Source organism: Mobula hypostoma, chromosome 28 (genome assembly GCF_963921235.1).
Source record: "Mobula hypostoma chromosome 28, sMobHyp1.1, whole genome shotgun sequence".
NCBI classification, from domain to species: domain Eukaryota; kingdom Metazoa; phylum Chordata; class Chondrichthyes; order Myliobatiformes; family Myliobatidae; genus Mobula; species Mobula hypostoma.
This window is the reverse complement of record NC_086124.1, coordinates 10,520,612-10,581,559: the sequence shown is the minus strand read 5'-3', so window position 1 is coordinate 10,581,559 and position 60,948 is coordinate 10,520,612. Positions and strand designations below refer to the sequence as shown.

General features: G+C 45.7%; 1 long non-coding RNA gene across 1 annotated transcript; it reads right to left on the bottom strand.

Annotated features, from left to right (window-relative positions):
* Positions 1–18,828: 18,828 nt before the first annotated feature.
* On the bottom strand, positions 18,829–37,045 carry LOC134338923 (uncharacterized). The gene is made up of 3 exons (XR_010016309.1): positions 36,935–37,045; positions 19,816–20,025; positions 18,829–19,340 (listed from the first exon to the last, which is right to left on the bottom strand). It is a non-coding gene; the product is annotated as an uncharacterized LOC134338923 (long non-coding RNA).
* Between the last annotated feature and the right edge of the window lie 23,903 nt (positions 37,046–60,948).

Genomic DNA, 60,948 nt, shown 5'->3' with positions numbered 1-60,948 from the left:
CAAAGCGATTTGGATTCTCTCCGCCAACTTCCTTTGGACCTGTAGGTTTTTTACATGTTGGGCCAGTGTCCCACATAGGATCTCGTAGACCACATCAATCACAGCACATTCGCTGAAATTAGTTATTGCCATCTTTGATTTTGGAATGTGGGAGGAAACCAAAGCACCTGGAGGAAACCCAAGTGGTCATGGGGAGAATGTACAAACTCCTTATGGACACTGGCGGGAATTGAATCTAGGTTTCTGGTGCAATAGTGTTACACTAACCGCCACACTACCGTATTGCCCCAATTGTACCCCGGTCTGGCTTGGATTGTTTAACAGCACATACCAGGAATTGTTCACACGGTTTGCCAAAATGCACTCAGTGGCCATTTTATTAAGTACACTGCTCATTACTGCAAAAAATCTAATCAGCCGATCAATGTGGCAGCAACTCAATGCATAGAAGCATGCAGACATGGTCAAGAGGTTCGGTTGTTGTTCAGACCAAACATCAGAATAGGGAAAAAATGTCACCTAAGTGATTTTGACTGTGAAATGATTGTTGGTGCCAGATGGGGCGGTTTGAGTACCTCAGTCTCCTGGGATTTTCGACTTTAGGTTTTACAGAGAACTGTGTGAAAAAGCAAATATCATCCAGCGAGCAGCAGTTTATGGGTGAAAATGCCTTGTTAATGAGAGAGGTCAGAGGAGAATGGCCAGACTGGTTCAAGCTGACAGGAAGGTGACAGTAACTCAAATAACCACACATTACACCAGTGGTGTGCAGAAAAGCGTCTCTGAACACATCACATCAAACCTTGAAGTGGATGGGCTACAGCAGCAGAAGACCACAAGCATGTACTTAGTGGCCACTTTATTAGGTCAAGAGGTACCTAGTAAAATTTCCACCGAGGGCATGTAAAATTAACCCATTCTGCTCTCGGCAAATGCTCATCCAAGTTGGATTTACGGAGTACAGTTGGCAGACCAAACTCTGGTTGTTTTCACTGCTGTGTAAACTGGCATGCTAAGATCAAAGGCAGACTCCGGGCGAACTCGTACAACTGAAGTCAATAAACTCAGCTCTGATGGGTCGATGGGAGTGAGTTGCTTGAGACAGGCGAAGACAGGAAGTATGAGTGGGAGCTGTGAAGGACTGATCTGAGAATAGTTTCAGTGTTCTCAGCACAATATACAATGGGAGAATTTCCTTTCCTTTCTCCATCTGTGCAGCAGGCTGGGTGGAGCCTTGTGTTTTCTCATGTTATCAGTGACTCATGCTAGGTACTGGCCCCACAGCCAGAGGGAAAATACGTATCTGTGAGTGGTGACTGATAAGATAGACAAGGATCCACATTCAGACTGTGAATCGGTGACTGTATAGAACAGCACAAAGGACCTTTGCTCTCAGCCTTTCTGGGGTGCTGCTGACTCTCGTGAGTTCAAAGCTCCTGCTAACCCAAGAAGCACTTCCCTCCTGTCACCTCTCGGAAATGAACATAGGAACATAAGAAATAGGAGCAGGAGTCGGCCATCTGGCCCGTCGAGCCTGCTCCACCATTCAATAAGATCATGGCTGATCTGGGAAAATGCCACCTTTAATTTAATTGACAAGGGATTATGAATGTTACAGGTTAGACCAGTACTTATTTACTATCTGAGATCTTATCCAATGTTAGTCTAGAGGACAGTTAAAGACCCAAGTTCAAAGTACATTTATTATCAAAGAATGTATAAATTATAGAACCTTGAGATCCGTCTGCTGACAGGCAGCCACAAACCAAGAAACTCGAAAGAACCCAATAAAAAAACGAAAGACCAATACCCAATGCGCAGAGAAAGAGAAAAAAAACACAAATCATGCAAACAATAGAAATAAGCAACAGCATTCCGAACCAAAATGTGTCCGTAGACATGAATCCTGGAGCAGCTGGAGTAGGCCCAAAGCCTCGGTTTCAGTTCGTCCCACAGCGGAGCAAATTGCCGCGAAGCTTGGGTCTAGAGTCACCCGTAGGCTGGGCTGAGAAAGGTTGACAGGCTTCCTGGCCTGAAGTCCATCAGGCGTATAACTGCGTATCAGATTTCTGGTCCCTGGGCCCCAGTCCTCCCTTCTCTATCATGTGCATGTATGTTTATGGGTATGTTTTGGTGACAACTGCAAGAATCACAATGTGACAATTCCCCTATCTGTGTCCATTTTGTGCAGCACGGTAGCATAGCGGTTACCGTAATGCTTTACAGTGCCAGTGACCTGGGTTCTTTTCCTGCTGTTGACTGTAAGGAGTGTGTGTGTGTGTGTGTGTGTGTGTGTGTGTGTGTATTCTCCCCATGATCGTGTAGGTTTCCTCCGGGTGCTCTGGTTTCCTCCCACATTCCAAAAGCGTACAGGTTAGGGTTAGTGACTTGTGGGCATGCTATGTTGGCACCAGAAGCGTGGCGACTTTTGGGGGATGCCCCCAGCGCATCCTTGTACTGCGTTGGTTGTTGACACAAGCGACATATTTCACTAATTGTTTCAATGTACATAGACAAATAAAGAGCTAATCTTTGTACAGTACATTTAAAGCGGAGGGTGATAGCTTCTTGATTAGTAAGGGTGCCAAAGGTTATGGAGAGATGGCAGGTGAGTGGAGTTGAGAGGGCGAATAAATCAGTCATGATAGAATGGTGGAGCAGACTCGATGGGCCAAGTGGCCTAATTCAGCTCCGGTGTCTTGTGGTCTTCTTGTGGACAGTGCTCAGAGAAATGGCTTCTGTACGTCAAAAATAAGAGAAAGGAACAATTATTACCCCTCAACCATCAGGCCCTTGAACCAAAGGGGATAACTTCACTCAACTTCACTTGCCCCATCACTGAAATGTTCCCACAACAAATGGACTTGCTTTCAATGACTCTTTATCTCATGTTTTCAATATTTATTGTTTATTTATTATTATTATTATTTATTTCTTTCTCTTTCTTTTTGTATTTGCTCAGTTCTTTGTCTTTTGCACACTGATTGTCTATCCTTTTAGTGCAGTCTTTTATTGATTGATTCTATTATGCTAATTATTAAGTATGCGACAAGAAAATATATCACAGGTTGTATATGGAATCATTTGTAGTTTGATAATAAATTTACTTTGAATTTTAGCTTTAACCAGCTTTAGATTCTGGAAATATAAAATATTCAGTACAGTTCTGTGCAGAAGTCTCAGGCACGTATATATGGCTAGGGTGTCTAAGACTTCTGCACAGTACTGTAGTAATTTTATGTGTTGCACTGTGTTGCTGTCACAAAAAGAAAGTTTCATGACATAAGTGAATGATGATAAACCTGATTCTGTTATGGGTCTCTATTATGGACTGAGAGTGGGGAGGGGGCAGGGAGAGGGGAATCATGGTTGGGGAAAGGAGGTGGGAGTGGGAAGCACCAGAGAGCCATTCTGTAATGATCAATAAACGAATTGTTTGGAATCAAATGGCCTTGCCTGGTGTCTCAGGGCTGGGTGTGTCTGTACCCACACCACCCCCAGCCCCTGGCACTCTTTCACTCCCACCCGTCCCACACCCCTCCAGTGGCACTCCACCCTCGCCATTCCCAACATCCTTTGTTCTCACCAGACTTACAAACTTGCTCTCCTCTTCACATTGCCAAATAAAGTGCTATATATATATACACGTGTGTGTCTAAGACTGTATATCTAGTCAATCTTCAATGTTACCTCCTTCTCCAATAATGCTGATCAGCATTCAGTAACTCTACCTACTTTGATATTGCAAATAAGTGATAAATGATAAAGTGGTTATCCTCCAGAAAGACCACAACCTCATAGGGTTTGGATACTTGCGTGCCTCAATGATCTGGAGAGCTGTGTTGACTGGAGTCGGGGCTTTATGCCAAACAGGTCAAAGGGTAGAGGCCAGACTAAAAGTTGTCCTCTGGTCCTCTGGGTTCGGGGGCGCAGCTCAGGACTAACAACCCTGACTGATCAAAACAAAACTGTGATGGGAACAGCAATGAGGAATCCTTCTACATCAGAGTCCGACGGTATTCCTGGGTCTCCACCCTGGACTTGCGTGACTGACAGTAGTGAAAACCAAGAGGTTACTGACATGGAGAAGGAAGCCCTGAACACCGCCAGAGATGGAGGACCTTCATTGCTGCCCAAAACGCTGGCGGTGTAACGGGAGGTAAGGTGAGTGGCCATGACATAATCCAGAATTCAGAATCATAAGAAGTAGAGCATTCTCTGTTTCTGTCAAATTCTAGATGACGTCATGCATTCTGTTATTGTGGAATACTTCACTGAATTTATATTTCTTAATATTGTTAATGACCTATTAATCTAAGCTTTGAATAAACATAGGGACTGAAATCTGATCATGCTACTCTCTTCCCTTTAAACAGCTAATCAGGCAAACCGGTAACCTAATTGGGTGCATCACCCTCTGATGTGGGGGAGCATGGAACTACTGCCCCGGATCAAAGTAAACCGCAGAGTTGTAAAATTACTCAGTTCCATCATGGGCACCAGCCTCCAGAGTATCCAGGGCATCTTCAAGGAGCGATGCCTCAAAAAGGTGGTGTCCATCATTAGGGACCCCCATCACCCAGGACATGCCCTCTTCCCATTGCTACCATCAGGGAGGAGGTACAGGAGCCTGAAGACACACACTCAGTGATTCAGGAACAGCTTCTTCCCCTCTGCCGTCCGATTCCTGAATGGACATTGAACTCATGAACACTACCTCACTACATTTTTATTTCTATTTTTGCACTAATTATTTAATTTTATTTAACATATACATACTTACTGTAAACACGAGGAAATCTGCAGATGCTGGAATTTCAAGCAACACATATAAAAGTTGCTGGTGAACGCAGCAGGCCAGGCAGCATCCCTAGGAAGAGGTACAGTCGACGTTTCGGGCTGAGACCCTTCGTCAGGACTAACTGAAAGAAGAGCTAGTAAGAGATTTGGAAGAAGAGCTAGTAAGAGATTTCAAATCTCTTACTAGCTCTTCTTTCAGTTAGTCCTGACGAAGGGTCTCGGCCCGTAACATCGACTGTACCTCTTCCCAGAGATGCTGCCTGGCCTGCTGCGTTCACCTATACTTACTGTGGTTCAGTTATTTTCTTCCTGTTATGTATTGCATTGTACTGTTGCCATGAAGACAACAAATTTCACAATATATGCTGGTGATATTAAACCTGATTCTGAATCCTATCTGACATTATATCATTCCTATTATATCTGCTTATCTGCTTCTACATCTCTGACAGCCAGTAAATCTACTTAGTTTAACTTTAATTGTGTGTATGGGCGTGTGAGTCATTGCTTCGTAAGCTTGAGAAGGGTCTCAAAACTTAACCGTGCGCCTAGGATGCCTTGAAAGCCGTGGAAATCTCCGGGCTTGAAGTTGTCAGCTTAGGGGAGAAAGGCAAGGATGGGCAAGTTCTGGAATTGTAAACCTGCTCCCTTTTAAATTTCTTTTTGAGATTGTGTGCTCGTTAGTTACGGACAGGCCTCGACACTGTCTGGATTCCTGTGGGGACCATCCCTGGCCAAGATTTACACATCACGGCAATGGGGCATCTTCCGCATCCTGCCACCGGACATTGTCTAGGTCCTCCGTATCCAGTCGGTTCCCTTGCTGAATGAAGGGATGGGCTGGCCTATGTAAACACACACTTGGCAGCGAGACCAAGGCCATCTCAGGGAAAATGTTTTGACGCTGTAAGTAGCTGCAGGCAGGAATTTGCAGCTCACAGGGTAGTGGAAAGGACAACATCAACACTTACACAACAGAGAACTGGATCGCTACTTGAGCGAGAAAAATTCTGATGATCTTAGAGTAACTTAAATGGTCAGCAGAAAATCATAGCTTGAGTGTGCTCTGTGCTATACTGTTCGATGTTCTATGAATGAGAATCAAAATCAGGATTAATATCACCGGTGTATGTTATGAAATTTGTTGTTATGTGACAGCAGTACAATACAATACATAATAATAGACAAAAAACCGTGCATTACAGTAAGTAGGAATGTATTAAATAGCTGCATTAAATAAGTAGTGCCAAATATCACTGTGATGATTGTATGTTCTAGTATCAATTGTTTGGTGACAATGAAGTATAAAGTAGTGCAAAAATAAAAAAATTAAAAAGTAGTGAGGTTGTGTTCATGGGTCCAATGTCCATTCAGAAATCAGATGGCAGAGGGGAAGAAGCTGTTCCTGAATCATTGCGTGTGAGCCTTCAGGCTTCTGTACCTCCTTCCTGATGGTAGCAGTGACAACAGGGCATGTCCTGAGTGATGGGGGGGGGTGGTCCTTAATAATGGGTGTCACTTCTTGAGACATTGCTGCTTGAAGATGTCCAGGATACTACGGAGGCTAGCGTCCGTGATGGAGCTGACTGAGTTTACAACCTTCTGTAGCTTATTTTGATCCTGTGAAGTAGCCTAACAACCACCCCCCATACCAGATGGTGATGCAGCCGGTTAGAATGTTCTCCAGGGTACATCAGTAGAAATTTGTAAGTGTCTTTGGTGATGTACCAAATCTCCTCAAGCTCCTAATGAAATATAGTCGCTGCGGTGCATTTTTTTTATAGTGTTACGTACCCCATAACTGGGTTGCCAAACCAGCAGAAATGGATCACTCAGTTGGAGTCTGGATTACTAGAACTAAGAAAGTTTTATTAAAGAAACAAGCAACACAGTACTCTAATCAAAAGGATAATGAATGCAACAGTTCAGCAATGATAAACATACATGTACACAGAATTCAGATAACAGGATCAATCAAGCTCTATCGTTGTCTAGGGGTAAATGACCAGTTTCAAAGTGACGCAAAGTTCAGTTCAATTTAGTTCAGTTCAGTTCGCAGTAATCGCTGCCGTGGGAGATGGACAGTGTGGGGGAAGGAGAGAGAGAGCAAAACGAATGAATATTCAAGGCTTCCACACAGACCTTCGCAGTCAGTTTTCAGGCGAGTCCTTTGTGATGTCATCTGAGGTCACCGACCGTGACCCCTCCGTTTCCAGATACGATCGTTTCCCTGCGGTGAACCTGGCACCCAGGCAAGGGTGGACACACACCAGGTTCCCGCCGATCGTGCCTTTCCACCCTGTGCGTCCATGGCCTGGTCCCGCAACCGGCCTTCCAAAACTTCCCACCGACTTGTGAGAGACGCACCGCTTCCAGGGTCTCGTTACCTCGGGTGTCGTGTGTGTCCTGCCTTAGCGAACCTGTCCCTTTTTATCCCCCTGCTGGGGTATCGCCTGTCCATCACTTCAAACAGTTCGGGGTTCAAAGGGGGAGCCGATCTTGACAGCTCTCCTTCCCCTTCATTAACATCTCCAAATGCTGCTCCATTGTTTTCCTTATCTCTCTCTCTCCTGAAGACAGGTGGCAGATCAACTGCTGATCCCACTAGTGCCAGCACAGGCCAGCAAACATCTTAATCTATGTGTATTCTCGTCACAGTAGCTTCATTGATGTGTTGGTCCCAGGATAGATCCTTAGAGATATTGACACCTAGGAGCTTGAAGTTGCTCACTCTCTCTACTGCTGATCCGTCTACGAGGACTCATGTGAGTTCCCTCATCTTACCCTTTCTGAAGTCAACAATCAGATTTCAATAGGTTCAATAGGTACATTTAATGTCAGAGAAATGTATACAATATACATCCCGAAATGCTTTTCCTTCACAGTAAGATTTTTGTTCTTCCTGACTTTAATTGCAAGGTTGTTGTTGCGACACCACTTGACCAGCTGATTCGTCTTGCTCCTGTATGCCTTCTTATCATCATCTGAAATTCTGGCAAAAATAGTTGTGTCCACAGCAAACCTGTATAGTTATAGATCTATAAATTTATAGGTTTATGAATTTGGTTGTTTGGATTACACAGGGAATTTGTTCAGTTCAGAATGGCTGAATGGCTTCATTCTTTCTTATAGTTGTTCCTTGGTTTTATGATTCTGGTTTAATTACTCTGAATAAATCCACACCCAGGAACTAGAGGATGAACCTTCTTTGGTGAGGATACGTGGAGGATGAAGATCACGTGGGAATGGAAGATAAAATATCTCAGTCTGTTTCCCGAGGAGACTGAGGTCCTTTAACACCTGTCGGACGATGCTGAGGATGTTCTACGAGTCCGTGGTGGCCAGTGCTATCATGTTTGCTGTTGTGTGCTGGGGCAGCAGGCTGAGGGTAGCAGACACCAGCAGAATCAACAAACTCATTCATAAGGCCAGTGATGTTGTGGGGATGGAACTGGACTCTCTCACGGTGGTGTCTGAAAAGGGGATGCTGTCCAAGTTGCATGCCATCTTGGACAATGTCTCCCATCCACTACATAATGTACTGGTTGGGCACAGGAGTACATTCAGCCAGAGACTCATTCCACCGAGATGCAACACAGAGCGTCATAGGAAGTCATTCCTGCCTGTGGCCATCAAACTTTACAACTCCTCCCTTGGAGGGTCAGACACCCTGAGCCAACAGGCTGGTCCTGGACTTATTTCCATCTGGCATAATTTACATATTATTATTTAATTATTTATGGTTTTATATCGCTATATTTATACTCGATTCTTGGTTGGTGCAACTGTAATGAAACCCAGTTTCCCTCGGGATCAATAAAGTACGACTATGACTATCAAAGAAATCATGACTTTGATCTACAAACGAGAGAAAGTGCTGAGCCTACAAAGGTCGGGCTGTGTAAACAGGAATGCAAGGGGATTATCAGGCTCCTATACATTCACCCCGAGAAGGGCAATCATCTTCAACCTCTGATTTGGAAAGGTGGAGAGTGGAGGCTGAGGATAAGAGGAAGGCTCTGTATATTTGCCTCATTTAATTTCCAAAAGACAGTGTCATCCGTCAAAAAGACTGATTTAATGATAGTGCTGGCGATATATGGTGGCGCTCACACACAACTACTGGATATTCTACACAATATTCTTCTTTAGAACTATGATTGTTCACTGAGTCTGTTGTATTTCTTTATGCTACTGGGAATGCCTGCAAGAAAATGAATCTCAGGGCAGTATTGTAATGTTGAATCATGTTTGCAGGTCTGGCGAGTGAGACAGAAAACATTGACTGTGAATAAGTATATTAACCATTTATTTACAAACAGTAAAAATTCGACCAAACATTCACGTTCCCCAAGTTACAGAAACTACAAAGCTGAATATTCAACAAATATACTCATTTAAAAGTGCACGCAGAGCATACCTTCCCAGTGGTTATGCACACCACTTGACCCTAAACAAAGGGAGAGAGGGCAAGCTGTTTTATACCCGGGATGGTTGAAACTGGACACCAGGTGGCTAACCAATGGGAAAAGCAGGTGGAGTTTTAAACTAACCAATCAAGACAAAGCAACTATTGACAGGCATAATAAGCCACGCCCCCCACAGGACAAGAATATGATGACGCATACATACTTCCATAAAAAATTTTCTTTGATCTTTGAACTTTGAAGAGTGTTGTTCCCCACATTATAAGGCAAAAGGTATGGACCTTTGAGATAATCTCAAGTTTGAATACTAGAAAACCAATTATAAATTCTATGGATAATTGGTTGTTAGAAGTGTCTCATATTTTTAATCATAAGCTCTGGGTATGTTCTCCTTTCAGTTGTACCCTGCAAGTATTTTAGATATTGTGCAAAATGTTGCTCAAACATTGAAGGAAAATTATGATTGGTGGTAAGTATGGACCATAAAACCATAAGATATAGGAGCAGAACTAGGCCATCCGGCCCAAAGAGACTACTCCACCATATCATCATGGCCGATCCATTTCCCTCTCAGCCTTCTCCCCGTGTCCCTTCACACCCCGACTAATCAAGGATCTGTCAACTTCTGCCTTCAGTACACCCAATAACTTCGATTCCACAGCCACCTGTGGCAACGAATTCCACAGATTCACCACTCTCTGGCTAGAGAAATTCCTCCTCATCTCCGTTCTAAATGGACATCCCTCTATTCTGAGACTGTCCTCTGGTCTTAGACTCCCCCTACCACAGGAAACATCCTCTCTAAATCCACTCTATCGAGGCCTTTCAACATTCAGTGGACTTCAAAGAGATCACCCCCTCCCCATTCTTCTAAATTCCAGTGAGTACAGGCCCAGAACCTTCAAACGTTCCTCATATTCTGAGATCATTTCATGAACTTCCTTTGAACCATCTCTAACGTCCCTACATCCTTAGATAAGGGGCCCAAAACAGCTCACAATACTCCAAGAGAGGCCTCACAAAGTGTGCCTAATAAAGCCTCAACATTACATCCTCGCTCTTATATTCTAGTCCTCTTGAAATTAATATGGGGGGGATGACAGAGGTAGGTTTATTTACACAGTGCTGCCAAGGATCCTGGTAGAGGCAGATACATTAGGGTCATTTAAGAGACTTAGATAGACACATGGGTGATTGAAAAATTCAGGGCTATGTGGGAAGAGAAAAGCAGGTTAAAAGGTTGGCACAGCATTGTGGGACGAATGGCCTGTACTGCCCTATGTTCTAACCCTAAACGTTAAATAAACTCTGTAACCAAATTATCTTTGCTGATGTTCAAAGTTCAAAGTTGAACGTACACTTATTGTCAAAATTCGTGTGAAGTATACAACCCCGAGATTCGTTTTCCCACAGACAGCCATGAAACAAGGAAAACCGTGGAACCTGTTCAAAGGAAAATGTCGAACCCCCCCCCCAACTTGCAAAAAAAACCCAAATAACTCACGCAAACAGCAACAAGAATGAACGAGCAGAAACACGGAATATAAAAACACAAAGTCGAAAGAGTCCAACCGAACTACAGTCCAATTCACAAACTGCTGAACCAGAACTTCAGTGGCGTCAAGGGAGGGAGAGAGAGAGAGAGACCATCTGAATGCTGGGGGTTTCCCTCGGGAACTACCTCTGGTAAATAATTACCAGATGTAGATGGAGAAATTATTCCACAGAGTAATGTCATTTCTCTTGATCCTATATTAAGGATCCTATACTAAGTATTGTGGCGCGTGGCCAAGTGGTTAAGGCGTCGGTCTAGTGATCTGAAGGTCGCCAGTTCGAGCCTCAGCTGAGGCAGCATGTTGTGTCCTTGAGCAAGGCACTTAACCACACAGTTCTCTGCGGCGACACTGGTGCCAAGCTGTATCGGCCCTAGTGCCCTTCCCTCGGACAACATCGGTGGCGTGGAGAGGGGAGACTTGCAGCATGGGCAACTGCCGGTCTTCCATACAACCTTGCCCAGGCCTGTGCCCTGGAAACCTTCCAAGGCGCAAATCCATGGTCTCACGAGACTAACGGATGCCTATTTATATGAAGTAGTAAAAAGACGAAAACAGAATATGTGTACACTGAAGGAAATAGAAGTGATGAGGTTCTGATGAAAGATTTATTTATTTATTGAGGTACAGCATGGAATAGGCCCCCCGGTCCTCTGAGCCGTGCCACCCAGCACTTCCCGATTTAACCCTAGCCTAATCACGGAATAATTTACAATGACCAATTAACCTACCAACCAGTACGTCTTTGGACTGAGGGAGGAAACCCACGTGGTCACGGGGAGAACATACCAACCGCTGACAGGTAGAGGCAGGAATTGGACCCTGGTCACCTGTAGTCCAAAGAGTTACCCTAACTGCTACACCACAGTGCTGCCAACATAGATAATTAATTCTGTTTCTGTCTCCTCAGGCGCTGTTTGACTTATTGGATATTTCTAGTTCTTTTTTCCCGCAGTTGTTTCACAGGATTATGTTGATTTCCACCTTTGCTCTCTCTTTCTCTCTCTGTTGATTGCCAGGAAGATTACATCTGGTAGACTCAATCAAAAAATCAATTGAAAAGGGAGTAAATGGTAAACACCCACATGACTGATATCAAGATTCCTTTCAAAGTTTTACCGTAATTTCGTTGTCAGCATTCAGGAGGTTACTTAAGAAATAAACAGTAATAAATGAGGTACAGAATGTGACGTCCACAACGAAATGGAAGTGTGCACAGCAAATTAATTGCCTGTAAAAGGTTGGCAGCTTTCACAAACAGCTGTTTCTCAGAGAATGCACACCTTGTGGATGAAAATGTAGATGGGAGGGTAAATAAATTTAGATTTTAGATTTTAGATTATGAGGACACGTAGTCCCCTTTTATTGTCATTTAGTAATTTGTGGATGATACCAAGATTAGTGGAGTTCTGGATAGTTTAGAAGACTGGCAAAGGATACAGCGAGATATAGTTCAGTTGCAGATATGGGCAGAGCAATGGCAGATGGAGTTTAATCCAGATAAATGTGAGGTGTTACACCATGCAGGGTAAATGCAAGGAGACAAGGTTAAGGTCCTTAAGTGTTGCTGAGCAGAAGGATCTTGGGATCCAAGTTCATAACCCCTTGAAAGTGGCTACACAGGTCGATAAGGTGGTTAAGAAGGCTTATGGGGTGCTTGGTCTTGCTAGTTGAGGCACTGGGCTCAAAAGTCAGTAGGTTAAGCTGCAATTAAAACTCTGGTGAGGTCACATCTGGAATATTGTGTACTGTTCTGGTCACCCCACTATAGGAATGATGTTGAAGCTTTGGAGAAGGTGCAGAAGGGGTTTACTAGGATGCTGCCTGGTTTAGAGGGCGTGTGCTATCACGGGAGGCGGATAAACTTGGGTTGTTTTCTCTGGAGCACCAGAGGCAAAGAGGAGATCTGATTTGATAGAGGTTCATAGGATTATGAGAGGCATAGATCGAGTGGACAGAGAGTATCTGTTTCCAAGGATGGAAATGTCTAACACCAGAGGGCATGTGTTGAAGGTGAAGGGGGTAGGTTCAAAGGGAATGTGAGGGGTAAGTTTTTTTACTCAGAGAGTGGTGGATGCCTGGTATGGTGGTAGGGGCAAATACATTAGAGGCTTTTAAGAGTCATTTGGATAGGCACGTGGATGTAAGGAAGATGGAGGGATATGGACATTGTGTTGGTAGGAGGGATTAGTTTTCGGGGGTTTTCCATTTGCTTTTAACCGGTTCAGCATAACGTTGTGGGGCGAATGGCCTGTTCCTGTGCTGTACTGTTCTATGTTCTATGTTTATTTTCACTTGTATTACTTACTGACTATCTGTCACACCGCTGGTGCTTAGGACAACAATGAAGGTCCTCCATCTTTGTCTGTCCTCGGCCATCTTCTCTGTTGTGCCCCAGGTGTGGCTCAGAGTCCTCACTTCTGCCTCTGCGGTACAGCGCCAAGTCGTCTTTGGTCTCCTGCGCTTCTCCTGCCCTTTAGGGGTCCAGTGAGGTGCTGGCTTGATGACGGAGATGCCCTTCACTTGTATTAGTTGGGAAAGATTTGTGAAGGGTACAGGTTGGGTGTGTGGGAGTTTAATGGTGGGAGCCTGATATGAGACAGCAGGAATGATAACAGAGGTCTCATCTTCATGGAGGGGGTGTGGGTCTGAGGTTACTGGGCAAAGGGGTGTTGAGGAGCATCCCACAATCTAAGGGAAGCTTTACATTTGCTTGTTATTCTGAATAGCTTTACCATAAACTTGTGCAACTATTTAGCAGAAAAGAACATAACTATCGTTTTACAATTGGGTACATCACTGGCTCAGGTATGTCATAATTACTGACATACAGTACAGTGCAATCCCAGCACATCCTTGGGTGTGTGGGTTTGTCAACGTGGAGCGGAGGGCGAGTTTATAAATCTGGCAGGAGCAAAGGTTGTTGGGAATGGCGAGGGTGGAGCGCTGCAGGAGGGGTGTGGAATAGGTGGCAGAGAAGGAGTGCCAGGGGCAGAGGGGGGTGGCACGGGAACAGACATAGCCAGTCCAGAGACAGCAGACAAGGTCATTTGATTCCAAACAATAGGTTTATTGATCATCAGAGTTGCTGGTGAACGCAGCAGGCCAGGCAGCATCTCTAGGAAGAGGTACAGTCGACATTTTGGGCTGAGACCCTTCGTCAGGACTCACTGAAAGAAGAAATCTTTTACTAGCTCTTCCTTCAGTTAGTCCTGACGAAGGGTGTTGGCCTGAAACGTCGACTGTACCTCTTCCTAGAGATGCTGCCTGGCCTGCTGCGTTCACCAGCAACTTTGATGTGTGTTGCTTGAATTTCCAGCATCTGCAGAATTCCTTGTGTTTGAGGTTTACTGATCATTACAGAATGTCTCTCTGGTGCTTCCTGCTCCCTCCCCTCTCCCTTCCCCCTTTCCCAACCATGATTCCCCTCTCCCTGCCCCCTTCCCACTCTCCGTCCACAATAGAGACCCAGATCAGAATCAGGTTTATCATCACTCACACTTGTCATGAAATTTGTTTATTTTGCGGCAGCAGTTCAGTGCGATACATAAACTTAATACAGTACTGTGCAAAAGTCTTAGGCACCCTACCTATATGTGTGTGTGCCTAAGACTTGAACAGTACTATATGCTGTGAAATCTGGCGTTTCGCACAGCAGTAGAGTGTGATATGTAAAAATTGCTAAAAATTACATTAAAAATTTAGATAAATAGTGCAAGAAGAGGGCAAAGTAGTGAGGTGGCTTTAATGGGCTCATGGACTGTTCAGAAATTTGATAGCAGAGGGGAAGGAGCTATTCCTAAAACTTTGAGAGGGCATCTTCAGGCTCCTGTACCTCCCCCTTTCTTTTTGGTAGTGATGAGAAGAGGGCATGTCCTGAATGGTGAGGGTCCTTAATGAGGGACGCTGCCTTCTTGAGTCATTGCCTTTTGAAGATGTCCATGACGATGGGGAGGGCTAGTACCCATGGTGGAGCGGACTGAGTTTACAACCCTCTAAGGTTTTCTCTGATCTTGTGAACTGATACCTCCATAGCAGACGCCAATGCAACCAGTCAGAATGTTCTTTTATTTATTTATTTATTTGGACTAGGCTCTTCCAGCTCTTCACTTGTTTATGCCTGCTTTTCGTCTTGGACGCGACTCTGGAACTGCTGGAGCCCGCGATTTGCTGTTCGGAGATTGTTTGGGTGCTCCAGTGCTTTGCAGTCTCCGAGAGGACTGCAGGAAGCAGACTATGCGGGCAGGCTGCGGGACGGGGTGCACGCCGAAGTTTGACGCCATTTCGCTGATTAAAGCGACAGGAGAGATTGAAACATCGAGGTGAGTGCGGAAGGTGAGCGCCAGCTGCCTGTCTGTTGGTCACTCTGCTACAGAGAGGGAAAGTCCTTCCGGAGAACGTTGCCCAGATTTTTCAGCGTTTTGGATGTGGACTTGGACTATAGACTTTATTATTTTTCAGTCTTATAGTTTTTAATATTCTGTACTTTTCGCTCAACCTTCCTTGTTTTTTTTTGTTTGGGTGGTGGGGGGGGTGGATTTTGGGATCAATTTGCCAGTTCTGTTTAGTTCATCTTTTTGTGCAGGACGAGGTATTTGGGGGTTGATGTGCCTGTCCGTTTTGTTCGTTTTTTTCATGTGGGAGGAAGGATTTGGGGGCTAATGCGCCTGTTCCGTTGCTGTTCATATTTTGCGCACGGAGGGGGATTTGGGGGAGTTGGTGATCGTGCTGCCGTTCTTTTCTTTCTTGGTTTCGTGGCTACCCGGAGAAGAAGAATTTCAAGTTGTACACTTAATGAATGAACCTTTGAACCAATTTAACCCTACCCTAATCACAGGACAATTTACAACGACCAATTAACCTACCAACCGGTAGGTCTTTGGACTGTGGGAGGAAACCAACGCGGTCTCGGGGCAAACATAAAAACTCCTTACAGGCACCGTCGGGAATTGAACCTGAGTCACCTGCACGATAAAGCATTGTGTTTATCACTGCACTACCATGCCTCTATAGAAATTAGTTAGAGTATTCGGTGGCATATCATAAACTTTGGTGATATAGCCTCTGGGATGCCTTCGTTATAATTACATCAATATGTTGGGCTAGATCTTCACTCAAATCAATTTAACACCTCACTACATTCCTGCATCTATATCTTTTTAAATTTGTTCCACAAATCTTTGGTAATGTAATCCAGATCCAGCAAGTTATCTACCCCTCACCTAAGAAGAGTAAAAAGGTTTCATTCTGCAGCAGGACCATCTCATTGTGGGTGAAATATTAATCAAGGAGACAGACAATTTGAAAGAAAACATCTCTGAAATTAACTCAAATTGTAGTTGATCCTTCAAGGGCCCGAAACGAAATTTTCTTGGATCAGTTTCCTGCAGTTTCCATTGGGTGTGTATGACGTTACTATATAACTATGCTTCAATTTGGCACAGGGTGGCAGCTATTTAACAATCTTGGATGAATAAACAGAAGGAAAGAGAAAAGGTAAAATGGAGATTAAGGTTGGCTTTTGGGTTGGGTCAATTGTAGGAGGAAGGCAGAAGACAATAATCGAAGTGTGAGGTAATGTACTTTGGGAGGTGAATCACAAGAGACGTTAGAAAAGTGGAGAATATCGACAAAGTAGATTATGTCCTTAGATCCTTAAAGGTGGTAGGAATCGGAGAAAAGGTGGATAAAAGGATGTGCAAAATGCATTTTTATATATCAAAATAAACTTTGTTTATAATTTAAAAAATTATTTACATGAATAAACTATGCATGGGTGGTGGGGTGGGGTTATGTCTCTACCAAAGGAGGTGTAAGGTGCTCCTTCCCCCTGCTAACCTGCAGGTCATCCTTGGGCAAGGTGTAGCACCTGCTTAGCCCCAAGATCAGGGTCACTTGAAGCCATGGGAGCAGGTGGTGGATGGTCGTCTGAGCAGGTGCAGATCACAAGTCCTGGTTATGTGACCACTGACGCCAGGCAGATAATCTCTAAAGTATTGATAATGGCTGGCGGGGGGGCGGGGGGGGTCACCTATCTTGTAAAGACACTGCCCAGAAGACGGCAAAGGTAAACCATGCTGTCGAAAAATTTGCCAAGTACAAACGCGGTCAAAGACCTTGCTCACCTACAGCATATGACATGGCACGTAACAATGATGTCATATGACATGGCACATAATGATGATGTCATATGACATGACACATAATAATGATGATGAAGCCCTGTAATGCCTTCTCATAGCAACAGACACCAAATGCTGGAGGAACTCAGCAGATCAGGCAACATCTATGGAAAAGATTACAGTTGACGTTTTGGGCCGAGACACCAGGATTGGAGAAGAAAAACCGAGGAGTAGATTTAAAAGGCGGGAGAAGGGGAGAGAGAAACAGGAGGTGATAGGTGAAACCAGGAAGGGGAGGGGTGAAGAAAAGAGCTGGGAAGTTGAATGATGAGGGAGATACAGAGCTGGAGAAGGGGGAATCTAATAGGAGAGGGCAGAAGGCCATGGAAGAGAAAAAAAAGGGTGCGGAGCACCGGAGGGAGGTGATGGGCAGGTAAGGAGATAAGGTGAGAGAAGGAAAAGGGGATAGGAAACGGTGAAGGTGGGGGGGGGGGGCGGGATGTATTACCAGAAGTTCGACAAATCGATGTTCATGCCATCAGGTTGAAGGCTACCCAGATGGAATATAAAGTGCTGTTCCTCCAGGTCTAAGAGTGGCCTCCTCCACTGCCGTGAGGAGGCCATGGATGGACACATTGGAATGGGAAGGGGAAGTGGAATTAAAATGGGTGGCCACTGGGAGATCCCTCTTTTTCTGGTAGATGGAGCATACCAAGCAGTATGCAGACTTAACTAATAATAAAGTACAGAATAATAATATATCTCTCTGTCCGATCAGACGATCTTGAAGCTGGATATGGTAGCACTGTGGTCTGGGAAATGCAAATGTAGCCAGGTCTCAGTTAAGCACTCCCGTTATCCTCTCCGGGTCTTAACCAGTGCACTAAGCTCGTCCATCTTATTTCCCAAGGGCCTCACATTTCCCACGATGATCGTGGGGATAGAAGGTTTATATTTCCTCCTCTTAGCCTCAGCCTTCACTTCGGGCCCTGCAGCCTCGGTGTTGCGAGATCTTGGGCCACACTCTGGGCAGTAGCGTCAGTTTGCACAGCTCAATCAGCTGGTCTCTGGAGTGGGCACAACCCTCACTCCAAATGCAAGGTACCACTCATGTGGCCTCCTGGGGTGATATATTACTACAATAATTAATGGATTTCCTCATCCAACCCGGGCCCTCCCTATCCAGTGGTAGAAAATCCCTATACTGTAGTCCTTTGCGATTGCTGTACCAAACCTCTGGATATTAAGGATAATCCTCTCGGTGACTTTGTCCAAACTTCTGGATATCCGGATCCTCATCTTTTCTGATTGTCAGCTGACAGCTCCCCACTGAAGGAATTATCTTGGTTGAGACCAGCTAATCCAACAAGTGAGCAACTGAACTCGGAATCTCTCCACTCTAGCTGCTGGATAAAGTCACCCAGAGGATTATCCTTAATCCTCTTTCACAATACCCGACAAAGTCATCTCTCTTTATCAGGGTGTGGATTTCCAAGTTTGAAATCTGTACTTTTTATGCAAATCATGGCTTCCTGTTCTCATGGCACCTTATTCTGTCATGAAGTTCAATGTCCATTGCCAATGGTGTCTGCGCCTGCCCTGCTGTAACACCCTCCCACCAATGGAGGTGCTGTAGTCGGCATGGCATCATCAACACTTCTAGAGACACAAGGTGCCAAGTCTTCCAACTGCCTCTGTCTCCACTCATCAAAATGCTGCGATTGTAGACCATAAGACAGAGGATCAGAATTAAGCCATTAGGCCCATCAAGTGTGCTCTGTTATTTGAATAGGCCCTTTCAACTCTTTGAACGTGCCACCCAACAATCCCCCAATTTAACCCTAGTATAATCATGGGACAATTTTAGATTAGGTTATGAGGACACGCAGTCCTCTTTTATTGTCATTTAGTAATGCATGCATTAAGAAATGATAGAATGTTTTTCCAGAATGATATCACTGAAACACATGACAAACCGACTTAAAAACTGAGAAAAACCACATAATTATAGTATATAGTTACAACAGTGCAAAGCAATACCGTAATTTGATAAGAACAGACCATGGGCACAGTAAAAGTCTCAAAGTCTCTCGAAAGTCCCATCATCTCACGCAGACGGTAAACCTCCAGCGCTGCAAACTTGCCGATGCAGCATCCTGGAAGCATCCGACCGCAGTCCGACTCCGAGTCCGTCCGAAAACTCCGAGCCTCCGACCAGCTCTCCGACACCGAGCACCGAGCACCATCTCTGCCGAGCGCTTCGACCCCGGCCCCGGCAACAGGCAATAGGCAAAGCCGAGGGTTTGGGGCCTTCCCCTCCGGAGATTCTCGATCACACAGTAGCAGCGGCAGCAAAGCGGGCATTTCAGAAGTTTCTCCAGGTGTTCCTCTGCGCTTCTCACGGCTGTCCCCATCAAATCAGGATTGTGCACGGCCCCCTAGTTAACACATAATTGATATCATACGGAACGGCCGCGCGCGCTGCATCGCGCCGCCATCTTCTCCTCCCTCCCAATTTACACTGACCAATTGACCTACCAACCGGTACGCCTTTGGACTGTGGGAGGAAACTGGAGCATGCAGAGGAAACCCACGCAGTCACGGGGAGAATGTACAGGCAGCGGTGGGAATTGAACCCGGGTCACCTGTACTGTAAAGCATTGTGCTAACCACTACTCTACTGTGCCATGCTATCTTCTATCTTCATTTCTCTGAATCTAAAAATATGGACGGAACACCGAAATCAAAAGGGTTGGTTGAACTCTGATCTTTGGCTATGGTTTTTGTCCTTTGGTCTAATGCCTTAAGATCACGTGGATCTCAACAATCCTCAAGCATACTTCCTCCCCCAGTGTTAAATGTTTAATGTTTATCTTTTGCGTGTGCATTGCTTGCCAAAATGAAACACATTACCTCTTTTGTTACCTCGAACCTGGAAGCCACTGGAAACCCACAGTGTTTTCATCACCACACTTCTGTTAAGGTTTTCTGTCACGTTTCACCACTGCTCTGCAAATGATTCTTCCCTCTGTCCGGGGCTCCCTTGCTTCAACTGTGCTGTTGCTACACGTTTTTTCAGGTCCCAGTCAAGGTCTCAGCCTTTCAAGATATTACAGTGACAATCTATTTATGAGAAAACATTTAAACAGGCAAAATCAGTTCAGGGCGTTTCACAAGAACCTTAATTATCAAGTAACAAGCAGCAACAAAAAAGGGACTTTGGGATGGAAGATCAAAAGTTTAAACCTATACCATAATGCAAGGCATCACAGGCAAGCTTCATTGGATCATACGGATCATAGTGTGTGAGTACAGTGTCTGATGTGACAAGGAAATAGTTCATTGCCATTTTTTCCCAATCTGTAGTAAGGGGTGAGCACAATAGCTAGGTTTGGCTGGAACCTGTTATAGTAATTGACAAATCCTAAAAAGGACTGCAACTGTGACACATCCCTTGGCCTTGGGGCATCCACCACTGCTCGAATTTTCTCAGTACTCTTGTGTAATCCTTGTGAATCAATAACGTGACCACAGTAAGTGATGGTTGGTTTAAGGAATTCACACTTGTCACATCATGCTCTGAGCCCATAATCTTCTAATCGTTTTAACATTGTCTTGAGGTTTTGGAAATGTTCCTTGTCATCTTTACTGGTAACAATGATGTCATCCAGATAACACTAAGTGCCTGGGCAGCACCTGGTCCATAACTTCCTGCTACAATGGTTACTCAATTTGTTTGACCAGGAATGTTTCCATTTGGATGTTGCAATTTTGTTCATATTCACTTTCATTCCTGATTGCATCTCTGACTGCAGTTTCCATTGATACAGCAATTTGAACTGCTCTTTTAAATGTAAGTTGTGCTTCAGTTGGGAGCTGATTTTGAATGTCTTCTTGTAAAGCGTGTGCAAAAGAGAGGGAGAGGGTTGTTTAGGGAGTCTATTCCTGAACTTTGAGAGTTTTGTCAAAGTGTTGATGAAGCCGGAACTGGAGGAGACCAGACATGACAGAGGTTTGTTTGTCAAGGATTCGGGTTCCCAACCATTTTTATGCCCTGGACCAATATCATTAAGTGTTCGTGTTTGTTCATCCATTGTCAACGTCAATGACGACCTCGACACCAGATGTTGACGAGACTAGCGCACGATTTGGATTTAAGTGAGAGAGAGTTGCGCAGCGTCAGCCTCACTCTCTCTTCCCAATTCCCATCTGGATCCAGTGGCAAGACAGAGCCGAGATGGCTGGAGGTGGGACTAGGCGCAGTGGATGACCAGGACGTCTTCTGTGTCTTGTCCTGCTCTACACGTTCCACGACGCTTGCAGAGACCGCCTTCTTGACCGTTGGACCTTCCATTGGTCTTGTCCGCTCAATCCGCCGGAGTCTGTCTTCACATGCTGGGATAGACAACTCCCTATCTCACCGAGGGTTTGAGACCCGTTGGCTACCCTCACCTGGTTTAGCCGGCTTGTCGAAGCCGTCACCCGGGGTATGGCCACTGTCGCATGCAAACAGCTACGAGGAGCCACAGGTGAGAGCTGAGTGCCAGGTGGGGACCAAAGGTGGACTAACCACCTTGAAAAGGACGTGACATGTTCCCCCACCAGAGGTGCTACCCCTCCCTGACACCCCATACACCTCATTAAGTAAAGGGTCTGTGGACCCCAGGTTGGGAACCCCTGGCTCTAGGAGGTGACAGAGATGGGGAGGAACAAGGTGAATAGAGGGATCAGAATGACGAGAATGAAAATTTTCAATGGAGATGCTGTTAGTCTGAGAGGTGTGAGTCGGAAGAACTGGACAACGTGAGAGTTTTGTGCTGCCATTGTACAGATTTTCATTTTATCGTACCTTTCTTTGTATTAAAATTGAAACTCCAACACATACTGTACATCCTGAGGAAGAAACAGTTGCTTGAGGATAGAGCAACACTGTGGCCACTTTAATCTCTTTTCGGTATGATAGACTTTGTTTTGTTTTGCTCTAACTATATTCTTACTTGTGAAATTGCTTATCTTGTCAATGCTGCTTATATAAGGTTATGTCCCTGTGATAACTTTCTGCGTGCATATGATGACAAATTTGATTTTTTTTTTGCTTTAAATTGTTTTGGTTGACAACTATTTGATCGGTTACCTCTTGCAGTTTGCACATCATATCACCAGGTGGATCCAGAGCCAAAGATTGTAGACGTTATCAGAAACGCACCAGTTTCCTTCACAGTGGTCATGCGGGTGGGAGGGGGGGGCTGGTTTACTCTTCGGCCGGGAGCCGTTTCTCGCCGGTCACTGACTGGCCTGTTTGGGGAGTGCGGCAGCTCTTTCCCATCGGTTGCCTTGTGTGCTGCCGTGCTGGTGTCCGGTTTCGCACACTTTGGGGGTATGGGAGTGTGGAGCGTGCAGGTGGCTTGGCCTATATTCTTTCATCCCCAGAGCCAGATTCACACTGGGGTTGGCCTATATTCTTTCATCCCCAGAGCCAGATTCACACTGGGGTTGGCCTATATTCTTTCATCCCCAGAGCCAGATTCACACTGAAGAAAGGATGCTCCAGATTTAGAAGTGCCTGTGCACACTCTTAGCTTAGTATCTGTCTGCCAAGCTCTTAGTTCAGTAGTAGTGTAACTTATAGGGAACTTAGATGTTTGGTCAAATGTTTTACTGTTTGTAATTAAATGTGTTTGTAAAATCACCTTCTGCCTCACTCAAATTGCTTTCTAGTAACAAGAATCTTTTTCCAACAATTGAAATTAGTTGATCCTCTCCTCTGGGAGAAGATGGTGGCGCGACGCAGCTCACAGCAGCCACTCCGGTGGTGATATCTGTTATCTGTCAAGTAGGGTGCCGTGCACAATCCTGATTTGGTGGAGACGGACGTGAGAGCACGGAGGAACATCTGGTGAAACTTCTGAAATGCCTGCTTCGCTGCTGCTGCTACTGTGTGGTCCAGAATCTCCGGAGGGGAAGGCCCCAAATCCTCGGCTTTGCTTGTTGCTCGGCGGCCGGGGCGGGATCGAAGTGCTCGGCAGTGGATGGTGCTCGGTTCTCGGTGTCGGAGGGCTGGTCGGAGGCTCGAAGTTTTCGGACGGACTCAGAGTCTGCTGCGGTCGGGTGCTTCCAATGGTGCTGCATCGGCAAGTTTGCGGTGCTGGAGGTTCATGGCAGGGAGAGTTTCTCCCTTCTACCGTCTGCGTGAGATGATGGGGCTATTGGGACTTGAGACTTCTTTTACCGCGCCCATGGTCTGCTCTTCATCAAATTTCAGTATTGCTTTGCACTGTTGTAACTATATGTTATATATGTTATAAATATGTGGTTTTGTCAGTTTTAGTCTTGGTTTGTCCTGTGTTTCTATGACATCACTCTGTATCATTTTTTAATGCATGCATTTCTAAATGACAATAAACGAGGACTGAGTGTCCTCATAATCTAATCTAATCTAATTGTGCAGCTCACATGATAGGCCATTCAGTTTCTTGACCACTGTTTCCATCTCTCCCTTTATTTACCTCTCCTTTCTTATTCTACCCTTCTTTACTAACATCCACCAAGGTTAAGAGCAACTCGGCTATTGTTCTGATATAATCTACCATCAAATAAACATTTTGTAATTTTATGACAGTCTCACATTCTGAGGCTATTCCAGTGATTGAGACCTGTAAAGGACAAAGGGAGATGGTGCCAATGAGCAATGTGACCAAAGGCAACGTCCTTCAGACAGTCCACAAAGCTTCTACTTCTTCTTCCTTCAAATTGGATTCAGCTACTATCGGAACCTGTGATTCGCATTTTGATGGCACGTTTTCCGGCCGATTGAGCAATCTGACACTTCGCTCTCACGCCGAGAAAGTTCAGTGAGGCTTGGAGTGGAGTGTGTGTCCTGGAAGCCTGGAGACGGGCAGCGAGCCCATTTCTCGCCGATTACAACATCAGGCAAGATTGAAATCAATGAGGATGAGAGCAGAAGGCAAGTTGGTGCTCAGCACCCTCTCCTGCGTTTGACCAGTCTCTTTCTCACTCTCACTGGCTGCTGTTGGAGGATGGTGGCAGAGTCTTGGGTCTTGGGCAAGGTTTAATCAACACGGTAGGTGGACTTGTCTCTGCAGTTCATGCTATGATGTGTTTCTGGTTACACCTTTTTATTGCTAGTTTGTGCGATTTTGATCGGGGCAGACTGGCTCTGCGGTCTGCAGGCAATGAACGACACAGCACTAAATTGAACTGATCTAAAATGAACTTTCTGAGACTGTTTCAATACCTCTGTGGTTTGATGTTTTACATTGTGTGTTTTTGCTCAGTTTTTGCTGTTTGTTCGTTGGGTGTTTGACGTTTCCTCTGAATGGTTTCCATGGTTTCATAGCTGTCTCTGAGAAGATGAATCTCAGGGTTGTATACTGCATACATACTTCGATAATAAATGTACTTTGAATCTTTGAAAACGCTCTTTGAGTTCAAGAACCATGAGGTGATTTTACAGCTATGTAAGACCTTAGTTATAGCTCACTTGGAGTACTGTGTTCAATTCTGGTCACCTCACTACAGGAAGAATGTGGATACTATAGAGAGAGTGCAGAGGAGATTTACAAGAATGCTGCCTGGAATGGAGAGCGTACCTTATAAGAATAGGTTGAGTGAACTTTGCCTTTTCTCCTCGGAGCGAAGGAGGATGTGAGGTGACCTGATAGAGGTGTATAAGATGATGAGAGGCGTTGATCGTGTGGATAGCCAGAGGCATTTTCCCAGGGATGAAATGGCTAACACGAGGGGGCACAGTTTTAAGGTGCTTGGAAGTAGGTACAAGGGGGTTGTCAGAGCTAAGTTTTCCACACAGAGAGTGGTGGGTGCGTGGAATGCACTGCCAGTGACTGTGGAGGAGGTGGATACAATAGGGTCTTTTAAGAGACTCTTAGATAGGTACATGGAGCTTAGAAAAATAGAGGGCTATGCGGGAAGGTAATTCTAGACAATTTCTAGAGTAGGTTACATGTAGGGCACAACATTATGGGCCGAAGGGCCTGTAGTGTGTTGTAGATTTCTATGTTTCCATGTTCTCTGGCAACAGATCAGTCAAAACCAATAGCTACTTTCACTGTCACCGATCTGTGCTGTTTTGGAGGATTGGACTAATATAGTAGTGAAACAGGCCTTTCAGCCCAACTGATTCATGGTTACCATAGCATCCTCCATGTTAGTCCCAATTGCCTGTGATTGACCCATAAATGTCCATGACCATCACCTTCCACCTACCTATCCGAATGTCTCTTAAATGTTGCAATTCTACAGCCCAGACTAATTCTTCTGGCAGCTAATTTTCAGGTGCTTGCTATCCAAAGATTCAAAGTATATTTATTATCAAAGTATGCATGCTGTATACAACCCTGAAATTCGTCTTCTCCACAGATAGCCGCAAAACAAAGAACCATGGAACCTGTTCAAAGAAAAAACATCAACCACCTCTCCCCCCACCATGCAAAAAAACCTTATGCAAATCATGCAAATGGCAAGAAAAAAGATTGAGCAAAATCACAGAATATAAGACACAAAATCAAAAGGTTTATTCAGTTCAGCTCAGTGCTCATTATCTGCAGGCCATCCTGACTTAAAATCACCCAAACCCACCCAACAAGAGTAGGAGTGACCAGAAAAACTAGAAGCACACCACATGTGAATTAGAGTTCACAATCTACAAACCGCGTCGATTAAACCTAGCTCCAGCACCATCCTCCGACAGCATCGAGAGAGAGAGACTGTCACACGCGGACACCTTCCCCTGGCATCAGCGAACAAGAGGCTGGAAGACGGCGCTGATCACTCACTCATCCTCCACACTCGCCTCGATGATTTCAATCTTCCTCGGCACTTTAATCGCCAAGAGGTGGAGTCAATCATGGGCTCGCACCCCATCTCCAGGTTCCCTGGCTTCGACGCCGCACGTTTCGCTTGTGGCCTTGTGGAACTCTCTCAGAGCCAGCAACGCACCAGATTTCCTGATCAGCCCGAAAACACACCGCTGTAGGTAACGGGCTTCAACAACAAAGCCACACCTGAAATAAAAAGAAGCCGTAAAAGATGTGAAATGATTTGCTTCATGATCTGTTCTGAGGATGTTGCCTTTGGTAGCGCCATTTGCTGGTACCATCTCCTTCTTATTATACTTCTTCTGTGTGAAGTTGGTACCTGTCAAGTCTCGTAAGTTGCTCCCTTTGTATCTTGCATCTGTGCTCTCTGGTTATGGGCTCCCCAACCCTGGGGAAAAGACTAAGATTTCCATGGGATTTAAACTCTGTAAACTCACCCATGGTAACTGATATATTAAAGCTTTCATGTGGTGTTAAAATGGTTGTTATAATGTGACTAGTGTGGGTAGTGCTTGTCGCTCTCACTTTCAGCTTCCACCGCTGGCTAGCAGTCTTGCGAAAAGGAGAGCTGAGTGTCTGAGTCTCTCCCTGACAGTACGTAGCCCCTCCAACAGCAAGCCTCATGTAGTGCCTCCTCGCTGGCGACACGCGGAAACTGAACTCCCTTCAGTCTCAGATTGAACTACAGAGGACGGGGAGGGCGTCTGGCCCCTGCACACGTAGCACGCAGGCCCACTTGGTGTGTGGGCACACCCTGGCGCTCATGAACCAGATCCCCAGCTGCGGGTAAACAGCCCCACTGCCTCGTGGGCAGCCTCGGGAGAGACAAAGGCTACGGGAGTAAACCCAGACAGCAAATCCGGAGTGGAGACCCTCAGGCGGCCGGACGTCATTGAACAACCTTCCAGCAGCTCCTGCAGCCAAACGTATTGCTTCATTAGCTTTCCTTTGGACTACACTGGTGAGGTCGAGAGGCGATCTCGACGACTGGGCATCTCAGGATCTCCATACCTTCCTCCCAGGCTTGTCATGATGATGATTATCACCAATTGTCTTTCAAGACAGATGGATGCCAACCAAAGAGCTTCTTTCCAACTGTGATAGGACTGCTGAATGGATCCTGACCCAGATCTGGGCCATACCCTCCAAATATCTGGACCAGCCTCTTGGTTTTTTTGCACTACCTTACTTTCCATTTTTCTAGTTTCTATTTATGATTTATAATTTACATTTTTAATGTGTACTAATTTTTACTATTTTTAATATTTAATATTTGTAAACCAGGGAGCGGGAAGCGCAGAATCAAATATCACTATGATGATTGTACGTTCTAGTATCAATTGTTTGGCGACAATAAAGTATAAAGTAAATAAACTACTCCATGGCATAGCAGTAGAAATCTAAACCAGGGTATTACAAGTACATTTAAACTGGAGGCTGATAGGTTCTTGATTAGTTTAGGTTGTCAAAGAATACGGGGAGAAGGAAAGAGAATGGGGTTGAGAGGGATAATAAATCAGACATCATGGAATGGTGGAGCAGACTCAATGGGCCGAATGGCCTAACTCTGCTTTATAAAACCATGGCCCACTGAGTCCCTCTAGCAGGTTATTTGCTACCTGAAATCGTTGCACTTGGCACTGAAGGGTACTATGTTATTTCTCAAGCATGGTTGGGCTTCATTTAACAGTGCAGGAGGGCAGACCGAGGAAGTGGAATGGAAAATTAAAGTGACATTCCTTAATCCTGCTTTTGTCATCTCTTCTCGCAGTGTCTCATTGGAAAGACAGTTTTATTTGTGTCTGACCCACTTAAGCTGCCTCATCCACTAGCAAGAACACTACTGGGCGCTGAAGCTACAAGGTTGTATCCCTTCCAACATCCCGTCACGTGCCCTCCAAAAGGACCACAACCTAGTCGTTGGGTTTGGAGGCTTGTGTGCCTCAGTGACCCCGAGAGCTATGTTGGCTGGAGTCAGGGCTTTCTGCTTTGGCTCTTGGTAGGGTCATCCATGCCAAACAGGTCAAAGGGTAGAGGCTGGACTAAGAGAGGTCCACCGGTCCTCCAGGTTCAGGGGTTCAGCTCAGGGCTAACAACCCTGACTGGTCAAACTAAACCTGTATGGAAACAGCAATCCTTCTACACCTGAGTGTGATGGTATTCCTGAGTCTTCACCCAGGACCCGCATGGCTGACAGTAGTGAAAACCGAGAGGAAGCTACTGGCATTGATGAAGGAAGCCCTGAACACCACCAAAGATGGGTGACCTTCATTACTGCCATAAACGCCAGTGGCGTAATGGGCAGTAAGTAAGTTACATCACTTGTCCCAAAATAAAAATGCAATCAAATTGCTAATAATCTGTAATTGCAACCATATACATGTATAATGAACCATGCTGTCCAGATTTAGATAAAGGTTAGTTGTATTTGTCATATGTACTGTATTATGCCTTAAAAAAGTATTCAGCCCCCACAACTATTTTCATCTTTAATTGTCTCATCTTCTAAATTTAAAATATTTTGAAGTAGGATTGTTTGAGCTAACCTACAGAAAACATTTTGCATCATGCCAAATCAAAACAAAAATTCCAAATCCTGTCAACAATTTGCTCAAAACTAAAAACCAAAATTGTGAGGCTGTAAAAGTATTCGTCTCCTTTGTAATTACTGTGCTAACTTCCACTGGATGCATTACTATATCTTGTCTTACCAACTCACCCAATTTGTTAATGCAGAAAATTGGAGAGTCACTTGTTCTCAATGAAATCAATTGAATAAATACCCCCTGTCTCTGTAAGGTGCAACAGTGTGGTAAATTTTCAACAGACCAAACCAAATGAAGACCAAAGAGCATTCAAGACAGGTCTGAGAATTGATACTGGAGAAACACCAATCTGGGGAAGGGTACAAGACTATCTTAAAGGCACTGAACCTACCTCGGAGCTCAGTGCAGGCCACCATAAAAAAGTGGAAAAAATATGAAACCACAGCCACATTGCCTAGGCCAAGCTGTCACTCTGAACTCAATCGCCGGAGAAGAATGGCATTTGTAAGAGAGGCTACTGTGATGCCAACAGTCACTCTGCGTGAGCTGCTGAAACCAGTGGCTGCAACTGGAGATGAAGTTAGTGGCTCCATGATCTCTAAGGCCTTGTGCAAAAAGGGTATTTATGTCGAAGTGGCAAGGAAGAAGCCCTGGTTAAATCTCATCACATTAGAATCTCATCACTTCCGTCCGATAAGACTAAAGTGGAACTTATTGGCCTCAACACTAAGTGATACATGTGGTGTACTTCAAATACTATGCGTCAGCTGGGTAATACCATCCTGACTGTAAGGTATGGTGGAGGTAGCACAGACCGCAGGTAACGCAGGGGTCTGTGCTGGGGCCACTTCTTTTTACGCTCTATGTCAATGATTTGGATGACAGAATTAGACAATAGACAATAGACAATAGGTACAGAAGTAGACCATTCGGCCCTTCGAGCCTGCACCGCCATTCTGAGATCATGGCTGATCATCTACTATCAATACTCGGTTCCTGCCTTGTCCCCATAACCCTTGATTCCCCTATCCATAAGATACCTATCTAGCTCCTTCTTGAAAACATCCAGAGAATTGGCCTCCACTGCCTTCTGAGGCAGCACGTTCCACACCTCCACAACTCTCTGGGAGAAGAAGTTCCTCCTCAACCCTGTTCTAAATGACCTACCCCTTATTCTTAAACCATGCCCTCTGGTACTGGACTCTCCCAGCATCTGGAACATATTTCCTGCCTCTATCTTGTCCAATCCCTTAATAATCTTATATGTCTCAATCAGATCCCCCCTCAATCTCCTTAATTCCAGCGTGTACAAGCCCAAGAATTGATAGCTTTGTGGCCAAGATTGCAGATGATACAAAGATAGGTGGAGGGGCAGGTAGTTTTGAGAAAGCAACAAGACCACAGAAGGACTTGGACAGATTTAGAGAATGGGCAAAGGAGTGGCAGGTGGAATACAGTGTCGAGGAGTGTATGGTCATGCACCTAGTAGAAGTAACAGGGTAGACTATTTTCCCCTCACCGAGGTCACGTGAAGCTGTGAGAGCAGGTGGTGGATGGTCGTATGAGCAGCTGGTGCACATCACAAGTCCTGGTTATGTGACCACTGACTCCAGGCAGTCAATCTCAGAAAAGTATTGATCATGGCTGGGGTCACCCGTCTTGTAAAGACACTGCTCAGAAGGAGGCAATGGCAAACCACTTCTGTAGAATTTGGCAACAACAATCATGTTCATAGACTATGCTCGCCCACGTCACATACTCGGCACATAATGAAGATGATGAGGGAGGGAGAGGTGAAGAAGTTTATGGGGTGGATTCCAGATCTTACAGTGCTGGTACCTAAAAGCATGGTCAATAATGGTGGAGTAATCAGAACAACATCAGAGACCAAACATGGAGAACCGTCCAGTGTTGAATGGTTCTATGTTCTATATTCTATCATAAAATAGGGGAGGTGTTAAGATGGTGCCAGAAGGCGACTTCTCTGAGTTTGTCTGCAAAACAGTTTAAATTCTTCTCTTTAATGTCTCTTCTTTCCTCTTCAAGGTGGCTGGGGTCCTGTTAGAGTCCGTGATCTACAGCTGCACTGACACTGGGGTTCCTCATGGCCGTGGGTTCCTGCTCTAGGAGCTCGCTGAACAGCCCAGTGTCTTTGATATCCCCAAGAGCGGCCGGGAAGATATGTGCCTTCGGGGCGCGGCCTTGTGCGGCCCTGTGGACGGCCTGATTCCCCGCCGGTGTCGTCGACCGAAACATTGCGGGAAATCAGAACATCGAGGCGGCAGGTGTGGCTTTCAGGGGCCCCTGCACTCTAGCAATCTCTTTCTCTCTCACGGTGGTGTGACGGAGAGTGTGCTGCCGATTCTCGTGTCGGAGAAGCCCAAAAGAAAGCGTTGCTGCAGACTGTAACATAGAAACAGCGAGCTGCCAGTCTTCCCTTTCGCTGTGGAAGGAGCGATATCCCTCTCTCCCTCATTAGTGAGAGAGAGAACCTGTGGCATGTTGAACTATTGGGATGAACAATGGTTTTTGATCGACCTCTAAGTCATGGTATCTTTCAGGGCTTTGCTATCCCTTGCATGGGGGTTGGTGGGTTGAGTAATGCTTTTTGCTGGAGCAAGTGTGGGGCGGGGGAGCGAGTGTGCAGATGCTTGGCTGGTGCTTGTGTATGGAAAGGGAGGGGTGCTTTGAGGTTCTAACTTTTTTTGTCATTCATTCTTTGTTTTTTTTCTGTTTCATGGACGTTGTTCATTCCATTGTTTGCATGTGTGAGGGGTTTCTTCTTTTATGTTACTGTGTAGACTAATTAAAATGGCTTCTTTGTTATATTAACTGCTGAGAAAGTCCTCCCGCTAGCAGCTTGTTTGGGTTATGTTATCGATAAGAGAGCGAACGAACCAATTGGGATAGATGTTATTCTTTCTAGTGTGTCTGTAACTTTTTGTGATGCGCGGGTTTTTGGGGTCGAAGGCGCGCGAGAGAGAGAGAGGATGGACAAGGTGCTGTGAGTCGGCTAGCGGGGTCGGATCCCGAGCAGGAGTCCGAGGTCCAGGGTGCTCGGCGAGGAGAGGAGACGGAGATGGACTCGTGTGGAGCGTTTGGTCAACCACCGTTGTTGGTCCCAGGCGGCCAGTCGAGGTGGTCCGAGGGGTCACAGGGTGAAGAAGAAGGGTCCTGAGCTCCAACTGTTTGTGCATGAAGAGATTGAACTTTGATAAGTGTGGCGCCTTTTATTTTCCTTTTCTATTTTATTCTCTCTTAATTATATAGTTCCAGTAATACCTATGAACTGTAATTCATTTAATCGTATCTGGTGTATTGGCTGTTATTTGGGTGGGGTGGGGTACATCACACAGCATCCTCACAAACTTTATTACCAAGTTTGGCGGGGCCGAGGGCTGTTTCCCGAGATGACAGTGAGCTGGATGACCCTGAGACTGGGCAGGGGGGCTACACATTATTTTCCTTTTTTTCCTTTGTCTTGCGCATCGAGTGTTGGTCTTTTTATTTTTATTATTTTCTTCTTTAATTGGGTTCCTTCGGGTTTCTTGCTTTGTGGCTGCCTGTGAGCGAGCAAATCTCAAGGTTGTATAATTTATACATTGTTTGATAATAAACGTACGTGAATCTTGAATCTTGAATGAAATGAAGAACAAGAATTTCAGGTTGTATGCTGTATACATTCTCTGGTATTAAACAGGACAAATGAACCATTAGATAGGGATAGGTAGATACAGTTTTGATCCCAAAGGATATTACAATGTCACAGTAGCGTTACAAATGCAGAGATATAAATATTAGAAGAGATGTAGAAAGAATAAAAAATAAGTTACCTCAAACAGTCTAACAGGAGGGGATCATCACTTCCCCGGCTGAGGGTAAGAATGACCTCATATGTCGCTCTTTGGAGCAGTGTGGTTGTCTCAGTCTATTACTAAAAGTGCTCCTCCGTTCAGCCAAGGTGGCATGCAGAGAGTGAGAAACCTTGTCCAGAATTGCCAGGATTTTCCGTTGGGTCATTTGCCGTACCATTAATAGGGAACGCTTAGAGAAATCAGAGTTGAAGTAGTAGAGATCTCAGAGGGAGTGATGATACTCCCATGAAGGGATTTAAAAAAATTAACTATTGCTGGGCTGGGAGGCTATGTCAGTGAGCAAAAACATGGGTGGTGGGACATCTCCAAATGGACTGTCAGTCTTTCCATCAGTAATCTTGCTTAAGCGGTTTCAGCATTTCCAACTAGGTCAGGGAAGTGAAATAGGAATTTAGATCTCTTCCGCATTTTAAGGCCAAGCAGTGGGAGAAAGGTAGGCAACTTTTCTCTTGAAGTTGGACTTGACCTGTTAAAAATCAAGGAGGCAGCTATCAAGGCAGATAATAACACGAGAGGGATCTGTGAGCATTCCAACTGACTGGAATTCCTGTGTCTTAGCAATTTTCCAAATTCCCGTTCATGCACGAGTTCAGACTCAGTGCTTAAACTTAAACTAAAACCAGTCCATTTCTGCTATCTTGGATTTATGATTTGCGTATTTATTAACAAGAAGCTGTCTCGGCTAAACAGAGCTTCCATCATAAATCACATATTGGTATTAGTATATTTTTTGATAGGTTAAATTAGACTATTAGAATAGTTGTTTGCCACAGGCATTTGAGAGTGACTGCTCACTTTAAGGTGCAATGGCCTTGGTGCACACTTTCTTTGGTCAATTAGCCTGGAACAATCCCAAAAATACTCTTGCTGTAAGCAGGAAATTCCTGTTTCTAAATCAAATGCTGACTTAGAAGATCAAAGAAAGATACAAAAGCAAATGATTGCCAAAAATGTGGAGTTTTGGTGGCTGAACGTGGTCCAGTTTTAAACCATATTTACTGTCCAAAGCAATGGCAATTTAGTAAGGGACACAACCAAGTTAGCTCATAACAAAACTTGGTCATTCTGGATCTTGTACCACTAAGTGGGGAGGAGAAGATGGCAACGCGATGCAGCGCACGCGGCCGCTCCAGAATGATATCTGCATTTGTTAAGTAGGTACCGTGCACAATCCTGATTTGATGGAGACAGACGTGAGAAGCACGGAGGAACATCTGGAGAAACTTCTGAAATGCCCGCTTCGCTGCCGCTGCTACTGTGAGATCGAGAATCTCCGGAGGGGAAGGCCCCAAATCCTCGGCTTTGCCTACTGCCTGTTGCCAGGGTTGCGGTCGAAACGCTCGGCAGAGATGGTTCTCGGTGCTCAGTGTCGGAGGGCTGGTCGGAGACTCGAAGTTTCTGGGCGGACTCAAGAGTCGGCTGTGTTCGGGTGCTTCCAAGATGCTGCGTCGGCAAGTTTGCGGCGCTGGAAGCTCATGGCAGGAGGAGGGTTTCTCTTCCTTCTACCATCTACGTGAGATGATGGGACTTCCGAGAGACTTTGAGACTTTTTTTTACCGTGCCCATGGTCTGTTCTTTATCAAATTACGGTATTGTTGTAACTATACGTTATAATTATGTGGTTTTTGTCAGTTTTTTTAGTCTTGGTTTGTCTTGTGTTTCTGTGATATAATTCTGGAGGAACATTGTATCATTTCTTAAAGCATGCATTACTAAATGACAATAAAAGAGGACTGCATGTCCTCATAATCTAATCTAACCTAAGTGTCACCTCCACCTGCTCTCTGCATTCTGTTTTATTGAACACATTGAACTGACCCAGCAAGGGACTGATTGGATTGAGGAACTCACTTGTTTTACATGCTGCACTGTTCCACTTGGCAATGGAGAATAAAATTGGACAAGCGTATATTCCAGGTGAGGAAACGCTTCACTTGCCAGTCTGCTGGGGTCATCGACTGTGTCTGGTGCTCCTGATGCAGCGTCCCCTACATTGGTAAGGCCAGTCGTATATTGGTGGACCTCTTCATCGAGCTCCTCCGCTCTCTCCGCCAAATGTGGGAATTCCCAGTGGGCAAACATTTTAAATCCCATTCCTGTTTCCATTCTGACATGTCAGTCCATGGCCTGCTCTTGTGCCATGATGAGGCCACCCTCAAGGTGGAGGAGCAACACCCTATATTCCGTCTGTCTGGCCTCCAACCTGATGGCATGAACATCGATTTCTCCTTCCAGTTAAAAAAATTCCTTCCCCTCCCTTCTTCTTCTATTCCCCACTCTTATCTCTTCTCGCCTGCCTTTCATCTCATCCTGGGTCCCCTCCTCCTTCCCCTTCTCCTATGATCCACTCTCCTCTCCTATCAGATTCCTTCTTCTCCAGGCCCTTGACTTTTCCCACCCACCTGGCTTCACCTATCACCTTCCAGCTATCCTCCTTCCCTTCTCCCACCTTTTTATTCTGGTGTCTTCCCCCCTTCCTTGTCAGTCCCGACGAAGGGTTTCTGCCCGAAATGCCGACTGTTTATATGTTTGCATAGATGCTGCCTGAACTACTGAGTTCCTCCAGCATTTTGTGTGTGTGTTGCAATGTATACTCTATCTGGGCAGCCTCCAACCTGATGGCATGAACATTGATTTCTCCAACATCTGGTAATTTCTCACTCCTCCTTTCCCCTCTTTTTCCTCTCACCCCTTCTTGTATCCTCAGCTGTCCACTCCCTCGGTCTGATTCCCCTCCTCCTTTCCTTTCTTCCTTGATCCAGTTTCCTCAAGGCCTAGATAGAGTGGACGAGGAGAGGATGTTTCCTATAGTGGGGCGTCTAGGACCAGAAGGCAAGGCTTCCGAATAGAAGAACATCCTTTAGGAATGGAGATGAGGAGGTTTTTTTTTTTGGCCAGAGGGTGGTGAATCTGTGGAATTCATTGTTACAGATAGCTGTGGAGGCCAAGTCATCCAGTATGCTTAAAATGGAGGTTGATAAGTTCTTGATTAGTAAGGGCATCAAAGGCTACGGGGGAAAGGCAGGACAATGGGATTGAGAAGGAAAATAAATCAGCCATGATGGAATAGCAGAGAGGACTTAATGGGCCAAATGGCCTAATTCTGTTTCTATGTCTTATGGTCTAGGCCCACATTATACATTACAGAGTCCTGATGAAGGATCTCAACCCGAAACACTGGCTGTTTATTCCTCTCCATTGATGCTGCTTCCAGCATTTTGCATGTGTTGCTCTGGATTTCCAGCATCTGCAGAATCTCTTGAGTTTGAAGCCTACATTAATCTGCTCTCATGCATGTTTGGGTGTAAAAGCCAGGTGCACCACTCATCTCATTGTGGTCTTCATGTTGCCATAATGAGGAAGAGATAAATCGGAAACTGTTAGAAACCATAGAAAAACTACAGCACAGAAACAGGCCTTTTGGCCCTTCTTGGCTGTGCCGAACCAGTTTCTGCCTAGTCCCACTGACCTGCACATGGACCATATCCCTCCATACACCTCCCATCCATGTATCTGTCCAATTTATTCTTAAATGTTAAAAACGAACCCGCATTTACCACCTCGTCTGGCAGCTCATGCCATACTCCCACCACTCTCTGTGTGAAGAAGACCCCCCTAATGTTCCCTTTAAACTTTTCCCCCCTCACCCTTAACCCATGTTCTCTGGTTTTTTCTCCCCTTGCCTCAGTGGAAAAAGCCTGCTTGCATTCACTCTATCTATACCCATCATAATTTTATATACCTCTATCAAATCTCCCCTCATTCTTCTACGCAGGGAATAAAGTCCTAACCTATTCAACCTTTCTCTGTAACTGAGTTTCTCAAGTCCCGGCAACATCCTTGTAAACCTTCTCTGCACTCTTTCAACCTTATTTATATCCTTCCTGTAATTTGGTGACCAACACTGAACACAATACTCCAGATTCGACCTCACCAATGCCTTATACAACCTCATCATAACATTCCAGCTCTTATACTCAATACTTTGATTAATAAAGGCCAATGTACCAAAAGCTCTCTTTACGACCCTATCTACCTGTGACGCCATTTTTAGGGAATTTTGTATCTGTATTCCCAGTTCCCTCTGTTCTACTGCACTCCTCAGTGCCTTACCATTTACCCTGTATGTTCTACCTTGGTTTGTCCTTCCAACGTGCAATACCTCACACTTGTCTGTATCAAACTCCATCTGCCATTTTTCAGCCCATTTTTCCAGCTGGTCCAAATCCCTCTGCAGGCTTTGAAAACCTTCCTCACTGTCTACTACACCTCCAATCTTTGTATCATCAGCAAATTTGCTGATCCAATTTACCACATTATCATCCAGATCATTAATATAGATGACAAATAACAATGGACCCAGCACTGATCCCTGTGGCACACCACTAGTCACAGGCCTCCACTCGGAGAAGCAATTCTCTACCACCACTCTTTGGCTTCTTCCATTGAGCCAATGTCTAATCCAATTTACCACCTCTCCATGTATACCTAGCGACTGAATTTTCCTCACTTACCTCCCATGCGGGACCTTGTCAAAGGCCTTACTGAAGTCCATGTAGACAATATCCACTGCCTTCCCTTCATCCACTTTCCTGGTAACCTCCTCGAGAAACACCAATAGATTGGTCAAACATGACCTACCATGCACAAAGCCATGTTGACTCTCCCTAATAAGTCCCTGTCTATCCAAATGCTTGTAGATTCTGTCTCTTAGTACTCCCTCCAATAACTTACCTACTACCGACGTTAAACTTACCGGCCTATAATTTCCCGGATTACTTTTCGATCCTTTTTTAAACAACGGAACAACATGAGCCACTCTCCAATCCTTCGGAACCTGTAGACAGCGACATTTTAAATATTTCTGCCAGGGCCCCTGCAATTGTTGTTTATATAGAGAACAGTAAATCCTACATGGGTACTGTATACACAATGGCGTGTAGGGATAGGTTTCAGATTATGTAAGAACTTTGAGTGCATTTGGTGCCAACTGAATCCCTTCCTTCTCTCACAGTTGTAACCAACCGGGAAAGACTGTAGGACCTTAAGTATGTAATTTTCTGCCCAGGAGAGGAATTCAATCTTATAAGTGTTCCTTTGTAAAGACATTGTTGTTGGAACTGAGCCATTGGCAACACTCTTAAGGATTGTAAATACCACGACACTGCTTAACGTTGAAGAATGCGACTCGGGGATTTTTTTGCAATGTGTCACTGAGTGTATTCTGGTTGACCCACAGTGTTTCGCTGTTCTGTATACAGTGGTCCACCTACTAAATCTAAATGTATCATTTGTGGCTTTGCCAATATCCACTTGCTGCCAAATGGTAGCTCGATCCTTAATGACAATAGCAGTCCTGTGCATGTAAGTACTCTCAAAATAGCGGCAGGGTGTCAAGAGAAAAGAACAAACCCTGCCCCCTGAGCAACAAGCGAACCACAGCCCTTGACTGAGCCAGCTGCCAAACTTGCCAAAAACTTTGAATGTTTCTGAATGTCACTGGAATCCTTAAACTTAAAGAATATCAGAAATAATTTAAAAAAGTTAAAGTTATCTAACAACAAAAAGAGCAAAGCACTTAAGAGGAAATAAGATACCACAGGTGCTGATATCTCCCTTCCACAGACTCTGTCTACACTTTTCATTGCTTCAGTAAAGCAGCCAGCATAATTAAAAATTGATTATGGATGATTTATTTTCCCTTGCAACTCAATTCTCCTGCTCCCCACCCCCGTAACCTTTGACACCCTTCCTAATTAAGTACGCATCAACCTCCGCTTTAAATATACCCAATGTTACGGCAAGCCAGAACAATTAACACCTAGTGGCCAGATGAAACCAATCCTAGGCTGACTTTCACTGATGGGTTCTTGTCCCAATCAAGGACTCAATTGTTCTGGGCTAAAACACTTAAATACAGTAGTCCGAGTGGAGAGTGTGAGTTTGAGTTGAGTTTTGAAACTGGTGTAGTCTTACCGAATAAAGGGTTATTTTGAATTCCTGCTTGTTCTACCGGCTGGCTTTGGGTCTCATCAGTAGTTATAGGTGAGCGAACACAACACCCTATGACTTAGTCTCCATGGCCATCTGTGGCAATGAATTTCACAGATTCACCATCCTTTGGCTAAAGAAAAATCCTTCTCATCTCTCAAGGGATGTCCTTTTACTCTCTGGTCCTCGAGTTCCTCTCTCTCTCTGAGATGCCACAACACTCAAGCCTGCATGGAAAGAGGAGAGCTGACCCATCTCTGGGGGAAGTAGGTGTCTCTTCTCGCTCTGGAATATAATTCCCCTAGCAACTGAAGAGCTTTGGGATTAGTGAGTTGTGGGCATGCTATGTTGATATTGGAAGCACAGCGACGCTCAGTACAATCCTCGCTGATTTGATTTGGCGCAAATGGCACATTATGCCTTATGTTTTGATATACACATGACAAATTGTCTAGTTCTAGTGTGAGGAACGATATTTGTATGATCTAAATGCTGGGCCAGGTGGGTTGAAAAGGCAGGGTGTCAGGACAAGAGGCGAGGGTCAGGCTGGTTCTGCTCGCGTTTACTCAACTCTGTGCTGAACTGAGGCTGAGGCTGGGGCCTGCTCTGGGCTCTGGGTCTGAGGGCTCCATGTCATTTACTCTGCTCTGTGCTAAACTGAAGCTGAGGCTGCGGCCTGCTCTGGCTTTGTGTCTGTGGACTCACTTTTGTTCTGAATACTATTTGCTTACCTTTACTGTTTGCATGATTTGTTTTTTTTTATCTGCACATTGGGCATTCGGCTATCTTTTTTTATGGGTTCTTTGCGACTCTACGTTTGGTGGCTGCCTGTAAGGACACAAATCTCAAAGTTGTATAATGTATACATACTTCAATAATATGTATACATTGGACAAATAATGCTCTTCTTCAATATTGAATCTTTAATCAATGAAAGGGGTAAGGGTGTCTGAGGATTAATGGAAGAGTCCAGGTTAGATTTCAATTTTATTGATATAATGTCATCTTTTAAAAGCTTAGGGAAAATATCATTGAATAATTATCTTCCCAGTGGTTTTGGTTTTACAGATAGACATAATCAGGGAAGATTAACAGTTACCTGTAAACAGTGACATCAGCACAGATGTGCAGCATCTCAGGGTCCAATTCAAGGTGCTTTTCAACACCTCCTTAATTGGCTGTTAATGATATGTGCTCCAGGGGATAAATTAATGTTAATGTATTTCCGCAGAAAGTATGCCTTCCAGCTGAACACACACAACATGCTGGAGGATCTCAGCAGGTCAGACAGCATCTATGGAAATGAATAAACAGTCGACATTTTCGGGCTAAGACCCTCATCAGGATTGAGAAGGAAGGGGGAAAAAGCCAGAATAAAAAGTTGGAGGAGGGGAGGAGGATAGCTGGAAGGTGATAGGTGAAGCCAGGAGGGTGGGAAAGGTCAAAGGCTGGAGATCTGATAGGAGAAGAGAGTGGACCATGGGAGAAGGGGAAGGAGGAGAGGTCCCAGGGGGACATGATGGCAGGTGAGAAGATGTGAGAGGCCAGAATGGGGAATAGAAGCAGGGAGGGAGAGAGAATTTTTTTACCAGAAGGAAAAATCGATGTTCATGCCATCAGGTTGGAGGCTACCCAGGCAGAATATAAGTTGCTGCTCCTCCAACTTCATCACGGCACAAGAGGAGGCTGTGAATCTTCCAGCTGGCACCATAAATCCATGTTATTGCAGTGTACTGGTGCTGATGATCATTGTTAATGTTTTACGATGCTGAATTATATATAATAGTGGATAGTATAATATCATTGTCTGCTCTATCCATTTATCCCACTGGCAGGATCTACCCACGCTGTGTGTTAAATATACACTCAGTGATAACTTTATTAGGTACCACTGTACCCAATAAAGTGGCCACTGTGTGTACATTTGTGGTCTTCTGCTGCAGTAGCCCATCCACTTCAAGGATCTACATGTTGTACGTTCAGAGATGCTCTTCTGCACACCACTGTTGTAACGTGTGGTTATTTGAGTTACTGTCACCTTCCTGTCTGCTTGAACCAGTCTGGCCACTATCCTCTGACCTCGCTCATTAATGAGGCATCTTCACCCTCAGAGCTGCCACTCACTGGATACTTTTCACTTTTCGCAGCATTCCCTGTAAACTCTAGAGACCGTTGTACATGAAAATCCCAGATCATCAGTTTCGGAGATACTCAAACCACCCCATCTGGCACCAAAAATCAAAAGTCGCTTAGATCAGACTTTTCTTTCCCCCATTTTGCTATTTGGTCTGAGCAGCTGTTACGATACGCACCCGACCATGCCAACTTCCAGGGTTTAGACGCTCTGACTCTCCAGAGTATGGTTAACCGCGGTTCGGTGCTCAGTCGTCAGCTTTGCTTTGGATTCTCGTCTAGAGTCTAGTTTAGAACCTGTCCTTGTTTAAGTCTTGTATCGTGTCTTGATTCTAGTCTCAGATACTCCAGCACTTGGATCCTTACCATCCTTGACTAGGTCCCGTGTCACAACAGCAATGATCCTTGTCACCATGGGGTTGCTGCCTCATGATTGGCAAATTTGTCTGAACTTGTGTCCTGATACCTGGATTTCATTCTATCCCCCTTTGTTTGGACCCTTCCCGCCTACATCCGCGACAATTCTCATGCCCTCAATCTCTGCACGTGGCCAAGTGGTTAAGGCATTCGTCTAGTGATCTGAAGGTCGCTAGTTCGAGCCTCAGCTGTGGCAGCGTGTTTATTGAACAAGGCACTTAACCACACATTGCTCTAGTGTCTGTGTGAGGAGTGGCGTCCCACACAGACTTCCAATCTGCGCCTTGTAAGACATGAAGATGCCCGACGCAGGCCTCTCATGGTCTGAGTCGACGTTCCCTACCCTCCCTCGACGTTCCCTCCCCCACTCTCTTCACTAACTTTCAATTCCCCGGCCCTGACCGCCTCATCTTCACCATGGATGTTCAGTCCCTTTAATAACCCCATCAAGAAGACTTTAAATCTCTCTGCTTCTTTCTTGACAGAAGAACCAACTATTTCCCCTCTGCCACCACCCTCCTCCATCTGGCAGGACTGGCCATCACCATGAACTGAGTCCTGATGAAGGGTCTCGACTGTTCACTCTTTTCCACAGATGCTGCCTGACCTGCCGAGTTCCTCCAGCACTTTGTGTGTGCTGCTCTGGATTTCTACTATCTGGAGATTTTCTTTTGCTTGTGATTACCCCTGAACAATTTTTCCTTCAGCTCCTCCCACTTTCTGCAAGCTCGAGGGGTAGCCATGGTCACGCGCGAGGGCCCCAGTTATTCCTGCCTCTTCGTCGGCCTTCCCCAGTTATACTCCCCAACTCTTCATCCGCTGCATCGACGACAGCATCGTCACTGTTTCATGTACTCATGCAGAGCTCGTCAATTTCATCACCCTGCCCTTAAATTCACTTGGTCCATTCCTGACACCTCCTTCTCCTTTCTCGATCTCTCTGTCTCCATTTCTGAAGTCAAACTGTCAACTGACATCTCTTATAAACCTACTGATTCCCACGGTTATCTCGATTATACCTCTTCCCACCATTTCTCCTGTAAAAATGCTATTCCCTTTCCTCAACTTCTTCATCTCCGCCACATCTGTTCCCAGGACACGGCTTTCCATTCCAGGACATCAGAGATGTCCTTCTTCTTCAAAGAACAGGGTTTTTCCTCCCTCCACTATTGATGCTGTCCTCACCCACATCTCCCCCAATTCCTGAACATCCACGCTCACTCTATCTTAACAGTGATAGAGTTCCTCTTGCCCTAACCTACTACCCCAGCAGCCTCCACATCCAGCACATTATCCTCCACAACTTCTGCCATCTCCAAAGGGAATCTACCACCAGACATCTCTTGACCCACCCACTCTCTGCTTTCTGCAGCTATCACTGTCTCCACGATTCCCTTGTCCATTCATCCCTCCCAACTAATCTCCCTCCCGGCACATATCCCTGCAAGTGGGCTAAGTGCTACACCTGCCCACTCACCTCCATTCAGGGCCTCAAAAGTTCTTCCAGGCGAGGCAACACTTCACCTGCGAGTCTGCTGGGGACGTCTATTGTGTCCGGTGCTCCCAATGCTGCCTCCTCTATGTTGGTGAGACCTGTTGTAAATCGGAGGGACCTTCCATTGGGCACCTCTGCTCCATCCGTCATAAGTGGAACTTCCCCGTGGTCAAACATCTTAATTCTCGTTCTTTTTCCAACCATGTCTTGTGCTAAGAGGAGGCCACCCTTGGGGTTGTGGAGCAACACCTTATATTCCATCTGGATATCCTGATTGCAGGAATATCGATTTCTCCTTCCAGTTAAAAAAAAATTCCCGCTCCGCTATTCCCCAATTTGACCTCTGACCTCTTCTCACCTGCCTCCCCCTGGGTTCCCTCCTCTTTCCCTTTCTCCAATGGTCCACTCTCCTTTCCTATCAGATACCTTCCTCTCCAGTCCTTTACTTTTCCCACTCACCTGGCTTCACCCCTCACCTTCCGTCTATCCTCCTTCCCCTCCCCCCCACCTTTTTATTCTGGCGTCTTCCCCCTTCCTCTCTAGTCCTGAAGAAGGTCCTTGCCCTGAAACGGTGACCTATTCCCGTAGGTGTTACCTGACCAGCTGAGTTCCTCTCCAGCATTTTCTGTGCGCTGCTTCAGATTTCCAGGATCTGCAAACTTCCTCATGTTTATGATTTGCTATTTGCGTTAATGAGCGGATGTGCAGGTGTACCTAATAAAGCAGACAGTGAGTGGAGACAGCTGCCTGACAAAGTGGATTGCCATGATCAGATCGGCGACAGAAAGAAAACCTATGGAACTGAAGGACGGGAGGCCCTTGGCCATAGACGATAAGATTTTGACAATTATATAACTTTGACTGGCTATTAGAAAAGAAATTGGCAACAGTCAGGAATTATGTTGGGAGTGAAACAATCAGGAACTACATTTATTTATTTAGAGATACAGCGTAGAACTGAGCCGCATCGCCAGGCAACCCACTGATTTAACCCTAGCCTAATCACGGGACAATTCATAATGACCAATTAATCTACTAACTGGTACGTCTTTGGACTGTAGGGGGAAACCAGAGCACCTGAAGTTCAAATACATATCAAAGTATGTATTCGTCACCATATACGACCTTGAGATTCATTTTCTTGCGGGCATACTCAATAAATACATAATCGAATAATAGGTTGAATTTGAGGGCTTCCGTTGGTCAGAGTTGACCATGGATGTTGTGTCCTAGCTGTCTGGATACGCAACCCTGGACAGTGCGATACGGAGAGCAAGCTGTTGCCCATGTAGCAAGCTCGCCCTCTTCTCGCGTCTGATGAATCCAGAGGAACGGCAGGGACTGATACGGTTTGGCGCCAGCTGCTTCACAGGAGTTGGCCAGTCAACGTAGAGTAGAATGGTAACCATAATAGAATCAATGGAAGCCGCACCAACTTGGGCGTTCAGACTGTGAGAACGACAACAAACTGTGCAAATACAAAGAGAAAGAAATAATAATAATAGGTAGGCAATAAATATCACGAAACATGTGATGAAGAGTCCTTGAAAGTGAGTTCATAGGTCGTGGGAACATTTCAATGATGGGACAAGTGAAGTTGTCTCCTTTAGTTCAGGAGCCTGATGGTTGAGGGATGGTAACTGTTCTTAAACCCGGTGGTGCGAGTCCTGAGGTTCCTGTACCTTCTTCCTGATGGCAGCAGCGAGAAGAGAGTATGTCCTGGGTGGTGAGGGTCTCTGATGGTGGATGCTGCTTTCCTGCGACAGAGTTTCATGTAGGTGTGCTCAGTGGTTGGGAGGGCTTTACCTGTGATGGACTGGGCTGAATCCACTGCTCTTTGTAGAATTTTCTGTTTAAGGATCTGGAGGACCCCCTGCCTCACCACCCCGCCCCAACACACACACACACACACACACACACACAGGAATGAAGGTAGAAACTTGCTTACGGAGGATGCTGGAATTGAACTTGGAACTCCAATGCCCTGAGCTGTAATGGCGTCATGCTAAACGCTAGGTTACCATGGCATCCAGATTTTGTTCCTGGCTGTGAAGGATGACTGTGACTGTACAGTCTCTGAGCACCTTACCTTGGAACTGTTCTGTAAAAATGAACGATTACAATATCATTTGCAGAAGGATTAAAATTAGAAAAATATCACAAGCTCACAAGGAGCTTCTAAAAAAAAGTTAACTGGTTGTCGATGTAGAACAGAGCATTCTTCACTCCTCTGGGTTGAGGATGTGTGGCTTCCGTTCTGGTTCTGAAGCGTGTAGGTTGTCCATGTGCCAATTCTTTCAACGTTGGGTGGTGTTTTGCACTGTCATAGAGTCATAGAAAAGTACAGCACAGAAACAGGCCCTTTGGTCCATTTAGCCCGTGCCGAACCATTTAATCTGCCTTCTCCCATCGATTGCACCCGGACCTGAGCCCTCCATACCTCTACCATCCACGTACCTATCCAAACTTCCCTTAAACATTGAAATCGAGCTCACATGCACCACTTACGTTGGCAGCTCGTTCCACACTCTCACCACCCTCTGAGAGAAGAAGTTTCCCCTCATGTTCCCCTTAAACTTTTCACCACTCACCCTTAACCCATGACCTTTGGTTGTAGTCCCACCTAACCTTGGTGAAAAAAGCCTGTATGCATATACCCTATCTATACCCCTCATAATTTTGTATGCTTCTATCAAATCTCCTCTCAATCTTCAACTTTCCAAGGAATAAAGTGCTAACCTATCACCTACCACCCCACCAGCCTCCGTATCCAGCACATAATTTCCATAACTTCTGCTATCTCCAACAGGATCCCACCACCAAGCACATCTTTCCCTCCCCCCCACCTTCTTCTTTCCGCAGGGATCGCTCCCTTCATAACTCCCTTTTCCATTCGCCCCTCCCCACTGATCTCCCTCATGGCACTTAACCTTGCAAGCGGAACAAGTGCTAAACCTGCCCCTACACCTCCTCCCTCACTACCGTTCAGGGTCCCAAACAGTCCTTTCAGGTGAGGCGACACCTCACCTGTGAGTATGTTGGGGTGATCTATTGTATTCAGTGTTCCCAGTATGGCCTTCTGTATGTTGGTGAGATCCGACATAGATTGGGAGACTGCTTTGCCGAGCACCTACACTCTATCTGCCAGAAAAAGTGGGAACTCCTGGTGGGCACCCATTTTAATTCCACTTCCCATTCCCATTTCGACATGCCAGTCCATGGACTCCTCTACTGCTGCGATGAGGCCTCACTCAGCTTGGAGGTGCAACACCTTACATTTCGTCTGGGTAGCTTCCAATTTGATGGCATGAACGTAGATTTCTTGAACTTCCAGTAATTCTTCCCTCCACCATTCCCTATTCCCATTTCTCTCTCTCACCTTATCTCCTTACCTGGCCATCATCTCCCTCTGGTGCTCTTCCCCCTTCCCTTTCTCCCGTGGCCTTCTGTCCTCTCCTATTAGATTCCCCCTTCTCCAGCCCTTTATCTCTTTCAGAAATTGATTTCCCAGCTCTTTACTTCACCTTCCCCCCACCCCACAGTTTGACTTATCACATACTACCTTGTATTTCTTCCTCCCCTCCTCCCACCTTTTTCTTCTGACATCTCATCTTTTTTCTCCAGTCGTGATAAAGGGTCTCGGCTCGAAACGTCGACTGTTTACTCTTTTCCATGGATGCTGCCTGGCCTGCTGAGTTCCTCCAGCATTTTGTGTGTGTGTTGCTTGGATTTCCAGCATCAGCAGATCTTCTCTTGTTTGTAACCTATTCAATCTTTTCAGGTCTTCCAGACCCAGCAATGTCCTTGTAAATTTTCTCTTTGCTCTTTCAACCTTGTTTACATCTTTCCTGTGGGTAAGTGACCAAAACTGCACCCAATACTCCAAATTAGGCTGCACCAACATTTTATGCAACTTCTGCAAAACATCCCATCTTCTATACTTTGATTTAGTCATAGTCATACTTTATTGATCCCAGGGGAATCTGGTTTTCATTACAGTTGCACCATAAATAATTAAATAGTAATAAAACCATAAATAGTTAAATAGTAATATGTAAATTATGCCAGGAAATGTCCAGGACCAGCCTATTGGCTCCGGGTGTCTGACCCTCCAAGGGAGGAGTTGTAAAGTTTGATGGTCACAGGCAGGAATGACTTCCTATGACGCTCTGTGTTGTATCTCAGTGGAATGAGTCTCTGGCTGAATGTACTCCTGTGCCCAACCAGTACATTATGTAGTGGATGGGAGACATTGTCCAAGATGGCATGCAACTTGGACAGCATCCTCTTTTCAGACACCACCGTCAGAGAGTCCAGTTCCATCCCCACAACATGAAGGCTAATGTGTCAAAAGCTTTCTTTACAGCTCTAGCGTAATAGAGTGAAGTCTTGGTCCAAGATGACAGGAGACCAGGCTCTGCTACATGGATGTAACACACACGTGCACAGATTCAGATTTGTATAGCTATCACGTGTTTATTGGAACATATCGTGAAATGCATTATTTGCACTAAAGGATGTGCTGGGGGCAGCCAGCAAGAGACACCATACATGGAGAATGCACAGTGTTCAGCAGAACAACACAAGCAGCATCAACATCAGCAACGAGCCAAGACGACAAATCAAGGCAACAACAGCAAAAGGAGCCCCCTTTCCCACCCACCCACTCACAGGCAGGCTTCCAGTCTCGGGACAGGCTGCCTCCAGGCCTTCAGTCCTTGGGCCTGGTCTCGCAGGCTTGCAGACAGTTACTCATTGAGATACAGCCCGGAATAGGCCGGAATAGGACAAAGGGTCTCGGCCCGAAACGTCGACTGTACCTCTTCCTAGAGATGCTGCCTGGCCTGCTGTGTTCACCAGCAACTTTGATGTGTGTTGCCGGAATAGGCCCTTCTGGCTCTTTGAGCCACACTGCCCAGCAACCCCCTAATCACGGGACAATTTACAATGACCAATTAACCTGCCAATAGTGCGTATGTGCCGGTCGTGCATGCAGCCTGTTACAGCTAGTATTCCTACTTTTTAAACTTACGTCATTTGTTGTATTTTTTTTCACGGTAACACGTTGAAGCTGCACCCTCTCTAACATGTGGGTAGAGAGAGTTTTATTTGGGTTTTTAGCGCTGGAAATAGTTACATTCGGACACGTCTCATTAGTGGTGCGGCAGTATGGTCGCATTGTTTATTCCAGGGACCAGCTGCTTGCGCTTATGCCGGCCGGTTTTGCGAGCAGAGCGGCGGACACCCTGGCTGAAATCTGGAGGAAAACACACAGAGGATGCAGAGGGGGATCACAAAGTCGAGGAAAGAGGACCGGGTTGAGACAACAGAGACTTATGGAGAAGAGGAGTTCGGTGGGTAATAAAATGGATGAGTTCACGGCGCTAGCCAGGCGTCAGAGAACATTTCGGGAGAGCAGTGTTATGTGTTTTACTGAAACGGGGATGCACGAGGACATACCCGATCAAAACTTTTCCATGGATGGCTTCCAGACCGTTCGGGCTGACCGGAAGTGCACTGAGAGCGGTAAGCGTAAAGGAGTTGGGGGCTTGCTGTTCTGGTTAACAATGGATGGTGCAATCCGGGTCATATTACAATCGAGGAATGTGTTTGTAGACCGGATATTGAACTTTTTGCTGTTGGACCCCGGTCATATTCCACCGAGATACAACACTGGGCGTCACGGGAGGTTGTTCCTGCCTGTGGCCATCGAACTTTGCAGCTCCTCCCGTGGAGGGTCAGACACCCTGAGCCAATAGGTTGGTCCTGGACTTATTTCCATCTGGCATAGTTTGCATATTGTTGTCTGATTGTTTGTGGTTTTTGTATTGCTATATTTATGCTCTATTCTTGGTTGGTGGGGCTGTAACGAAACCCAATTTCCCTCGGGATCAATAAAGTATATCTATCTATCTATCTTTGGACTGGGGGAGGAACCCACGCGGTCACGGGGAGAACTTACCAACACCTTACCAGGCAGTGGTGGGAATTGAACCCGGGTTTTCTATACCGTAAAGCGTTGTGCTAACCGCTACGCTACTGTGCCTCCCCTCGGGCCTCTGACTTTACCAGAGCAGACTCAACGGGCAAAATGGCCTCATGGTCTTGTGGATTTCTACCTGAAGGGTCTCGGCCTGAAATTTCGCCTCCATCGACGCTGAGTAGCTCCAGCTCTGTGTGAGCGTGCGTGAGTTGATTTGAACCCTCAGCTGCGAAGGGGACAGTGCGACAAAACGGGCAGGAGCTACAAGAGCGACAATGGTGAGTGTGACACCATGCATTTCCCATCAACGGCGACCGGGCAAGTTACTGTTAAATGCCTCTCTCAAAAGCCAGACATCTGAGAAATGTTCCTTTTTCGATTAAAGGGTGTGGCCGTCTGGGGAACTGGAATGTAGACCTTTCTAAGAATTTCCAACAGATAGGAACTGCATGGAGAAACTAGTTCTGCAGCATGTTTAAGGATTCCTGAGCTACTGGCAACTGTTCACTTATCAGATATTTCACACTTAATGAACCAATCAGACTCGGAATGGGTAATTATCGTCTGGATTTCACATTGACCCCGGTCAGTGGAATCTGAGTTCATCGCTGCATATCTGTTTTTTTTTCCCCGTCTCTCTCCTTTTTGCAGTTACCCTGGTGCCAGAGTTATCAAATTGTTGACACAGATGATGGAAATCCAGAGCAACACACTCAAAATGCTGGAGGAGCTCAGCAGGTCAGGCAGCTTCTATGGAGAGGAATGAACGAACAGTTGCCGTTTGGGGCGGGGACCCTTCATCAGGACTGAAAAGGAAGAGGGCAGAGGTCAGAATAAGACCATAAGATGTAGGAGCAAAATTAGGCCATTTGGCCCAATGAGTCTGCTTTGCCATTTCATCATGGCTGATCCATTTTCCCTCTTGGTCCCAATCTCCACGCCCTTGGCTAATCAAGAATAGAAACATAGAAAATAGGTGCAGGAGTAGGCCATTTGGCCCTTCGAGCTTGCACCACCATTCAGTATGATCATGGCTGATTGTCACAAAAAAACTGTGGGTCAATTGTGGGAAAACTAACCCCAAAGCCTTGGTAACCTGAGGCTTATAACTGCTAAGCCCCTTCCCCTAGAGCAACCAAAAGCTAATTAACTCAATTATCCAATTAAAGATGGTATCCTCCACCATCAGCACAGCTGTGCAGGTTGCTGCTGCCTCTATACAAGACAGCTCCAAGCAGCAGCTCTGTTTCAGACCCAGTCACTATTACAGCCGGGGATGAGTGTTTTACTGAGTGCACCATGTGCTGTCCGTAGTCAGTGACGGGCCTTCGTCACACTGATCATCCAACTCAGAACCCTGTACCAGCCTTCTCTCCATACCCCCTGATCCCTTTAGCCACAAGGGCCATATCTAACTCCCTCTTAAATATAGCCAATGAACTGGCCTCAACTGTTTCCTGTGGTGGAGAATTCCACAGATTCACTACTCTCTGTGTGAAGAAGTTTTTCCTCATCTCGGTCCTAAAAGGCTTCCCCTTCATCCTCAAACTGTGACCCCTCGTAACCTCTGCCTTAAGTACACCCAACAGCTGCCTGTGGCAAGGAATTCCATAGATTCACCATTCTCTGGCTGAAGAAATTCCTCCTCATCTCTGTTCTAAATGAATGTCCCTCTATTCTGAGGCTGTGTCCTCTGGTCTTAGACTCTCCCACCATAGAAAGCATCCTCTCCACATCCACTCTACTGAGGCCTTTCAAGACTCGATAGGTTTCCGTGAAATCACCCCACATTCTTCTGAATTCCAGCGAGTACAGGCACAGAGCCCTAAAAAGCTCCTCATATGATAAACCTTTCATTCACAATAAGAAGATGAGGGGAGAGGAAGGAGCTTAAGCTAGAATGTGAGGTTATTCATTTCATTGCTGGAAGAACTCAGCAGGTTTTTTTTAGCGTGTCGCACCAGACAGTCAGCCATTCTTGTCTGGCGTGTGGCGTCAGGATTGGTCTCCTCTTGGATTAACCGGGTCACGATATGAATGTTCCTGACTCGACCCTTTTTCTTTTACGAGGCCGAGTGGCTAGCTCGACGCTCAGCCCGGCACGGATGGAAAGCGTGCTCGGGGGGGGTGGCCCGACCTGGATTCGAACTCGGGAACCTTCGCTCCGGTGTCTGGCGCTGATGCCATTGTGCCACCAGCCGGCCAACTCGGCAGGTCAGGCAGCACCTAAGGAAAAGAGTAAACAGATGACGTTACGGGCCCGGACCCTTCATCAGAAGGAGAAAAAAAGATGAGAAGTCGGCGAAAGAAGGTGGGGGGAGGGGAGGAAGACGTACAAAGTGGTATATTATTGGTGAAACCAGGAGAGGGGGAGGGTGAGCTAAAGAGCTGGGAAGTTGATTGGCGAAAGAGATAAAGGGCTGGAGAAGGGGGGTTCTGATAGGAGAGGGTGAAACACCATGGAAGAAAGGGAAGGGGGTGGAGCACCAGAGGGAGGTGATGGGCAGGTAAGGAGATAGAGTGAGAGAGGGGAATGGGAATGGGGAATGGTGAGGGAGGGGAGCGCATTACCGAACTTTCGAGAAACCTAGGTTCATTCCATCAGGTTGGAGGCTACCCAGACGGAATACAAGTCCGACCTGAGTGTGGCCTCATTGCCGTAGTAGAGGAGGCCATGGACTGACTTGGTGGAATGGGAAGTAGAATTAAAATGGATGGCCACCGGGAGATCCCACTTTTTCTGGTGGATGGAGCCTAGATGCCCGGTGAAGATTCATCTTCATAGGTGCTTCCTGACCTGTTGAGTTCCTCCAGCTCTTTGAATGTGCTGTTACTGTGTCAGTTAAACGTGGTTTCTGATTTTTCTAATCTCAGCCTCGTCCTGTTACTGAACATACTGCACCTGCCAAATCCTAATATTCTGTTGGACACCTTCCCAACATCATGTGACGTAAGTGGCGGTTTCTAAATGTAAGGGGTTTCTTCTTTTATGTTACTGCGTAGGCTAATCAAAATGGCTTCTTTGTGATGTTATAATTAAAATGGCTTTTCTGTAGTGATGACTGCGATGTAAGGAGTTCTCTCTCTCTCTACTTGTTTGGGTTATATTATTGATCAGAGAGAGAACGAGCCAATGGGGATAGATGTTATTCTTTCTTGTGTGTCTGTAAGCTATTGTCTTCGCGGGGTTTTGGCGCAGAAGGCGAAGGGGACAGAGAGAGGAGCCGCGATGCTGTAAGCTGGCCGACAGGACGGACCCCGAGCAGGAGTCTGAGGCCCAGGGTCTTCGGCGAGGAGAGGAGATGAAGACAGACTCGTGTAGAGCGTCTGGTGGACCACCGTGGTTGGTCCCAGGTGGCGGGTCGAGGAGGTCAGAAGGGATCGAATGGTGGAAAGAAGACTCCGTTAATTGAGCTCCAATTGTTGTGCACGAAGTGGTTGAACTTTGATAAGTTTGGCGCCTTTTACTTTCCTTTTATATTTTATCTCTATTAATTACATAGTTCTAGTAAGATCTATAAAGTGTAATCATTTAATCGCATATGGTGTACTGTCTGTTATCTGGCGGGGTGGGGTACATCACACAGCATCCACACAAACTCGATTACCCAGTTTGGCGGGCCAAAGGCTGCTCCCGCTAGACGAAAGCGAGCTGAGTGAGCCTGAGGCCTACCGGGGGCTACACAAAGAAAATGTGTTTTAAAAAAGGATTTTTAAAAAAGCCCTTTTGCATCTCGATCCCTCACCATAATTTCTGTCCAAAAACACATTTACCCCGAATAGACATGAGAAAGTTTGCAGATGCTGGAAATCCAAAGCAACACACACGCCCGCTGGAGGAATTCGGCAGGTCGGGCAGCGTCTATGGAAATGAATAAACAGTTGACGTTTTGGGCCGAGACCCTTCATCAGGACTGAGAGGGAAGGGGGAAGATGCCAGAATAAGAAAGTGGGGGAGGGGAAGGAGACTAGCTGGAAGGTGTTTGGTGAAGCCAGGAGGGTGGGGATGGTCAAGGCTGGAGAGGAAGGAATCTGATAGGAGAGGAGAGTGGACCACAGGAGAAAGGGAAGGAGGAGGGTCCCAGGGTGAGGTGATAGGCAGGTGAGAGGTAAAAGGTCAGAGTGGAGAATGGGGGGGGGGGCAGGTCGAATATGTTCACCGGAAGGAGAAATTGATATTCATTCTATTAGGTTGCAGGCTACCCCGATGGAATATATGGTTTTGCTCCACCACCTTGAAGGTGACCTCATCATGGCGAAAGAGGAGGCCATGGGGTGACATGTCGGATCGGGAATGGGGATGGGAATTAAAATGTTTGGCCACCGAGAAGTTCCGCTTTTGGGCAGATGGAGCAGAGGTGCTCTACGAAACGGTCCCACAGGTCACCACAGGTCTCACCAGTGTAGAGGAGGCCGCTTCCTGCTGTGTGTCAGTGAGACCTGACGTAGATTGGGGGACCGCTTTGTCAAGCACCTTCGCTCCATCTGCCACAAAAAGCGGGATCTCCCAGTGGCCGCCCCTTTCAATTCCACTTCCCATTCCCAATCCGACATGTCGGTCCATGGCCTCCTCTACTGCTGTGATGAGGCCACACTCAGGTTGGAGGAGCAATGCCTTATATTCTGCTTGAGTTGCCTCCAACCTGATGGCATGAACATTGATATCTCAAACTTCTGGTCTGCTTCACCAGTCCCCATTCTTGTTTCCCTCTCTTACCCTGTCACGTAACCCTGGTGCTCCCCTTCCCTTTCTTCCATGGTCTTCTGTCCTCTCCTATCAGATAGCCCCTTCTCCAGCCCGGTATCTCTTTCACCAAACAACTTCCCAGCTCTTTACTTCACACCTTCCCCTTCTCCTGGTTTCACCTATCACCTGCCACCTTGTACTCCTTCCTCCTCTCCCCCCACCATCTTATTCTGACTTCTCCTCTTCCTTTCCAGTCCTGGTGCGGGGTCTCGACCTGAAACGTCAACTGTTTACACTTTTCCGTTGATGTTGTCTGGCTTGCTGAGTTCCTCCAGCATTTAGTGTGTGTTGCTGGTAGACATTGCTGCTGAGTTCCAAAACTGATTACTACTGCCACCCCATGGGCAGATGATGCCATTGCATGACATACAGTACTGTAGTAACTTCATGCACTGCACTGTATTGTTGCCGCAAAAAAAAACAGATTTCAATGACATATGTGAGTGATGGTAAACCTGATTCTGATATGGGTCTCTATCATGGACTGAGAGTAGGAAGGGGGCAGCGAGACAGGAATCATGGTTGGGAAAAGGAGAAGGGAGAGGGACGCACCAGAGAGACATTCTGTAATAATCAATAAACCAATTGTTCGGGATCAATTGACCTTGACTGGTGTCTCAGAGCTGCGTGTGTCTGCACGCACGCCACCCTCTGCTCCTGGCACTCCCTCGCTGCCGCCTGTCCCACGCCCCACCCTCGCCATTCCCAGCATCCTATGCTCCCTCCAGACTCACAAACCCGCTGTCCGCTTGACATTGACAAGTGCAGTACCGTGCAAAAGTCTTAGGCGTCCTCATTATATATATGTGTCTAAAACCTTTGGACAGTACTGTTCATCAAAATGTACAGTGGAATGTATCGTCTGTGTTGGCAACCAACACACCTGAGGATGTGCTGGGGACAGCCCACAGGTATCGCACACTTTCCATCACCAACGGAGCACGCCCACAGTGTTCGGCAGAACAACACAGGACGTAACAAAACAGAACCCAACAACAGCAAAACAAGCCCTGTTCCTCCCTCATGCTCTCTCTCTCTCTCTCCCTCTCTCTATCTCTCTCTCTCTATCTCCCTCTGTATCTCTCTCTCTACCTCTCTCTCTTTCTCTCTCTCTCTATCTATCTCCCTCTCTCTCTCTATCTCTCTCTCTCTCTATCTATCTCTCTCTCTATCTCTCTCTCAATCAATCGCAGGTACAAACAAGAGAAAATCTGCAGATGCTGGAAATCTGAGCAACACACACAAAATGCTGGAGGAACTCAGCAGGCCAGGCAGCATCTATGGAAAAGAGTAAACAGCTGGCGTTTCGGGCCGAGACCCCTCGGCAGGACTGGAGAAAAAAAGCTGAGGAGTAGATTTAAAAGGCGGGGGGGGCAGGGAGGGGAGAGAGAAACACAAGATGATAGGTGAAACCCGGAGGGGGAGGGAGGGAGGGAGGAAGTTGATTGGTGAAAGAGATACAAAATCAAGGAAGAAAGAAAAAAGGGCGGGGGGTGCACCAGAGGAAGGCAAGGAGATAAGGTGAGAGAGGGATAAGGGGATGGGAAATGGTGAAGGAGGGGGTGGGTGAGGGGCATTAACGGAAGTTTGAGAAGTCAATGTTCATGCCATCAGGTTGGAGGCTACCCAGATGGAATATAAGGTGTTATTCCTCCAATCTGAGTGTGGCTTCATCATGACAGTGGAGGATGCCATGGATGGACGTAGCGGAATGGGAATGGGAAGTGGAATTAAAATGGGTGGCCACTGGGAGATCCTGCTTGTTCTGGCAGACGGAGCATAGATACTCAGCAAAGCCGGAGATGGTTTACAAACTGGCTGTCTGCTCCATGTTGACAAATACAGTACTGTACCAAAGTGTCTGGCACCCTGCAGTATCTATATGTGTGTGTGTAAGAGTTTAGCACAGTACTGTATATCAATGATAATGGTCCAGATTCTGATGCCAAATGCCTGAGAGTGGGAGGCTAAAGTCAGTGGAAGGTTAAGCTGTTAAAGCATCTCAAACGTGAGCCTGGGTCACCGACAACCAGGCTGGGAACTGGAAATGGGCAACTAGTGCATTCCGGAGAGGCTGGTCAATCCTTTAACAAGACGTTATACCTCAGATAGTTGGGTTCTTAGGGCTGGTTTTACTTCTCTCCACACGATTCATTCTGCTGATGTCAATGGATCCAAACTCACGGAGATGAACACAAATACCGACTTGAACGACAGGGACAAGGCTTCATGTCAGACCACGTTTAGAATCCCAAGAGCAGCTGTAAAGAATTTGATTTTATGTACCCCATGGTCATGATTACTGCAGAAGTACTTCTATGATAGTGGCACTTAAGTCTGACAAGTTATATGCAGTTGTATAGCAAAAAGTGCACTTAATCTAAAATAGTGTTTCCAGAGCCAAAATGCTTATGTAGCAATTTTCCTCAAAGATAGTGAGTGGCAGTTTGTTTTAAACTAATTTATTTTATGCATATCATGCCTTAGAGTGTTTTGGGATCAGTTGTTTGAATGTGCAGTCTAAGTCTCAGTAGTATTACAAATTTTCACATAAGCTGAATGAGTGTTACCAGAACAAAAAGCATACGTTCCTCAAAAAATGCTTTGTGGTGGCAATGGAGAAAGTTCAGCAGAGGTTCATGAGAATAATCCCAGCAATGAAAGGGTTGACGTATGAGCATTGTTTGATGGCCTTGCAGACAAGGTGAAGGAGAATCCTAAGGGGTTCTACAGATATGTCAAGAGCAAAAATGTTGCAAGGGACAAAACTGGTTCAAAAGTTCAATGTTCAAACTACGGTATACTTGTTATCAAAATATGTACATGTAACCCTCGGACTCGGCCAGCACGTGTTCGTCTCGGGGAAAACAACTTCTGGCCCTGCCAAACTGAGAAATCTCGTTTGTGTGGATGCTACGTGATGTGTTGCCCAGTTACAAATCCTCACTGCAAAATATTAGACAGTACACCATATGCAATTAAATGATTGAACTTTGTAAATCTTAATCTGAATAAAGGGTTAGTAAAGAAAATTAAAAAAAGGGCCTATTTTAAGGAAAAAAGTTAAAAGTGCACGTTGGAGCTCACTGTTACGGCCATTCATCAACCATCGACCTCCTCCGAGCCTCACTGGCCCTCGGACCCTCGCTCCTCAGTCCACTCCGTCCGGGGGTCTTCCGACTTTCTCCATTCGCGTCCTCTCCCTCCATCGCTCCCCGACGAAAGACGCAAAAAACCCGGCTTCCAGACACACAGAAAGTACAATATTTTGTCATTGGCTAACCCCTGCAGTCCAAAGTCCTGTTATCTCTAGTCATAACCCAAACATTGCTGCCATTACCTTAACTGTGGAACATCACATAGAAGCCATTACATTAGCCTTAGCAGTGAAACCATGTTACATATACATTATACGACCTTGAAATTTGTCTCCTTACAGGCAGCCACAAAACAAAGAAACACCAAAAGAACCCACATAAATAAAGATCGTCAAACGTCCAACGCACAGCAACACTCTTTAAGCCCGAGTAACCAAGAGGTTAAATGGCATCCGAATGAAATCACGGTACAAGATCACCTTCCAACTCTGCAGAGAGTGAGATTGTTGGAGGTTAAGTTAGTTTGGACAAAACCTTAAACACGTTTCAAACCTCAAAGTTCAAAGTAATATTTTATTATTGAAGTACATATATGTCACTGTATACAACCCTGAGATTCATTTTCTTCTGGGCATACTCAATAAATCTAGAGAGTAATAGCCATAACAGAATCAATGAAAGACCACCCCCACTTGAGCGCTCAACCAGAGTGCAGAAGACAACAAACTGTGCAACTACAAAAGGAAGAAATAATAATAATGAACAAATAAGCAATAACTATCGAGAACATGAGATAAAGAGTCCTTGAAAATGAGTCCATAGGTTGTGGGAACATTTCAACGATGAGGCAAATGAAGTTGTGAAGTTAGTCATAGTCATAGTCATACTTTATTGATCCCGAGGGAAATTGATTTTCGTTACAGTTGCCCCAACCAAGAATAGAGTATAAACGTAGCAATATAAAACCATAAATAATTAAATAGTAATATGTAAATTATGCCAGGAAATAAGTCCAGGACCAGCCTATTGGCTCAGGGTGTCGTGGCGACAGGCTCAGACGCGAGCAGCGGCCTTTCATTTGCGGTATTTACGTACGCTCGGCCAGGCAGGACGTGGATTTTCCCTTTCCTTCGACGCCTCCCGCTATCAGCACTGCTGCCGCCGGTCATAGTCACCGTGCACCGCGGCAGCGACCTCTCACCACCACGCTGCCGCCCCTGAAACAGCGACCGCCGCTGCTGCCGCGGAGCTAACTCGAGAGAGGACGGTTGGGCGGTCGACCGGGAACAGGACAGAGGCGAGAGTCCCACGCCTACACAAAGTTATCCCCTTTGGTTCAAGAGCCTGATGGTTGAGGGGTAGTAACCGTTCCTGAACAGGGAAAGATTGAACAGGTTAGGACTTTATTCCTTGGAGCGCAGAAGAATGAGGGGAGATTTGATGGAGGTTTACAAAATTATGAGGGGTATAGACATAGTAAATGTGAATAGGCTCTTTCCACTTAGATTAGGAGAGATAAATACGAGAGGACATGGCTTTAGGGTGAAAGGACAAAGGTTTACGGGGAACATTAGGGGCAACTTCTTCACTCAGAGAGTGGTGGGATTGTGGAACGAGCTGCCATCTGACGTGAAAAATGCGGGCTCACTCTTAAGTTTTAAGAATAAATTGGATAGGTACATGGATGGGAGAGGTCTGGAGGGTTATGGACTAGATGCAGGTCAATGGACTAGCGGAATAATGTTTCGGCACAGACTAGAAGGGCTGAATGGCATGTTTTCTGTGCTGTAGTGTTCTATGGTGGTGTTGGTCCTGAGGCTCCTGTACCTCCTTCCCAACGGCAGCAGTGAAAAGATATGCTTTTGGTGGTCGGGGTCCCTGTCATTGGATGCCTCTTTTCCGCGACGCCACTCAGTGTAGATGTGCTCAATGGTTTGGAGGGCTTCACCCGTGATGGACTGGACCATATCCACTACTTTGTGTAGGATTGTCCTTCCAAGAACCTTGGTGTTTCTATACCAGGCTGTGATGCAGCCAGTCAATATACTCTCCACCACACATCTATAGAAGTTAACAGATTTGTGCTTACATCAACTCTTTTTATGCTGGCGCTGATAATTATTCATTGCATTGTTTGCTGATGATAACAGTCAAAGGAATTTCCACTGCAATTAGAAGTCACCAATAATCATATGGAAGGCCAGACAATACAAGATAGTTAAAGACATAATCGACCCACTGCTCCAAGAGGGTCGATTTTGCTAGCTACAGGATGTGATGGATGTACTGTGTAAAAGTCCTTGGCACATATACTTACGTAACTAGGGTGCCTAAGACTTTTGCACAGCGCTGTATTTGTCAACGTGGAGCGGAGAGCGAGTTTGTAAATCTGGCGGGAGCAAAGGATGGTGGGAACGGTGAGGGTGGAGCACCATGGGAGGGGCGTGGGACAGGTGGCAGAGAAGGAGTGCCAGGGGCAGGGGGTTGGCGCAGGTGCAGACACACCCTTGTGAGATACCAGGCAAGGTCATTTGATTCCAAGCAATTGGTTTATTAGTCATTACAGAATGTTCTCTCTGGTGCTTCCCACTCCCTTCCCCTTTTCCCAACCATGATTCCCCTCTCCCTGCCCCCTTCCCACTCTCAGTCCACAATAGAGACCCATATCAGCATCAGGTTTATCATCACTCACATATCAAAGTTCAAAGTAAATTTATTATCAAAGTTGCACCATATCCAACCCTCAGATTCATTTTCTTGTCGGCATACTCAATAAATCTATAGAGTTATACCCATAATAAAACCAATGAAAGACCACCCAATTTGAGGAGCATTGCACCAGAGTGCAAAAGATAACAAACTGTGCAAATACAAAAAGAAATAATAATAATAATAAATAAATAAGCAATAAGCATCAAGAACGTGAGATGAAGAGTCCTTGAAAGTGAGTTCAATGGAAATGAGTTTTTTTGTTGTGGCAGCAGTTCAGTGCAATAGATAACGTTTCTACAGTACTGAGCAAAAGTCAGCACATATGTGCCTAAGACTTTTGCACACCTATCACTGAGGACCCCCATCACCCAGGACATGCCCTCTTCTCGTTGCTACCATCCAGGAGGAGGTACAGGAGCCTGAAGGCACACACTCAATGATTCAGGAACAGCTTCTGCCCCTCTGCCATCCGATTTCTGAATGGACATTGAACCCATGAACATGACCTCACTACTTTTTTGCACTACGTATTTAATTTAACTTTATCTGGTGAAACTTCTGAAATGCCTGCTTCGCTGCCGCTGCTACTGTGTGGTCCAGAATCTCCGGAGGGGAAGGCCCCGAATCCTCGGCTTTGCTTGTTGCTTGGCGGCCGGGTTTGGGGTCGAAGCGCTCGGCAGTGGATGGTGCTCGGTGCTCGGTGTCGGAGGGCTGGTCTGAGGCTCGAAGTTTTCGGACGGACTCAGAGTCCGCTGCGGTCGGGAGCTTCCAATGGTGCTGCATTGGCAAGTTTGCGGCGTTCGGAGGTTCATGGCAGGGAGAGTTTCTCCCTTCTACCGTCTGTGTGAGATGATGGGGCTATCAGGACTTGAGACTTCTTTTTTACCGTGCCCATGGTCTTCTCTTTATCAAATTACGGTATTGCTTTGCACTGTTGTAACTATATGTTATAATTATATGGTTTTTGTCAGTTTTAGTCTTGGTCTGTCTTGTGTTTCTGTGATATCGTTCTGGAGGAACCTTGTATCATTTTTTAATGCATGCATTTCTAAATGACAATAAATGAGGACTGAGTGTCTCATAATCTAATCGAATCTAATCTAACATATACATACATACACACAAACAATGAATATAGTTCACTGTTTTTATTATTATGTATTGCAATATACTGCAGCCGCTTAACAACAAATTTCCATTCATATGACAATGATATTAAACCAGATTCTGAGTCTGATTCAATACTGTAATAGGATTACGGGCTTTTTCCTAAATCAATTAATGCCTGAGGGCAGAGCCCATCATCTTGTCAACACAAATGGTCTATGGAAGAAATGGATATATAATTACAGGCCAGCTGACTACCAGTGATGCTTGGTGAGATGTGACACTAGTGGAATGGAATGGCTGATTTGATAAAACACCATCTCAGGTTCATGAAATAGGAACAGCGAAATGTCATTGGTTAGTCACAAACCGTTGATTGGTGATGTGTGATTGGATGATCCGGCTCCCATGTAATTTTACATGAAGTATCTTTATTTCTTTCTTTCTTTCCTTCCTTCCTCCCTTCTTTCCTTCTTTCCTTTCTTTCTGTCTTCCCTTTTCCCTTCCTTCCTTCTTTCATTTCTTTCTTCCTACTTTCCTTCCTTCCTTCTTTCCTTCCTTTCCTCTTTTCTTTCCCTCCTTCTTTCAGTATGTATTAAGATTCAACATGGAATAGACCTGTTCAGCCCTATGAGCAGTGCCACCCAGCAATACCCCAATTTAACCCTAGCCTAATCACGGGACAGTTTACAATGACCAATTAACCTATCAAAAGTACATTACAAGATGTACATGAGAAAAGTAAAGTCAATCTCTCTCTTCTATAATGGGGTATAACAGATGACTAGTGCCCAAAGGTTTTATTTTTATCTTTTTAATTTATTGAGATACAACGTGGATAAGTGGATAAGCCCTTCTGGCTCTTTGAGCTGCGACAGCCGGCAATCCCCCAGTTTAAACCCAGCTCAATCACGGGACAATTTAGAAGGACCAATTAATCTCCCATCGGGTACGTCTTTTGGCTGTGGGAGGAAACCGGAGCATCCGGAGGAAACCCACGCGGTCACAGGGAGAGCGTACAAACTCCTTACAGGCAGTGGCTGGAATTGAACCCGGTTTGCTTGTACTATAAGGCGTTGTGCAAACC